General features: G+C 38.9%; 1 long non-coding RNA gene across 1 annotated transcript; it reads left to right on the top strand.

Annotated features, from left to right (window-relative positions):
• The first annotated feature begins 40,548 nt into the window (after positions 1-40,548).
• Positions 40,549-56,309, top strand: LOC132351996 (uncharacterized). The gene is made up of 3 exons (XR_009498563.1): positions 40,549-40,616; positions 41,688-41,763; positions 55,794-56,309. It is a non-coding gene; the product is annotated as an uncharacterized LOC132351996 (long non-coding RNA).
• Positions 56,310-72,089: the final 15,780 nt, after the last annotated feature.

The following is a 72,089-nucleotide window of genomic DNA, read 5'->3' as shown; positions in this document are numbered from 1 at the left end:
TAACTGGGGAAAAACATTACATTTAGCAGTTAATTTAAATTAACCATTATTTATTTCTTTTGAACTATAGTTTTCTATTTCATAAAAGTCACTGCTGTCTGTTATAAAGTAATAAAAATTTTAATTTATAAAAAATGTGTGAATTTTGAGATCATATATTTCAAAGTTGGGATCTGACAGACTCAATAATTTCACATATGGTTCTCTGTTTTACAATATCATACTTAGAAAGCTTTAAATCTACCATTTCTCTTGCTCTTGAGGTGCAATAGACCCAAATATCATATTTAACTTGAAAATAAAATTTTATCAATTTAGAGGTCAGTATTAATCTATGTAATGCAGGAATTAGAATTTAATTTTGGATTATTTATTCCATATTAGGCTTTAGTGATTTTTAGCACATGTAGTATGTGTGTGTATATATGTGTTTGCATGTGTGTTATGTGTTTAACAATGCCTATTTAAAGAATAGATTTCTGAGAATCAAATAAAATTTGGCAAATAAATTTTTATTATCTAATTTAAATTTTATTCAATTGTCAAAATGTGGGAATTTTTGGCTTGTCTAATAGGAATTTTCTTGTGAAAGCCCACTTTGAAAGGTATTATTTGGCTGAGCCCATTTATTTCCTGCATGAATCATGAGATGATTGGTGCAACATGGCAATGACTTTGCCTATTTTATATTAAACACTGAATATTAGCTGCATGTTAAATGGATTTAGGGTTGCTTTATAACTGATTTCTTTTTCTGGTGGTGCTCTAATTGCAATTGTACTCAACCTACTGCTTTGACAACTAATGTGAGTTCAGTAGTTTCAGGGACTTCATACATTATTTGCTGTGGACACAAAGGATCTTGGCAGAGAAGCAAAGAAACACAAAGACAAGTTTTGCTCAGGTGTGTTTCTGGAAGCTGTATGGATATTCAGGAAAAGGAATCTGACTAAATCCACTATGATTACCCTACTTCACCCCAAATTATAGTTTGAAATGACCCTCCGTGTAATGAAGGGGAACAAAAAAGAGGGGAAACACTCCTCTCTGGAGTGGCTAGAAAGTCTCAGAAATGGCTGAAGCTTTGTGGGTGCGATTATAAAATTTCCTTTCAGGAGAGACAATGAGATTGCCAAATTTGAATTTAAGATATTCTTATTCACTCTTGAAAACCCTGAGGGGCTGTAAAGGAGAGACTGCATGGCTTAGGCCTTCACATTCTCTAATTAAGGCAAAGCATAACTTTTAAAAGAGATCTAAGGAATTTCATAATAGCATGACTCAGCCACCATGACTTTACCAGCGCATTATTAGGGGGACTGGCCCAGGCTGAATTATAGAATAGGGGAAGTATGATTTCTGATGCCTGAAACATTTTATTTCTAGGGCCTTCCATGTAAGTCAATCCTTCCAAAGAGCCTTATCCACCAATGCTTTTCCAGTCATCCTCACCCATAAAAACTTACTGGTTTACTTCATGACTCTTTATTGTGCACTTCCAATATTCCAGTCTTTGGGTTAAGTGTGTTAAAATCATAAAAAAGGGAAGATGCAGGCAAGTGACCAAGAAGATATAAGCAAGAGGGATCATTGTTTCGATAGGGAGATATGTGCAGGTACTGTGAGGACGCTTAGAAACGGCCCCACATGTGTCTTGGAGGATCAAGAAAGAACTCTTGGGCTTCCCTGGTGGCGCAGTGGTTGGGGGGGGTCTGTCTGCCTGCCGATGCAGGGGACACGGGTTCGAGTCCTGGTCTGGGAGGATCCCGCGTGCCGCGGAGCGGCTGGGCCCGTGAGCCACAATTGCTGAGCCTGCGCGTCTGGAGCCTGTGCTCCGCAACGGGAGGGGCCGCGATGGTGAGAGGCCCGCGCACCGCGATGAGGAGTGGCACCCCGCTTGCCGCAGCTGGAGGGAGCCCTCGCGCGGAGGCAAAGACTCAACACAGCCATAAATAAATAAATAAACCCAACGTTTAAAAAAAAAAAAAAAAAGCTAATGTTTAAAAAAAAAAAAAAACTCTTAGCGGAAGTGACATTAGGCTGAAGCCTGGAGGAGCAGAAGTTAGCCAGGTGACCTGGAGGAGAAGGGCATTCCAGGTAGGTGAGTGGCTCAAGGGGAAAAACACGGCCTATTTAGGGATGGAGAGTAGCTACCGCTCAGCCTCCATCAGAACACCTGGGCCCCTCTTTCAGAAATGTTTGGCAGCATTTGCTTCTTAACTATCTGATGTGGGCAAATCAATGTTGACAGGTGACAGGTGACTTTGATGCCTGGCACTTTTAAGAAATGTTTAAGAATAAGTTCTTCTTAGAAGGGAACTGTACTGTCGTGAAACCATTCTGAAGGCTGCTTTTTATCACAGTGGTGGAAACTTAAGTTCCGAGTTTCGTGCCGGTGACTCATCTGCCACACTTACAGAGACCGTGGGGATAGAATCTTCCTTTGTCAGTCATTTCTAGAGCACATTCGATCCCTCTTTCAGCAAACTCTAATAAGTGTCTGCTCAGTGCCAGGCACTGTGCCAGATGCCAGAGCTAAGATTGGGTCAGGGAAAGCTTGAGCAGCAATGACCACTCAAGACTTGCCACTTCTTAAATCAATTTCACGGCAAATGTTCTGATGACCAGAATTCTTTTCAAGTGATAATTCTCCATTTTATTTCTGCCATGTAAAACATTCCTTTGTTTACTCATCCATTCAAGAAATATTTATTAAATGCTTACTATGAAATGGGACAATTTCATCTTCCCTGGGGCTTATAGCCTATTAGGGGAGACTTCACATCAACCAAAGTACAGTGATAAGTAATAAACTATTAATTAATAATAAATATGATAAAAGTTGTCATTAAATTTCTAAAAAGCCCTATGAGTGCTCAAAGGAGGACATCTCTTACCTCTACCCAGAGAGGCCATGGAGGGCTGCTTGGAGGAGGTAATATTTGTTTTGTCTTAACGAATACCATTTGTGTGTTTCTCTCAGACTCGTACAAGAAGGGAAGAACTGGAAAGAACTAATGTAAGTATTGGCTAATCAGAAATGGGTAGAAGGAAGGGAATGAGTGAGCAGGGAGAAAAGATCATCCTGGGATGGAAACTACATGTGAAAAGATATGGAGATAGGAAAAAGCATGAAATAGTTTGACATGACTGAGTACTGGGTGGGTGGTAAGATGTAGTGGCAGATATGATTGGAGAAGTAGGCAGGGCTAGATGATAAAGCCCATTAATCCTCAAAACCATCACTAATAATAAGCACTACTATTATCTAAATGTCAGCTCAATATTTGCGTTTGAAAGTCGACGTGGCCTTTCAAACAACGTGTACAAAACCAAACTCCTGTCCTCCTCCGCCCACCTGCTGCTTCTGCAGATTTCTGTGACTCAGTAAAGAGCACCTTCATATGTTCAGTTGCTCAAGTTAAAGTCATTCTCCATTCCTCTCTTTTTCTCACATCATGTGTCTTAACTGTCAGTTAATCCTGCTGATTTTACACTGAAACTATGCCCAGCCTCCAGCATTTCTCACAACCTCCTGGCCCTAGCCACCATCACCTCTTGTCTAGATAACTACTGCCACCTTTAAGCTATCACCCTGCTTCTGTCCTGGCTTGTCCCTTTCTGCTCCCAAACTAATTGTCAGAGTGACCGTCTTAAACCCTAAGATCGTATCACTTTGCTCAAGACCTTGAAATGGCCCCATTTCACTCAATGTCCAACAGTACAAAGGACGATAAGCCCTATAAAATCTGTCCCTGCATCAGCTCTTCAACCTCACCCCTTATTCCTCCCCAGTTTCTCACTTTCTCCCATCACGTCAGGCTCCTGGCTTTTCCTGGAACTCAGACATCCTCCCACATCTGGCTCTTTGCCATTCCCCCAGAAATTTCCATGATTCATCCCTTCATCTTCCTTCCAGTCTTTGCTAAAATGTCATAGCCTCAGAAAGACAGGCTCCCAGGCCCCCCTATTTAAAACTGCAACTCTCACCTATATGCTTGTGCTTTACTCTTCCCTGTAATATTTTATTCATTGATTTTTTACAAAAATTGGCTAAAGCCTCTTAGTAGAAAGTCAGCTAATTTAGGATAGAGATTTTGGTCTTTTTTTTTTTTTTCTTTTGGTCACTGATGTATTCTTAGTACCTAAAATATTTTCTGACATATAATATACACTCAAGAAGTGAATATATTGTCCCCATTTTACAAATCAGGGTCACAGAGGGAATAAGAAACTTGCTCAAGGTGCTACAAAGACTTGTGTGCCATACTGATCTTGGTTGGCTATTTCCCAGGTGGTAGACAAAATTTATGACTCTGAAGTCTTTATGCTGGGCTGCATTTTTTAGAAATGTTACAGCCTGAAATCAGAGTGAAGGGGTAACAAAGGTCAGTGGGGTCCTTTAGGGACCTGGAAGCATGGACTCCCTTTGTCATGATAGGTGGTAGGACGGTGACCCCACAGAGCTGCCTACATGGGTGTCATCTCCAACCAGCCGGACAGGGACTCTTCTTGCCTTTTCCATGCACAGACTTTGCTTCTGCCCTCCTCTGGGTCAGGAGTTCCCTTTGAAGCCTCAAATAGGGTGGGTAGGATGTGAGGGACATCAGGGGTCTCTGTTATGAGATGGGCACCACTGGACTAAAGGAATGCTTTGAAGACTTGTTTCTGAAAAGCTCCTCTGATGGTTCCATGGGGTTTGCCTTTTAGAGGCTCTATGAGAAAAAAACTTTATAATAAAAATTACCTACTCTGCTTTGACTGTTTCGTGATAAATATGTGTGAAATTTAAAATTTCATTTCAAAGGGGAAAAAGTGATCCTCGTTCAATGGAATTCTTTGGAAAAAAAAAAACCCAACTGGAGAGAAAGGGGATTTATCTATTGTCAATGCATCTTTATGTGGGGAGACAAGCTTTGATGTAACTGATAGCTTGGTTATATAATAGCCCAAGAATACAGACATGGCATGTGATGTATTATGCAGCACTTGAGACCAAAAGTTTGCTTCTCCTAGACTAGAATGAAAGTTCAGCCTGAAAGCTTTTGTTGAAAGAGACTTTCTTTGTAATAAATTAGGAGGACCTGTTAAAGTTATCTTCTGTAGGCACCTCATATACACTTCAGAAAAAAAACCTCTTAACTCATTAAGCTTAATGGCCCCCAAAGCATCCCGGGATGCTACAGAAGCTAAACCTTTAACAAAGAACTTCACTTCTAAGAGGTTAAGTATTGAACCTACAAAAGAGAAATTCTTTAAAGTGGAGATTAAAAAGCTGAGCTATTATGAAACAGCCAGAACAGAAACTAAGTCATTCTTTACTAAGAGCGGTTAACAATTCCAGAGATAGAGACTACAAATTGTGTATCCTGGAAAAATCACTTAATCATGGTCCTCTGGCAAAAGAGTGAATCTTAAAATGCCAGATCCTCAGAAAGGGTCAGGAGGAAAACCCACTTAAATTGGGAAGATTTGTAAGAACATCTGTGTGTGCATGTGTGTGTATGTGTGCACCACGTAAGCAAAATATTCATCCTGGAAATGGCATGAATTGACTGAAAAAGCAATGGAGCACAATAAATGCACGGGAAGTCACACTAGAGCCTTCATTTAGCAGAATGCAAATACAACATTAAAGAATTTCTAGTTCTATGGTCGTGATTTCAGTATAGAAAATGTAAAACTAAATGCGAAAGTGAGACATAATTGCACAGAAGGGGACATAATTCTTTCTGAACTCCACAATAAATGCAATAATAAGAATGTTTAGCTTAGTTTCCAGCTTATAATAAGAGCTCAAACATTGTTAGCTATCCTTATTATTACCTTCCTATAGACCAAGCTTTGTGTTAGCAGATTTATATGTGCTATTTAACTGCCTATAATAAAGGCCAAAAAGACTGAATGAAAAATTCTTTCAAAATGAAGTTTAACATCAACAAATTAAAATCTCAAGAAATCTAGCTATGAATCAAAAAGGTCCAATTCTATATTTACCTACAGATAATGCCTTTCATCTGACCGTCTGAAACCACCAAATTGAACTAGGCATCGAGCAAATATATGGTATGGCTTACGTTGAATCACTTTTCTAATAGTTCAGATGTTTGGCTTCCTAATTTATTACAGCCAGACACTTACTTCCAGTTCTTTTCCCATCCTTTCTTCTGGCATTGAAGCTCAAACTCCCATTCCTCATCAAATAGTATATCGAGAGATATACTATTTGCCTTGTTCTTGTCCAAATTATTTGCAAAAACGCTGTAACTTAGTGTGGGCGACTTGGGGGAGAACTACAGTTAAAATTATTGCTTGCTTAAGGTTTCATTTTGGAATCCTGATAAGTCATTTCGAATGTGAGCTGTGTCGAGTACATATCAATATATTACTTTTTCTAAGCAAACTAAGCTAAATTAGAATCTCACAGAATCAATACCTCATTTTTACCATAGAGCTTTCTGATTCTACCTCTCAATCGTTCATCTATCATTCACTGTGGTTTGGAAATTTCTAACACTGAAGAATTATTTTCTAGCATATTATGGAAATGACACATCTGCAGCCTGTTGTTTCATATGTATAAACCCAAGTTTACAGTAAGTGTTGCCTTACTCTAACCCCTCCTTTTATTTATCCTGCAGAGTCTTCCCTGAGCCCCTCATCGTGAGGATTATCTAATGCATGTTACGTGTTCTCAATGTGCATGATTACAATCTGAAAGCTGCCACAAAAAATGGTCTCATTTGTTTGGCTTCAGTTGCTTATTACAGTCATAACTGCCAGTCTAGACAAATGCATAGATATTTTCAGGTTTTCCAAATGCTCTCCAGTGCCCTTCCCCCAGTGTATTCATTTTGAGTGTTTCCTTCTGGTTTTTAAAGGTCTGGTGTTGACTTAGAGACATTGCAAAGATTTTTAATGCACATGCCATTCTCCTAATATATTTTCATTTCTGGTGACCTGGAAAAGAACAGAAGCAAAAAAAGAAAGAAAGAAAAAAAAAAAAACGGTGCAAGTGGAATTTATTCTCATGACAGAGTGTTAAAAAAAAGCTTTCAAGGGATTTATTTAGTCAGGTCTCATCTTTTCCATTATTCTTTTATGTCCCACTTCTATTGCATAGTCTATGGCCAATCCATAAAAGAATAATAAAAAAGGCCCCATTTTATACAACCACATACTAGCATGTCTTCATAAAATAGGTGATGCATACATTTTATGTCCAGAATTCCAAATGACCACTCATATTTCTTTTCTCTCTCAGCTTTCAAGGTTGGGATCATAGTTTTTTCAAGAGCAAAAGATTTTCAATGCATTTGTTTCATGAGGGCAGGGACTGTGCCTGTCTTATTCACTGCTGGATTCTGGAACCTAGGATGGGTTCTGATATACAGCAGGATCTCAATAAATGTTTGGAAACAATCTTTCTTCTCTAATTATTCACCATCAATCAATACCTGAGACAGATACCCCAGGCACTCTCTTTGCTTAAAATTCTGAGAACTATTTGTAATGAGACATTCCAATTTTCCAAATGTATAAACACACAGCTTTTAAGGACAGAAATGTATTTGCCACCTTAGGGGAAAATGAAAGAAAATTCTAAATACTGTGGCTTGGTGGGAATATGCCTTATGTTATTTTAAAATATCCAGACACGGATGAGCAGAGCCACAGAAGTTGAGGAGAGTTACTCATCAGGTTCTATGCCTATTTGCGCATACATCATCTGTGTCTTTGTCCTATAGTCTCTAGAAAATGAGAGATGTGTGTTTCTCAAACCTGAAATGGTGAAAAGACAGTCACTGACTTCAAACTGCTTACAAGCAGCTGAAGACAAAGCACACAGAGCTTTTTTTAAAAGATAAATGGGGATATAAATCTAAATTCACCTAATAAAATGAGAAAACAGAGATCCTCTTGGGCTAGGGGGAACAGGGGAGGCTTCTGGAAGGTTTTGGACAGGATCTAAGTCCTGAAGGAAAGATAAAATTCATTAAAATTGGAGAGAAAGGATATAGGGGTGAGGAAAGGGGATGAAGAATGGAAGCTATTTCGGGAAGGACAAATGGAATCAGCTAGTGATGCTTGGATACAAGAGTCAGTACAACACTAGCTAGTGATTTTGGACACAGCAGCACAAAGGGAGTTTGTTCTGGAAAGTAATCAGTCATATGGTTAGGTCAGGGTTTATGCAAAGTCATAGTCATAATGAGAATTAGATGGACTCAGAATTTCTCCAAAATACGTGAATAATGATCCTGTTTATACACAAAAATATATCTGATTCCCAACTGCAAATCATTTGGTCAAATGTTCACTGAGAAATTATATTCACCAATGGAAAGAGGAGCTGAAAACTAAGTAGAGACAAGTCTCACTAGGGCCCTAGGAAACAGATGGTCTTTGGAGAGTTGTTCTCTGAGCTCTAGGCACTGATCTTTTTGTAACCAGCCAACAGAAGAAAATGAATAAGAAAGTATTGGACAGAGGGCAATGCAGAAGAGTGCATACTGGATGACTTGTGCAGTTAACTCAACCATTCCATGGGCTACTTGAGTGCAATTCAGGGTACGTTATCCCAAGGTTTTCTCAGCCAGGAAGTCAGAGGTGCTCACCTGATACCTCTGTGGCAGATTTTACAATTGATGAAAACAAAATATCCAGATCCAGAGTGAAAGCAGGGTGAAGCAGAGAGCTGGCTTCCATAGAAATGCAGCAGATGAGGCTCTGTCTGTCCCTGAACATCAGGGCCTCTAGCTCTAATTGCCACTATGGGGCCACCATAAGATTTCTACTGCAGAAGGGAGATCATTGCACTTGGGTTTCCACAGAGCAATTTTGGTGATGTTCAAGGAGGTTGATTTGTGGCTTATACATCTAGACCAGGTCAAGACCATGCATCCCATTTTTAGAACTCTATCTAAAGACAATAATTATGAATAGGTGCCACTATTTACAAATGGGGGGGTTGAAAGTAGCAAAGCTTGCTAACAACTAAAATATCCATCAGTAGGAGCTTTGCTAAGTAAAATGGTATTATATACATATGCTGAAATAGTGTGTAGCCTGCAAAAGAGGATGAGAGTTCATGAGATGTCATTTGAAGTTGTTTGAAAAAGCAAAGAACAAAAAAGAACTCCCTGTTCAAATACACTTCAGAAACACTGAGTTAAACCAAGCTAAATGGATTTTGTTACTTGATTTCTGAGAACCTTTAATATGTGAAGGTACGTAGTGATTCTCCTAAAGGGAGACAGAATAGGCAAGTTTCTGAGTATCATTAACTTCCTTGGGGGATGGAAGATACCCTTGCACAGTATTTTGAACACTGTGAAGAACTCAAGAATTGCTGAAAGTTTGGGACAGGGCTTCATCCTTTCATTTGCTTTGTTTCTTAGTCTTAATGGGAAAGAGTGAGCAGAAGTCAAGGGAAAGCAAACTTTTTATTTGCCAAATTCCTGATAACTCTGGTTAACTCTGGTGTTGAATGCTGGTATAAACATTTAGTCATTTTTAAGGACACCATTCAGAATTTTTTAAATTAATGTGAAAAAATGTATTCTGGGAAAGAGCAACAAATTTTATTTAATCAGCATCCCATCCATCACTGTATAATGTATGCAGTCTCTATAAATGCATAGGAAGGTGTACAAAAGTGGAGCTAATGAATTATGGAAACCTTATGCTTAGTGCATTAAACACTTTCTGCTAACCCTTCTCCTCAACCTCCCACCAAATATGGCCCAAATAATTCTGGGTAAACAAACCACCTTAATCACCTTTAATATTCAAGAAAAAGAGAAAACAATTAGTCAATATGCATAACAACTGAAAACTATGGTCACATTTTCCTGTGTGCTAAATTCAGCTATGTTATTGTTTATAACTAAGTCTGTTAACTAAGCGAAAAAAATGGAAATCTGTTCCTGACTGAGGCTCCTATTAATTTTACATATTGTGTATCCTATCAAATTGAATAATTAAAAAGTAATTCACAAGTTCAGTGCTTCCATCAATAATGTGGATCACATTTATCATCCAAAAATAAACAACAGGCATCTGGAACTGGAAGAGTTTTAACTTTACAGTTGGTATTTGAAGTTAGACTAAAAGAAGGGCTTTTATTTATAATCAAGCTATATGTACAAATTACATATGAATTACATACAAACACAAAGGATCAGTCACTTATCTGCTTGGCAAAGTGCCCTATTATAATGAAGAAATTACTGCACTTTAGGTTAAAAGATTTTGCTTTGATACTTTGCTTTTTTTATAGTTTATAACCTTGAGAAATTATTTAATGTTTCAGTTGGTGTTTTCTCATCTCCAAAATATACCTACCATTTATTGAGCATGTACTGTGTGCCAGGCACTGGGTTGACCCCCTCATAGACTTTATCTCACTTAAGCCTTATGAGAACCATGTCATATTAGAGTTAACAAACATGTCAAGAGAAATCCTGAGAGGTTAAGGAACTTTCTTCCAGAATAACTCAGAGAATAAGCTACAGTATAGAGGGTGGATTTGGACCCAGGCATATTAGGTTTCTTCCTAACAAAGTGCTTTGAAGTTTTCCCTCTGGATGAAGAAAGATGAAAATGTTTGCCATACCCATCTCCCAAGTTTGTATGAGGCTTGTACATACATCTTTTCCAAAGATGGTGGTACCAATTTATATTCCATTCTACACTCTCCTCTGACCATGTGATGTTGATAATCCTTCACTGAGAGGAGAGGCCTTTGTTCCCTTCACTTGAATCTGGACTGACTTCTAATTTCCTGAACCAATAGAATGCAAGGGAAGTGACACTGATGACTTCCTAGGCTAGGTCATAAATGGTAAGATGACTTCTATTGGCTCTTTCTCTCTCTCCTGGACGGCCAGCACCAACTTGCCAACTATGTGAGCACCTTGGAATAAATCCTCTAGTCTTAGTTAAGCCTACAGAATGACTGCAGCTCTAACCAAAATCCTACTGCAACAACATGAGAGACCCTGAGCCAGAATTATGCAAACCACTCCCAAATAACTGACCCACAGAAAGCATGAGAAATAATACATGATTATTATTGTTTTAAGCTATGAAGTTTGGGGATCATTTATTACCTAGCAATAGATAATACAAGGCTCAATAAAAACTGTTTTAGAAACTATATATGAGTCATTTATAAATCTAAAGGCTACTTTATAAATGCAATTGGGTGTATATATTCTGAGAAAAGAAATTTAAATAAATATGCTCTTTGAAGCAGATAATTTAGGTTGTAGCTGTGATACAAATCATCTAAACCCCAATTTGCATCGAGTTTACTGTAATAGAATTATAACAGTAGCCTATTAAATAGACTTCCTAGCAGGCAACAACTCTGGAAATGGAAAAATGGAAACAATGCCTTTCATCTATACTATGCTTTACAGTTCAAAAAGATCTTTAACAAACATCATCTAAGAAACTGATTTACCATGAAGCTCAAAAAGCTTTGGCTGCTGGGTCTGCCACAGGTACAAGTCCCTTCCGAGACCCTGGCAATATGTTCACATGCTCTGTGTTTCTGTAAAATTTGCAAAAGTAGGTATTTTAACTGCAATTTGTTATGACCACTCTCTCACTTTACTCTCACTCCTCTCTCAAGTGTCTCTTCCGGGCCACATTCTTTGAAATATTTTTGACATCTGGCTAAAATAAACTTGAGGCAGGAATACAGTTTTCATAACATATTGTGATTTCTTCTTCTAAATTTCCACATTATACCTAATTTTGTTTTTAGAACTTTGTAATTCTTTTTTTTTTAACCAGGGTACCCCAAATTCTGTAAGCTTCAGACTCCACAGGACCTGGATCTTCCCTTGACCACCTTGAGTTATAATCGCAATAGCCCTGTAAAGTTGTTAGGGGAGATGCTATTATCCTAATTTTATAATGAGAAAACTGAGATTCTAATATTACAAATGGATTACCCAAGGTCAGGTAATTAATAAGAAACAAAGAAAAAACTCAAAACCTAGACCTGATTCCTGGTTCAATGCTTTTTCCATTAACCCACTCTTCTGGAAACACATAACCCTCTAATTTCCCATCAAAACTGATCTATCCTGTGTCCCACTCTTTTTCATCCTGGTCTCTCCTATAATTAATATGAAAATGTAATTCAGCTTCAATTAACAACAAATCGGGCACAAAGGAAGGGTCATGTAGGTTACATTTCAATTGTAAGCCTTTTCCCAGTGCTCTCACATCTCCTAATCCAACTGTACATCAGACTAGGAAAATGAATTTTAGAGTACAGTGAGTGTAAAGACAGAAAGACTCGATGATGCTGGGCTGTACTTTCCTGGGTAGAGCTGTGGATGAATAACTTTTCCCTTGCAAATGGTTTGTTTAGTATCATCTAGATGCTGCTTCAGAAAACTGCCCTCAGCTTTGTGCACCATTAGTCTGGCCAATTTTATTTCTCAATGAGTGTCTTGCTTCCATCCTAGCCCAAAGCATCATTCTGGCCTGCCCCTGCTTCTCATGAGAAGAGGAGTCTACCCCAATTCTGCACTCTTGTGAAAACAGTCTGTTTTGAAAGCTGAATTACCTCATTGAGGCCTCTTGGATATTTTTACAGGGCTAACAAATCAGAACATTATTTGTTGACCCAGATGCGGGAAGAAATAAAGCTTTCCCAAGGGCAAAACTGAACTGGGTAGAGTCGAGGCACTGGAACAATTGATTTTAATTAGTCTTAAATAGTAATAATGAATGCTAAAAGATCTCTTCTAAAATGTCCTTCAGCTGATAATTTATTTCCACTCTTTTCCCTCTTCAGAGGCAAAACTTTAATGGACTGTCTTTTTGCAGCAAATCTTAATATAACAGTTAATATGCAGACAAAGTGACCGAGTCCCCTTGACACATGTGTCTGATCTCCATTTGGCAGAGATGGGAGGGAGGGAGGAAGGAGGAAGTACTTAAGGGAAGATGTGGTCCCCACCCCTGCCGCCCTGCAAAGTGTAGGTTCTGTGTCATTTAGACTCTTCTATTTCTTACAAATCTTTTTTCAAAGGTAGCAAATTGTGGGGTCATCTTTTTTAATGCCACTAAAGGCACTTGGGCTAAAATATAATTTCTCCATTGGATATTATGAATAACTTTTATAGTTGGTATTTTACATTATGTAAAATTTTAGTCATTTTATTTAATCTGTTTCAAGATAAACAAATAAGAAGACATTAATTTTTCTAGCTCTTTTTGCTTCATTTTATGTTTAAAATACCCTAACTGGTCTTTCTTCCTGTCTCTTCTCTGCCTTATCCCTATTTCCTAAAGAACCACTCATTAAAACACCCATTAATCTGCATATCAGTTTTGATCCTAAGCCTTCCTGCTCCTCTTACGTCTTAATTCTCCCAGAATTCCAAGTCTTGTTCTTACCAGTTTCTATTTTTAGCATCTTCCTTTCTTTCTATGATGAGGCTTAAAATTATATTCACCAGTATTCCAGGGGGCTGCCCCCAGACAGAGATGAGCAATCAGACCTGACCAGACTTCCTGAGCGCTGGAAACAGTCCCAGGTCAGCAATGTGGCTGTCAATGTCAGAGCTTTGGAAGGGAGCAGGACATAAGCGAGAAGCAGAAGGGATGCCCAGGGACGCTGGGGGCACAGTGTGGACCCAGACCAGAGAATCTAGGAGAAGAGATTTGTGAGCAACCCCCAAGAAGACTTCAGGAAGATGGGCACATGAAATCTTACGATGCATTCCTACAATTTGCTGAGTCCTTTCTTCAATAAAATCTACAGTAAAGAGGGAGTTTATTTCTCGCTCGCGTGACTCCCTTCACAGCCCTTACACAATTTCTGCTACTGAACAGCCCTGTCCGCCCACACCAATAAGAAAAGATCCCACAGGAGACAGGAATTGTCTTGGGTTACATTTTCATTGAGGGTCTATTTTAGAGACACGGTACTCATGGTTCAGTGCCTGCTGCAGGCACCGCTGTTGCATTGGCTTAGACTTCTGGCAGCAGTCAGGACTTCATTGCTCTGCTAAGGAAGTTGTTTACAAGATTTGGGAAAGAGTGGGCATGACCAAAGCTGCCAGGTATGAGTGTGATACTTCCCTCCACACTCATTCACTCACAGGAATTCTCTTTCTCCTCTCTGGCAAAAGGCCCATAAGCCTTATCGGCTGCCCATCAAAGCTTGTGTATCAACTTGGCCACTTACAGTTCTAGAAAAAACCTTTCTCCTCATCATCCTTCCTGAATAAAATAAATTCAGGATTATAGGTTCTGGTATTTACTTGTGTGTATGTCACCCTCTTCCCCACGATATAGAAAGTTGTTTTTAAAGAGAAAGGCTTTAGAAGAGGACCCCTGAGCCACCTACAATCTCAGTATCATTCATTCCTTAGTTGGAAGTAAAGGACTTTATGCGTTGCATTGACTTAAAGAGCAAGAAGGAATCTCAGCAGGTGTCTGGTTAGTGATCTCAAGATGTTTGCAACTGCTAAGCATTTTGTCAGACAAAAACCGTAGCCCAGATTCTAATAAGTGAAGTGGGTTGAAACTGTGGATGGTCCTGACCCCTGTCCCAGCTTCCCCCTTACTCCCTTTTCCCCTCACCACTTGGCTGTGTGACCTTGGGCGAGTAGCTGAATGCCCCCCCAGTGTCTTCCTGTGCCCACAAGGGAAGATGGCAGGGCCTGCGGCAGGAAACTGGTGCAAGGATTAAACAAGAGAGTGTATGTGAGACCCTCAGCACCATGCCTGGAAAACAGCGGTCCCAAATAAATGTTGCCATTACTGTTCTTATTATTAACGGCAGAATTAAGACTAGAGGCCTCCTCACGCCTCTTCCAGGCTCTTACATTTCTCTGCACTGAAACATATACGATCTGTCTCCGCTTTGCTTTTGCTTTACTGTTGTTATTTGCACTATGCTCTCACTTGCCCATTCCTCGTAACGTCACCACCAGCCCGGGCCCAGCCACCAGTCCCAGCCTGACGGCCTATCCGGTGAGCAAGCTGGTGCCCGGGCGCGCATGCGCACACAAACGCGCGCGCGCAGATGAGCGCCCAGACTTCCTTCCTGCAGGCGGGCTGAGTCAGAGCTGTCTCGTTCCTCTGACCTCCGTCTCCCGTGGCATCACTCTGTCTCGCGGTCTCAGTCTTGGCGTTTTCTCCTGTGCCTTATAGAACCGGTTTTTCTTAGTCTCCTCTCCCTTCTCCGTTTTATAATCTCTTCCTGCCTTTTCTTCCCCTTGCTTGTCTTCTGAGCCCTCTCTCTCCATCTCTTTCTTCTCTCCCCTCTCCCACTCCTGCCTCCTTACTGACGGAAGAGCCTTCTTGATCGCCAGCTTGGTTCTGTTCCATCCGACTGTTTCCAGCGAGTTCCCTCGGCCTTTGCCTTGTTTGAAGGTTTTAAATAGGGACTGAAACGCCATACTAATGCTTGTTGCAGAACTATCATCTCACATCAGGGTCTTACGGTCACAACATAAGGGCGCTGTTGGAATAAATATGGGAGCCAAGTGCTACCGATGGTGCTAGTATGAGGGCCGTAGTCCCCTGTAAAGGGCTCTGTGAGACCCACGATGATGTACTACCAGATGAATCAATGCCATCTGGATGCTCAAGTCTGGCCAGGAGGGCAGTAAAGTCATGGTGCTCAGTATTTAATTTTAATTTCTCCTGAATAACCCAGAGTGAATTTTGTAATTTGCAATACTGTAAATTTTGTCAACATGTGGGGAACTAAAACGCTATTCATCCAGTACACTCTGGCTAATCATACCCTGGCTGTCTTTCTGATTGCTGATTCATTTTGTTCATACTTACAAGGGAATAAATGGATTCGAGAGAAAGCACTTGCCTGGATGAGCTCTGAAACCAAAGCAAAGGCTGAACTATGGAAGATAATTGGGTTCAGAGCTGAAATGTGCTGCTTCCAGGGAAAAATGAGTCAATGGATACTGAAGGAGTTACACACTCAGGTATAACTGGGATGAATAAATAAATCTTGGAGTAAAATTTACCTTCCCAGACTCCCTGGTCATTCCAGACGCATACTTGACCATCATATATTTCATTGGCCAATGATACAAATATAACCTCTCTTACCAAAATTCTGTCAACTAGAGAATTCTATTAGCCAGAAAGGTCTATTGTTGGTGCTTTGCTAGTATAATTTGATATATATTATATGTAATGTATATGTAATTATATGATATAGAATCATATAGTATGGATGTGCTATATCATATAGTTATATATAGCATATGCTATATCTGTTGCATGTATAAAATATAACTATTGGTGCTTTGCTAGTAAAATTGAATATGTAACAAGTAATATGTAATACATATAGTCATAATAAAGAACTTGTGTTTCAGTTAAACTAACTATGAAGCACATCTCTAATAATTTAAGAAATCCATTCATCATTCATCAAAGATTTTGCACAAAAGAACCTGGAATACCAAATTGTGTTCAGTTAGTTCCCATGTTAAGAATATTTTATTGTGTTTTAATTATTTAAAGATTTGTATATACGTACAGGATCAGATTTTGTTTTTCTTTCTTGTTTCTTGAATGCTGTATATTGAATGATATATATGATTTGATATATTATAATCTGTACAAGGTATTGATACATCTGCTGCTTTTGTCTGCCCAGTGTGTCTTCTTCCTCATTGTGAATTGTGTCCCAATTTATCTTTGGGGAACTACCCCTCCCCACTGCAAGCAGCGAAATAATATATATTTAAAGGATATATGTTTAATCAAATAGTCTCCACGAATAATTTACTTATTTTTCCTTTTGGATTGTTTGCAGGTCAGGTGGTTCCTTTTTGTGACTTCCCTGGTGGCATAGTGGTTAAGAATCCGCCTGCCAATGCAGGGGACACAGGTTCAAGCCCTGGTCCGGGAGGATCCCACATGCCGCAAAACAACCAAGTCCATGTGCCACAACTACTGAGCCTGCGCTCTAGAGCCCATGAGCCACAACTACTGAGCCCACGCTCCACAAGTGCTAAAGCCCGTGCGCCTAGAGCCTGTGCTCTGCAACAAGAGAAGCCACTGCAATGAGAAGCCCGTGCACCGCAATGAAGGTAGCCCCTGCTCGCCACAACTAGAGAAAGCCCGCACGCAGCAACGAAGACCCAACAAAGCCAAAAAATAAATAATAAAAAAAAAAAATTGGGAGTTGGGATCATGCAATATCACACATTAAAAAAAGAAAAACAACAACATTCTTTCTTCCCCACAAATCAATTACATTGAGGCCACCGGGGCAATGTTTTTCTCAAGTTTATAATCCAAGCAGTTTCTTTTCATCTCTACCTGCCTTGCCCCTCCTTTTCTGAGAGCTCATTATTTCCACTGTGTTTGGTTTACTGGTGTCTATGACCTTTACTCTCCTCAGTCAGAAAAGTAAAGAACAAAGGAAGTTGATAATGGCATGAGACACTTCAGCCTGTTAAACAGGCACATCCCTGAAGCTCCCCTCTTCTGCAGTTTTTTGGTAGGTTTGGGGATATACCTGAGCTCTCTGTTCTCCCTGAGCTGGGAGATTCAGCCACCAGGCTAGCCCGAAGGACCTCATAATACCAGTGTCACCTGTAACCCAAGCCTGGACCCCAGAACTGTGTCTTAGGAGGAGGTGGCAGCATCATTCAGCCATGGGAAACGCTTGACGCTTTAATAACATCTGCTCTCTACATTGCAAGTTTTACACCCCAGTGATTAATTTTTAATTAATTTTAAATTAAATTAAATTATTAATTTTTTAATTAATAATTAATTAATTTTCAGACGATTAATTGCAGTTTTCTCTAAGGTAAAGAGTTAAACTCAGTAGCTCACCTTACTTTGCTGCAGGGATAATTCTCATTTGGTTAAAATTAAGAATTTAAATAGGTGCCTTAAGAGGCCAGGTAGCTTAAGAACTCCCCGGGTCCTCTTTACAGCTGAGTTACTCTCTACAAGCTCCTGGTGGAGGAACTACCGGTGACCGAAATGCTGTGGAGACTGCTTCTTTAATACACTTTATTAATACTTCTCTCCCCCACCTCCCAGTAGAAACCGGCCATTAGGTGGCCTATATTCTTGGAGGACAATGTCATCCCTGTTTAGGGACTCCACTGAGATGTTTCTTCATTCATCTGCGAATAAACCATTTTTCTCTCAACTTTCCTGATGCGGCACACTCATCCCTCTAATTCTCTCCTCCTCTCATTTACATATTCCCCACATTATTTATTATAGAAGATCTTGGAAAATGGAGAAGGCAAACATGAATGGTTGCCTTGTTTGCGAGTGTCTGGTTTGGATTAGAAGTTAAATATCTCCCACCCCAATCCCACCACCCTACACTCTACTGAGTCTTACCAGGAAGGGCCCTGAAAGCTTGAAATAATTTTGGTGGCTCTGGGAAAGAAGCAGGTGTTTTTGTACCATCTGCATCTAGACAAAAAGCTGCTTTGTGTCCATTGTACTACACCATCAATAAATTCTTAAAACAAATATTAACTTTATCTAAATTTTTAGTAAAAGATCTAATGATTTAAACTCCCTGTGTTTAAATTTGGACTCTGCCACTTGCTAACTGTGTAACCTTGGGCAGGCTCTTTATCTCTCTGTGCCCCAGTTTTCTGTAAAATGGGAAGTAATAATAAGGGTACCATTCTCATAGGGTGATTATGAGGATTAAATGAGGCCATCTGTGTGATTACCCACCCGCTGTTGTATGTAGTAAGTGCTCAATTAATGTTAAGTATTTAACTGCTACAGGAGAGACCACTGTAAATTGGATCCCCATCCTTGACTCAAATATGCAACAAGCATCTACTATCCAGGCTTTTCTTGTCTCTGAGCTACAATGATGAATAAAATACAGTTCCTATCCTCAGAGAGAAAGCAGTTAGTCCAGGGGAGAGCTACAGAATCAGTTATATAGCCTACAATATGGTTAGAGATAGTAATAACCATTAACATTTACTGAGTCCTTAATACTGTGCTGGGCATTTTACAGGATTGCTTTAACAGTTTCAGAAACGTATATGGTAGACACTATTATTTATTGTTCAGATGAAGAAACTAAGGCTTAGAAAGATTAAGTAACTTCAGATCTGTCAGACTCCAGAAACTATGCTTTTTACCATTTTTCTTTACTGAATGCTGAGAAACAAATATGTACCATGTGCTAAGAGAGCCCACAAATAGAGGGCCTGACTATATTTTCAGAACCTGTGGATAGGACGTGATACATGAGCTGAGTCTTGATGGAAGAAGGAAAACTTAGCCAAAGAATAAAGGGGAGGGGAAAGCATTCAAAACCATGCAGGTATGGCCATGACCTGATAGGACTGTGGGTGCAGATGGTGGGCAGAGGTGATGGAAATGGGCAGGTCCATTGGGAATAGCCTGGGACACAATGGTATAGAATTTGGATTCTGGTCATGTGTTCAAGAGAGGTTTATAAGAAGAGATAACACAAGATCAAAAACCAAGCAAACAAAAACTTTGCCAACATCAGGCCGGCCTAGGGGAGACCCCTGAACAAAACTCAAGAATAAAATAAAGGCCAGGGGTCCTTCCACACACAGAGGAGATGAGCATAGGGAGGTGGGCACCACATTTATTTGTGTGCTTATTTGACGACTTTCTGTCTCCCCCACCAGACTGTTGATTTTATCAGTGTGGTGCCCATGCTAATTTGGCTTACTATTTTAATTCTAAAACCTAACACAGTCCTAGTCCTTAGTAGATGTCCTATAAATATATATTGCCTGAAATTTTGGATGACTAAAAGCACAGAAGAGGGGCACCAGCCATTGTGCACCAAAACAAGGTGATCCTTGAGCTGAGCCTTGAAGGATAATTAGACATTAACAGGCAAATGGTGGGAGAGAGGAACGCTTTGGAGAGGAAAGGTCATTAGGCAAAGATATGGAAGCATAACCAAGTAGGTTGATCTGGCTAGAACAGGGTTTCTCAGCCTCAGCACTATTGACATTTTGGCTAATCCTTTGCCGTGTGTAGCTGTTCTGTGCATTGTAGGATGTTTAGCAGAACCCCTGGCCTCTACCCAGTAGATATCAGAGGCATCCCCTATTCCCCGCACCAGTGACCACCATCAAAGACACCTCCAGATATTGCCAAAAGTTCTCCCCCTACCAATTCAGAACCACTGCCAGGGTTTTTTTGTTTTTTTCTTTGTTTTAACATCTTTGAGAATTTCCAGTCATGTGGAAGAAAATACTTTTTCCCACATGACTACTGACATCATTGCACTATGTCCTCTGACACAAGTGAACAGCCTAAAGAAACCAATAGAAGATACCCATTTAAAGAAATTTAATTTAGAAAGAATCAGAATGGGGAGAAATGGGAGAATTTTAAGTGCATTTGAAACACAAGCCTTCTGAAGAAGCATCAGGTTATTTGAGTTTTAATATTATTTTTAACATCTTTCTTGCAGTATAATTGCTTTACAATGTTGTGTTAGTTTCTGCTGTATAACAAAGTGAATCAGCTATAGGTATACATATATCCCCATATCCCCTCCCTCTTGAGTCTCCCTCCCACCCTCCCTATCCCACCCCTTTAGGTGGTCACAAAGCATTGAGCTGATCTCCCTGTGCTATGCAGCTGCTTCCCACTAGCTGTCTATTTTACATTTGGTAGCGTATATATGTCCATGCCATTCTCTGACTTCTTGCCAGCTTACCCTCCCCCTTCCCATGTCCTCAAGTCCATTCTCTACGTCTGTGTCTTTATTCCTATTCTGCCCCTAGGTTGTTCAGAGCCATTTTTTTTTTTTTAGATTCCATATATATATGTGTTAGCACACGGTATTTGGTTTTCTCTTTCTGACTTACTTCACACTGTATGACACACTCTAGGTCCATCCACCTCACTACAAATAACTCAATTTCATTTTTTTATGGCTGAGTAATATTCCATTGTATATATGTGCCACATCTTCTTTATCCATTCATCTGTTGATGGACACTTAGGTTGCTTCCATGTCCTGGCTATTGTAAATAGTGCTGCAATGAACACTGTCATACACGACTCTTTTGCATTATGGTTTTCTCAAGGTATATGCCCAGTAGTGGGATTGCTGGGTCATATGGTAGTTCTATTTTTAGTTTTTAAGGAACCTCCATACTGTTCTCCATAGTGGCTGTATCAATTTACATTCCCACCAACAGTGCAAGAGGGTTCCTTTTTCTCCACACCCTCTCCAGCATTTATTGTTTGTAGATTTTTTGATGATGACCATTCTCACTGGTGTGGGGTGATACCTCATTGTAGTTTTGATTTGCATTTCTCTGATGATTAGTGATGTTGAGCATCCTTTCATGTGTTTGTTGGCAATCTGTATATCTTCTTTGGAGAAACGTCTATTTAGGTCTTCTGCCCATTTTTGGATTGGTTTGTTTGTTTTTTTGATATTGAGTTGCATGAGCTGCTTGTATATTTTGGAGATTAATCCTTTGTCAGTTGCTTCATTTGCAAATATTTTCTCCCATTCTGAGGGTTGTCTTTTTGACTTGTTTATGGTTTCCTTTGCTGTGCAAAAGCTTTTAAGTTTCATTAGGTCCCATTTGTTTATTTTTGGTTTTATTTCCATTTCTCTAGGAGGTGGGTCAAAAAGGATCTTGCTGTGATTTATGTCATAGAGTGTTCTGCCTATGTTTTCCTCTAAGACTTTTATAGTGTCTGGCCTCGCATTTAAGTCTTTAATCCATTTTGTGTTTATTTTTGTGTATGGTGTGAGGGAGTGTTCTAATTTCATTCTTTTACGTGTAGCTATCCAGTTTTCCCAGCACCACTTATTGAAGAGGCTGTCTTTTCTCCATTGTAATTCTTGCCTTCTTTATCAAAGATAAGGTGACCATATGTGTGTGGGTTTATATCTGGGCTTTCTATCCTGTTCTGTTGATCTGTATTTCTGGTTTTGTGCCAGTACCATACTGTCTTGATTACTGTAGCTTTATAGTATAGTCTGAAGTCAGAGAGCCTGATTCCTCCAGTTCCATTTTTCTGTCTAAAGATTGTTTTGGCTATTCAGGTTCTTTTGTGTTTCCATACAAATTGTGAAATTTTTTGTTCTAGTTCTGTGAAAAATGCCAGTGGTAGTTTGATAGGGATTGCATTGAATCTGTAGATTGCTTTGGGTAGTATAGTCATTTTCACAATGTTGATTCTTCCGATCCAAGCACAGGGCATATCTCTCCATCTCTTTGTACCATCTTTAATTTCTTTCATCACTGTCTTATAGTTTTCTGCATACAGGTCTTTTGTCTCCTTAGGTAGGTTTACTCTTAGGTATTTTATTCTTTTTGTTGCAATGGTAAATGGGAATGTTTCCTTAATTTCTCTTTCAGATTCTTCATCATTAGTGTATAGGAATGCAAGAGATTTCTGTGCATTAATTTTGTATCCTGCTACTCTACCAAATTCATTGATTAGCTCTAGTAGTTTTCTGGTAGCATCTTTAGGATTCTCTATGTATAGTATCATGTCATCTGCAAACAGTGACAGTTTTACTTCTTCTTTTCCAGTTTGGATTCCTTTTCTTTTCCTTCTCTGATTGTTGTGGGTAAATCTTCCAAAACTATGGTGAATAACAGTGGTCAGAGTGGGCAACCTTGTCTTGCTCCTGATCTCAGTGGAAATGGTTTCAGTTTTTCACCATTGAGAATGATGTTTGCTGTGGGTTTGTCATACATGGCTTTTATTATGTTGAGGTAAGTTCCCTCTATGCCTACTTTCTGGAGGGTTTTTATCATAAATGGATGTTGAATTTGTCAAAGGCTTTTTCTGCATCTATTGAGATCATCATATGGTTTTTATCTTTCAATTTGTTAATATGGTTTATCACATTGATTGATTTGCACATATTGAAGAATCTTTGCATTTCTGGGATAAACTCCACTTGATCATGGTGTATGATCCTTTTAATGTGCTGTTGGATTCTGTTTGCTACTATTTTGCTGAGGATTTTTGCAACTATGTTCTTCAGTGATATTGGCCTGTAGTTTTCTTTTTGGGAGAAATCTTTGTCTGGTTTTTGTATCAGGCTGATGGTGGCCTTGTAGAATGAATTTGGGAGTGCTCCTCCCTCTGCTGTATTTTGGAAGACTTTGAGAAGGATAGGTGTTAGCTCTTCTCTAAATGTTTGATAGAATTCGCCTGTGAAGCCATCTGGTCCTGGACTTTTGTTTGTTGGAGGAGTTTTAATCACAGTTTCAATTTCAGCGCTTGTGATTGGTCTGTTTTTATTTTCTATTTCTTCCTGGTACAGTCTCAGAAGGTTGTGCTTTTCTAAGAATTTGACCAGTTCTTCCAGGTTGTCCATTTTATTGGCATATAGTTGTTTGTAGTAGTCTCTCATGACCCTTTGTATTTCTGTGGTGTCAGTTGTTACTTCTCCTGTTTCATTTCTAATTCTATTGATTTGAGTCTTCCTTTTTTTTCTTGATGAGTCTGGCTCATGGCTTATCAATTTTGTTTATCTTCTTAAAGAACCAGCTTTTAGTTTTATTCATCTTTGCTACTGTTTCCTTCATTTCTTTTTCATTGATTTCTGATCTTATCTTTATGATTTCTTTCCTTCTGCTAACTTTGGGGTTTTGTTGTTCTTCTTTCTCTAATTGCTTTTGGTGTAAGGTTAGGTTGTTTATTTGAGATGTTTCTTGTTTCTTGAGGTAGGAGTGTATTGCTATAAACCTCCCTCTTGGAACTGATTTTGCTGCATCCCATAGGACTTGGGTCATCGTGTTTTCATTGTCATTTGTTTCTAGGTATTTTTTTTTTCCTCTTTGATTTCTTCAGTGATCTCTTGGTTATTTAGTAGTGTATTTTTTAACCTCCATGTGTTTGTATTTTTTTACAGCTTTTTTCCTGTAATTGATATCTAGTCTTATAGCACTGTGGTCAGAAAAGATACTTGACACGATTTCAATATTCTTATATTTACCAAGGCTTGATTTGTGACCTAAGATATGATCTATCCCGGAGAATGTTCCATGAGCACTTGAGAAGAAAGTGTATTCTGTTGTTTTTGGATGTAATGTCCTATAAATATCAATTAAGTCCATCTTGTTTAATGTATCATTTAAAGCTTGTGTTTCCTTATTTCTTTTCATTTTGGATGATCTGTCCATTGGTAAAAGTGGGGTGTGAAAGTCCCCTAATTTTACCATGTTACTGTCAATTTCCCCTTTTATGGCTGTCAGCATTTGCCTTATGTATTGAGGTGCTCCTATGTTGGGTGCATAAATATTTACAATTGTTTTATCTTCTTTTGGATTGATCCCTTGATCATTGTGCAGTGCCCTTCTTTGTCTCTTGTAATAGTCTTTATTTTAAAGTCTATTTTGTCTGATATGAGAATTATGACTCCAGCTTTCTTTTGATTTCCATTGGCTTGGAATACCTTTTTCCATCCCCTCACTTTCAGTCTGTATGTGTCCCTAGGTCTGAAGTGGGTCTTTTTTAGACAGCATATATATGGGTCTTGTTTTTGTATCCATTCAAGTAGTCTATGTCTTTTGGTGGGAGCATTGAATCCATTTACATTTAAGGTAATTATCGATATGTATGTTCCTATTACGACTTTCTTAACTGTTTTGGGTTTGTTATTGTAGGTCTTTTCCTCCTTTTGTGTTTCCTGCCTAGAGAAGTTCCTTTCGCATTTGTTGTAAAGCTGGCTTGGTGATGCTGAATTCTCTTAGCTTTTGCTTGTCTGTAAAGGTTTTAATTTCTCCATCGAATCTGAATGAGATCCTTGCTGGGTAGAGTCATCTTGGTTGTAGTTTTTTCCTTTTCATCACTTTAAATATGTCCTGCCGCACCCTCCAGGATTGCAGAGTTTCTGCTGAAAGATCAGCTGTTGACTTTATGGGGATTCCCTTGTATGTTATTTGTTGCTTTTCCCTTGCTGCTTTTACTATTTTTTCTTTGTATTTAATTTTTGATAGCTTGATTAATATGTGTCTTGGCATGTTTCTCCTTGGATTTATCCTGTATGCGACTCTCTGCACTTCCTGGACTTGATTGACTATTTCCTTTCCCATATTAGGGAAGTTTTCAACTATAATCTCTTCAACTATTTTCTCAGTCCCTTTCTTTTCTCTTCTTCTTCTGGGACCCCTATAATTTGAATGTTGGTGTGTTTAATGTTGTCCCAGAGGTCTCTAAGACTGTCCTCAATTCTTTTATTCATTTTTCTTTATTCTGCTCTCCAGTAGTTATTTCCCCTATTTTATCTTCCAGGTCACTTATTCGTTCTTCTGCCTCAGTTATTCTGCTATTGATCCCTTCTAGAGAATTTTAAATTTCATTTATTGTGTTGGTCATCATTGTTTGCTCTTTAGTTCTTTTAGGTCCTTGTTAAACAATTCTTGTATTTTCTCCATTCTATTTCCAAGATTTTGGATCATCTTTACTATCATTACTCTGAATTCATTTTCAGGTAGACTACCTATTTCCTCTTCATTTGTTTGGTCTGGTGAGATTTTACCTTGCTCCTTCATCTGCTGTGTGTTTCTCTGTCTTCTCATTTTGCTTAACTTACTGTGTTTGGGGTCTCCTTTTCGCAGGCTGCAGGTTTGTAGTTCCCGTTGTTTTTGGTGTTTGCCCCCAGTGGCTAAGGTTGGTTCAGTGGGTTGTGTAGGCTTTCTGGTGGAGGGGACTGGTGCCTGTGTTCTGGTGAATGAGGCTGGATCTTGTCTTTCTGGTGGGCAGGACCACATCTGGTGGTGTGTTTTGGGGTGTCTGTGCCCTTATTATGATTTGAGGCAGCCTCTCTGTTAATGAGTGGGGTTATGTTCCTGTCTTGCTAGTTGTTTGGCATGGGGTGTCCAGCACTGGAGCTTGCTGGTCGTTGAGTGGAGCTGGGTCTCTGCGTTGAGACAGAGATCTCTGGGAGAGCTCTCGCCAAGTGATATTACATGGGGCCGGGAGGTCTCTGGTGGTCCAATGTCCTGAACTCAGCTCTCCCACCTCAGAGGCTCAGGCCTGACACCCGGCCAGAGCACCAAGACCCTGTTAGCCACACGGCTGCTAGCGTTGGAGGGTCTCCTGCAGAGGCAGGGGTGGCTGTGGCTCACTGCAGGGACAAGGACACTGGCAGCAGAAGTTCTGGGAAATATTCCTTGGCGTGAGCCCTCCCACAGTCCGCCATTATCCCCACCAAAGAGCCTGCCAGGGTTTTTTTTGTTTGTTTTGAGTGAGGAAGAAAAATTATGAGGACATAACAGAAGATGCTGCTAGAGAGAAAAGCAGAGGAGAGATTTCAAAAGACATGTGTGTCATAACCAAAGTGGATGGGCTTAGCCTGAGCTCAGTGGAAAATCCTTGAGGGATTGAAACAGAGCAGTGCCACGAACACAGCCTTGTGTTTTGGGAAAATTGCTTGGCAGTGGTGGTTCGCAGGGGGTCAGGCGTGTCTGCAATGAGAACAGGCTGTATCAGTCCTCCACGCAGGAAGAGAAGACAGCCTGACCTGAGGCCACGGCAGGAGAGCAGGAGGGGAACTGAGAGCTCCTTAGGAGGTTAAACCCACAGCACTCAGTTCTGAAGAAAGATGGTGTCAGCAGAGATGAGATGAAAGCAACCCTTTCAAGGATTAAGGGGAAGCTAACCAAGAGACCACCTGCTGGAAGCTAAACGGTTAATACACAACCGAAGGATGCTAATCAGATGAACAAGTGTGAAGTGAAAATGCCAACCCCAGTGAAGAAATCCTGCCAAAGGTAGCACGGGCAAATGGAGAACAATGCAAGCAGCACTAGTGAGACGGTCCTGAAAATGAAGTCGAACTGCATGAAAGGATTCTGGCAGAGGGAAACAGATGGTTGTTGCGATGTCCTCAGTCACTTGACAAGGTGGATAAAGAATTGTTGCCAGGGAAGAAAAAATAAAAGCAGGATTTTGCCAGCATGAGGTGCTGCCATGGCCTTTGGTTCAGAGCATGCTTCTGGAGGCAAGGAGAAGGAAAAAAATATGGAATGATGGAGGGAAATCAATTAGCCCCTCACAGATGGCCTTCCACATCCTAGAGAGTCTTATTGTCACCAACATGAAAGGTTAAATAAGGTAGGAAGAGAAATAACACGGAGAGGGCTGTGTCCAGGGCTTTATGAGATAACCTCACAACAGCAGGATTGCCCACAGTGCTCATAGGACAGCTGTGGAGGATGGGACCCGGACCAAGCCGGCCAGGCTGATGCCTGAGAGCTCAGGCCAAGCTCCCCTGATTGGGTGGAAAGTCAGGCTTGCAGAACAGAACTGAGACAGTTATGGGCCCTGAAAATCCTATTGACTGGAGAAACCCATAGGGTGTATGTAGGGTTTTGGTCGGGGGCAGAGATGGATGGATTGTCTAAAACAGGATGTTTTCTTCCTATTAAGTATATTATTTCCACAAGTTTATATTACACAAGTTTACATCTTGAAGTAAATAGCACAACAGGCTGACGCATGAAACATCACAGAAAAAAGACTACTATATGATTAAAAGTGAAGAATTACATAAGGTACTTAAGCTAGACTCTGGCTTCATGTGATGCTCAACAAATTAAGATGGAGGAGGACAAGGTGAGAGGAGGTGGAGGAGGAAGAAGAGATTTGTAAGCAAAACCATCACACTATATTTTTTTCCCACCAGAAGAATGTTTATCAAGCCAGAGCCTGGGGTAATAATCTGAGGTTTTGCTCATGTCTCTCTTTTATCATTCATAATTGAAACGTTATCGACATTTCTTGGGCATCTGAAGATGAGCTTAATTTATTTTCATCTTTTCTGAATTTGATATCAATAATATGCACAAAGCCACAATGCCTAAATGAGGCTTCAAAAGCCGTTGCTGTAAATAAAAAATTACTTGTATTTTTATAGCTCTTTACATGGTTTTATTTGACCTTGACAAGAACCCTGTGAGAGGGGCAAGAAGAGGTGTTATTACCTTCACTGTTTTTTCAGTAGCTACGGTAATATAAATTTACAAAGCCTAATGAGTTTTTCGAGCTTTCCCAGCTCATTGTATGAGACTTGGGGTTGAAAATCAGGTTTTTGATTCTTCATCTAGTGCTCGTGGGACCTTAGCTCCCCAACCAGGGATCGTACTTGGGCCCTTGGCAGTGTGAGCGTGGAGTCCTAACCACTGGACCGCCAGGGAATTCCCCCAACCACGTCTTTTGATAGTATTAAATGCAAAGTCCCTTTTCTCACTTTATCAATTTACCTTTCAAGAAACTCATCCCCACCAAGACCACTCCTGCCCCTACTGTGCCCTGATTTTTCCCATTAGCCCATATCCCTAACTTTAAGACCTGTAAAGCTCACCTCTTCTAGAAAGTTCTCCTTGATTAATTCTACCTTAATTAACCCCACTTTTAGACTAAGAGGTTCTTAATTCTTAGTTTGTACTAATTCTTAATTCTTTGCACATGTTGGGTTGCATTTTTGAAAAGTAGTGATTTTAGCTACTGTAGTGAAGGCTTTTGGATACACCTTTATGTAGTAGGAAGTGGTTTTTAAAATATTAAACAATTTGAAATCAATATTTTGTAAGTGAAAAGGGCTGAACATCAGCAATTTAATATGGGTCGGCTCAATCTTAACCATTGTTTTGTAGAGATTGTTTTTTTCCCAGTTTTCCCTTCCTCTCATTCAAGGAACTATGCTGGTCTGAGCTAACTGCTTGCCTCAGCCCCCAAATGAAAAGGTGATAATAGAAACCACAAGAAAAAGAATATTTTCTGCAGTTTTAGGTCTCAAAAGGCTGAACCTTTAAGGGAAAAAATAAACTTAAGGAACAGGTAAAAGCTTGGGGAAAAACATTTTAGGCAAGAGCAAAAACAAAAACAAAAAACCACTCTCTTGTCTGGGAGGGAAAAAAAAGATTCATCAGACCCAGGAGAAGGTTGGGGAGGAACAGAGCTAAAGGGATTAGAGCCAATCCACGTGTATAAGTTTAGATGGTCTGAGATGAGAGGGCTGGATCTGAAGGGAACCCAGGTCATGAGAAGATCTAGATGTGCATGTCACCAGGCTCGCCTCACGAGGGCACTGCCCATCATCTGTGGATAGAAGCCCTTGGGAAGCTGCGGCAGCACCCTGAGTCCTCTGGGATGGTCAACCCCTAATGGTCGCTGCCTCAAAGCTACATTTCCTGTCCTTTGATAGGCACCGGCGTGTTGCTCCTAGATCACCCAAAGGAATCCAAAGGAATGACTCCACTCTCTGCCCTGAGACTTTGCCTGGCCCCTATCTACCCCCTCCCTATAGACACCTCCTCCCCTTAGCATCCAGAACCCCAGACCCAAGCGTTGTCTACTCCATACTTTTGCAACATGCTTGACCAATTTGCCCAAGGCAGAAATGTCTTCCAGGTGCACATGTCTCACCTTGTCTCAGACCATCTTACACTTGCATATGAATTTACAAAGCTCAAAGCACTTTTATAACCAACCTTTCTTTAGATTTTTCCAACAGATTTTTCAAGTAAGTAAGAGAGAAAAGTGCTAAGAATTAAATTCTCTCTTTTTATTTGTCCCACTGAGTCTTCCTCAAGGGCTACACCCCACTTATTAGGACATATGACATTTCTCCCCCATTTTAATGTGTTCAGAAAAAGGGAAGAGCCAGAATAACTCCACTATTGTGTTCCAGGAGCTTCCAGAAGATTAATCTGGATTGGTGTGCTAGATGGATGAAGTGGTGAGAAGCCAGGTTTGAAGAGGATTTGCAAGAATCCAGGAATGAGGTGCAATGCTCAGAGATGCTTATTGCACCAGGCTTTAAAAATGATAATTATTTTAGTGATTTGTTAACTAAAACCTGAGTTAGTCACTAAAACAAATAAATTATTTATTCATACGTTTTTCATTCTTTGGTGCCCTAAAGTTACTGGGCTAGAAAAGATTTATGTGACACATTTAAAGGCCCAAGACAGACAGCTGAAAGAAGGGAGATCAATTTCATGGCAATTGCTTCCTTTTGTCATTAACAATCTCCCTCCTCTTTAAACTCCTTCTCATGTGGCATCTTAGCAGCAGGTCAGAACCTACATCGGAATAGGAATAGTAAAGGATTCTGGTTTCATAGCTATTTGTGATAAAACAAAAATTGACTTTCAACAGAAGTCAGCATGGGGGAAGTCAAATGTGGAAGACGGTGTAAAACCTCCAGCATTTCCATGGGCTTTGAAGGTAGACTATTGTTCAGAGACTGCTCAAGACTAAATGGGTCCCTGCCCAGGTATCAGTGGGCTGTGAGTGTAACTCCACTTACAAAGCACTTGAGCACTGTTTATCTTGAGTTTTATTTTCCTCTTTATTGCCCAGTTGCTCAAGCCAGATTTTGGACATTGTCCTCCTTTCCCTTCCTCTTCTTCAGCCCAAACATCCAATCAAGCACCAATTCCCACAACTCAGTGGCTCAAATTTTATTGTGCATCAAAATCACCCAGTGGGCTTGTTAAAGCACAGATTACTGGGCCCCAGCCTCAAAATTTCTGGAATAAGGCCTGAGAATGTGTGTCTGTAACAAATTCCAACAATTAACAAATGTGTATTTGTGATGCTTCAATTTGGAGACCACAGGTTGAGAACCACTGCTGTAGATTGGTTCCTGAGCCTCTTTTGCATTCATCCATTGTTGCCTATTCCTGTGCTGAGTATTTTAATTCAGGTCACCATTGTACATTGCCTGTTTTATGCCAATGATCTCTTTTAAGACACAAATATGATAATTTATACCCCTGCTGAAAACTTCAGTGGCTCTCTAGAGCCCAAAAGATGATGTCCATCTTCTCTCTTTGCCTTTCTCAGAGACAAAATTTTAATCTTTTATCTGATTATTTTGTTATTTCTCTCCATGTTTCAAAATAACATCCTTGAATTGCCATTTCTTACATTTTTAGTTTTATGCCTTATCTATTGAATCACCACTATAAGAAGTAAGGACTTGGTTCTCTCTAGATATTTTACCTTTCATGAACCCTCCACATTTTCCCATTCTCTCATTATAAGTATATCATCCTTTTGTTAGCATTAATATTCACTGTTTACATATTATGACTATGTAAATGCTATTCACAGCTCAGCCATTTATGATCACTTTTTGTTTTCCCTACAGCGAATAATGAGTTTGGTTTTGTTTGCTTAATTTTTTATATACTTGTTATAATTTGACCTCAAATCCTTTTCCAGGTTTTAAAATCTCATCCTATGATATTCAGATACATCAGGAACTCTATTATTTTACTTTCCTGAAGAAGTTCATCTAAGAGCCTATTTGATCTGTTCCCTTCTGTGTAAGTCTGTCATGCAGCTTCTGCCTAAGTTACCAACCGGGCATTCCTTTAATCTCTCTCTCCCCATGCTTGATCTTCTGTTTTCTGTATCTGGTGTGTTCTTAACCCCAGATTTTCTCTATAGCTTTCGTGAAACATATTCCCCAATAGTTTTCAGAGCAACGTTGCATGGAAGATAAGTCTATCGACACTTCGTATGTCTTAAAGTATTTTTATTCTGTCCTGATGTTAAACTGATAATTTGGCTCAGTATCAAATTTTAAGTTGAAAATAATTTCCCTTTAGATTTTTGAAGGCACGTGTCTATCATCTTCTGGTTACCAGCCTTTCTTTCAATAAAATCTTTTGACTATGACCTTTTATTTCCTTCTGGAAATTTATAGGATATTCTCTTTGTCCCCAGTGTTCTGAAATTTCTCTGTAATGTACCTTGGTGTGGGTCTGTTTATGTCCATTGTGTCAGACACTTGATGACCCATTTTAACTAAAAACTGATATATTTCAGTTGTGGAAATTTTCTTAACTATTATTTTAATTATTTCCTCCCATGTTTCAAGGTTCTTTTTTGTGCACCTCATATATATATTTATGCTGAACTACTCCTTTCACTAGTATATAATAATTCTCTTTATCCCTAACACTGCTTTTTGCCTTAAAGTAATATTTTGATAATATAGTCATATCAGCTTTATTTATGTTAGTGTTTTCTAAGTATATTTTTAAATAGTTTATTTCAATATTTGGGGGTCATTATATTTAACTGTGCCTCTTTAAAAGAATATATAGCTCTTTACATACATTCATAATTGCTACTCATCAATATGAGTTTATTTCTTGCATCACATTTTGGGCTTTTTAAAAAATTTTTTTCTTTTTTTTTTGCCCTCTGTTAGAATGTTCCATTTTCTTTCTTCACTTATTTCCCTCCTCTAATGGCTTGGAAGTTTCACATTTTATAATGCATTCCCATTTAGATTTTAGTGTTTTCACCTTGGGCAAGTTGCCTAATCTTCCTGTATATATGAATTTCCCTATCTGTAGAAAGGAGTTGAGAGTAAAATATTCCTTAACAGAGTTGCTGTTAGAACTTAATCAGATAATATTTCTAACACATTCAGATATTCAGCATATTGTGTAGCTCATAGCAAACACCCCATAAAAAGGAGATTGTGATTATTACTAACATTTTGTATATTTACTATAAATGATTTGAAAATCTTTCCAGACGCTCTACTAACTGAAAAATTTTGAGAAGCAGATTGTGTATTCTAGTGCAATAATGCAGTTTACCTGTGTTTAATTATGTGCCTTCCTGCTAAAGACTTTAGTGGGAAGTCAGAATATCAGCACTGTGGGAAACTGATTGATTAACTCAATCAAGATCATCCTCAAAGACGACTCCGAAAATATATCTGACAGCTTGTGGCTGAGGAAAGCAGTTAGCATTTGGGAGTAGGAGGAGTCAGGTAGAGGGATCATTTTCTCTGAATTATGAGTCCTGTACAAGTGGGATGTTATGTGATAACCCCATGTGGACGAATTCTTCTTGTTACCTGCTGAGTTTTGAAAATATATCTTCAAAATTCACTCCAAGAAGATGTGTGTTTCAGTCTCTGGGGTTTGGGGTATTTCTTTGCCCTTCAGACATTTTTTAACATAGAATATATACCACAGAATAAACAATAACTTTTATGAAACTGTACTATAGAGTGGCCATTTTGAGGCACTGGTTCTGGTATAAGGAAGGATCTATTTCAAATAACCAGGTACTAGGGATGCAGACCAACTGCTCGTGTTTCTCAGCCCTGAGAGAAGGACACATATACTTAGATCAGGGCTGGAAGACGTATATGATGGAGGATCCTTCTTTCTCCCCCTCACGCTTGACTAAATGGCTTCCTAGTCAGGCTGACCAAAAGCAGAACTGAAAAGAGACTACATTTGTTTTCACTAGGACTCCATCCTCTAGCTTTAGCAAACATGTGCCTGCACACACACACACACACACACACACACACACACACAAAACACACACTTCTCCTTTCAGCCCCTTTCTTCTCTTTCTACTGTCAGTGTCAAGAATAAAGTCGCAGTTTCACAAGTCAGCTCATTCCATTAGAGCTTGGGTAGCTCTAACTGTTAAAAAGATAAAATCCTAACTCTGTCATTCAAAATCTTAGCAAGATCTAACAACTTGTATCGTCAGTCTTTTATCAGGATGCGTTCTGCGTGTTCATACAAGGTCCTGAGAAAAATCTTAGATGGGATATGACTCAGAGCGGAGCTGGTAGTGCATCTCTAAAGACATCTCTGTTAATCGATACAATGGGTATAGTCATTGTAAAAATCTCAACTTACATTTCAACACTTCTGCTTGGAACATTTCAATGGCTCTCATCATCTACAGTCATGTAACTAAAGTGTGGTCTATGAACTAGAGTTGGACTGCAAGCTGCTTATTTTCTTTTTTAAAAAAATTTTTATTGGACTATAGTTGATTTACAATGTTGTGTTAGTTTCGGGTGTACAGCAAAGTGAATCTGTTATACACATACATATATTCACTCTTTTTTAGATTCTTTTCCCATATAGGTCATTACAGAATATTGAGTAGAGTTCCCTGTGCTATACAGTAGATCCTTATTAGTTATCTATTTTATATAGTAGTAGTGTGTATATGTCAATCCCATTCTCCCAGTTTACCCCCTGCCCCTTACCCCCTGGTAACCGTAAGTTTGTTTTCTACATCTGTAACTCTATTTCTGTTTTGTAGATAAGTTCATTTGTAGCCTATTTTAGATTCCACATATAAGCCATATCATATGATATTTGTCTTTCTCTGACTTCACTCAGTATGACAAGCTGTTTATTTATCAAGTCAGTACAGAAATTGAGAATAAGTATAGTTAGTAGAAAGAGTGATTTTATATGAGTTTAATCTCATGATTAAAGATTCGGCTAGTATTTTGTGTCCTTTTTTAAATTATTCATTTTACTGTGTTTTACAAATATATTTGATTGGCCTGTGATGGAATAAAAATTTTAAAAAATAAAAATGGGTCTTTGGCCAAAAAAGTTTGAGAAGTGCTGACTGACAGGATAAAGTCCCAGCTCTCTGTATGATCTACAGGGTCAGATGTGCCCTGATCCCGCCCAACTCTTCAGCTTCACCACCTGCCACTCCTCTCCCTTCACAGCACTGTGTTCTAGCCATATAAAATCACACACACTGTCCTTTTACAAATGCTGGCCCTTCTGACCGGAATGCCTTTTATATTCTCAGTTTGCTGCTAAATTTCTACTCATCAATCAAGTCCAACCTTTCTAGATGAGTCAGGACCCTTAGTTGCAAGTGACAGACACATAACTTGAATCATTTAAACAGAAAGGAATTTACAGACAGAGATGGAGCTGTCTTGAGACTCAATAGGATCCGCAGACTAGAATGATTTCCCCTAGCTTTCTCTCTCTCTTTCTCTCCACCCCTCTTTCTCTCATCCTTGACATTCTCTTGGTCTTACTTTCTTTTACTGCAGACAGTCTTGTTCTATAGAGCAGAAGGACATTGTGGAACCCAGTTCTGTTGACCCAACTTAACAAGGCAAGAGGATAGAGAAGATATCTCCCTTAGAACAAGGCAAGAGGATAGAGAAGATATCTCCTTTAGAACAAGGCAAGAGGATAGAGACGATATCTCCCTTAGAACAAGGCAAGAGAATAGAGAAGATATCTCCCTTAGCTTCAGAATAAAATCATCCCAGAAATGATTCTTATTGTTCTTAATTGGATCAAGTGCCTACTTTGACCTCTGAACCAATTACTGTGCTAGAGAGAAGGGATTGTCTCTGCAGTCCAACTTCTACCTTTTCACCAGAGAAATTATTCTAAAATAGAATTACAATTGTATCTCCTCATCTTTAAGTCCTTACCTTCTCCTTCATCTGCAGAAAAGAATTCAGGATGTTTTGTCCTTCATGAGCAAGGTTTGGTGTTTCCCTCCACTTTCACCACTGGAGTGAAAGATGCAACGATTTCCTGCATCTGTGCTGTTCACATGCTGGACCCCTCCCCCAGCAGTCCAGAACTGAATCCCTATGCATCTCTTAAAATAAACAGGTGTTGCCTGTCTTAGTAAGTCTTGTCTAGTCGTCTCTAAATAAAGATACTCACTACTCATTGAGACTATTTTACACTTCATGTACTTTCATTGGTTTTCTTGCAATACTCTATTATGTCTTTCTTTCCTTATATATTTTCTACTAAACTCTTTGAGTTTATCCACATTGTCTAAAATATGTTTCGCACATAGTAGATGCTCAAATTGATGTTTGCTGAAACAAATATAGCATTGATCCTCTTGTATTACGGATGTACCTTTACATAACTTCCTTTCATACTAAAGTTTGATCTCTTTAAATGTAGAGAGTCCATCACTGCATCTTCAGAGACTAGCATGGTGCTTAACACACAGTAAGTGATAAATAAATGAGTGTTGAGGATGAATAATTAAGTGAACAAATGAAGGGAAAAAAGCTATGTATGGAGCACCCTTGATGACTCTATCAAGACTTTATTTGCTACCAAGAATTGGCTGGTACCGTGGAGTTACACAGTGCAGTCTTTGACCCTTCCTTCTTTACAACTAATCTCATGCCTGGTTGGGTACAAGACAGATGAGAGAGGCTGTTTAACATACAAAGACAAAATTCATTTCCGGGGACTGGGCCATAGTTGAGGGTCATTGCTACCTCCTAGTTCCATTCAGTGTTTATTAAATAACCCTCAGATCAACTCACTACCCCCTTAATACTTGAGGTCCAGAAGGCAGGGATCTTCTGCTCTGTACTCCCAGATAACTACAAAGAAATATCTATCAATAAAGAGTCTTCCATATAGATTCTCATGAGGCATAAACAGCCAGCTAATGATCTGGTTCTACAGAGATGCTCACAGCAGGAACTTGGTATATATCTTGTATATGGGGTTGTGGTAGGCAATAAGGAAGGGTGGGAGGATGGCTGCAACTCACCATTATGAATAACAAAGTCAGGTCATGATAACCATTGCCATGGTGACAAACCATTTCTGTCTCTCTAGCATGTACATAATTTATCATTAGTCCTCATCTCCACAATGTCAGGTTGACACAACCTGAGGAGTTATTAATGTCTCAAAATTGCAGGCCTGGGAGGGTGATACTTTGGTTGTTTATTTCTAAGTGAGACCCAAGAACAATATCTTTGGTCCTTGTTCGCTGAAATTCTGCACCACATTGGGAGACTGGAAAGTACACATATTTGGCTTATGGCCTTGAAGTGTCTTGTTTGAAAAGATGCCACAATCTGATTAGAAATATTCACTTCAGAAGGGGATTTTTTTACTCATAAGAGGATGAGATTTTTGCTATTAATGAACATTCTATCTTATAAAAAATACTTGATAGTTATTTTATCAGTCTTTTGTGAAACCCTCTGGAGAAGATTGCTATTAAGTTTACTCTTTGCTCAATGCATACATGCTCATGCTCAAAGTACATTTATTGTGCTAGAATGAATGTGTCCCAGAAAGTGCTAGGATGATTCTGACCTCTAGAATAGAATCACATAGGCAGAAACATCATAGAAAACTCTGAAAAATTATTTTTACAATTATTATTCATTTAACTATTGGACTATTATTATGAGATCTGACTATACCAATAGGCCCAAACTTGCTTCATTGCCTAACACACAGCAGATACTCAAAGATATTTGCTGAATAAATAAAGGAGCTAACAACTGCAGACCTGTAGGTATATGTATGATTACAAATATAGTGACTGGGTGAAATCCTGCGAAACAGAGGATGAACATAAACACTGAATCCAAACTCAAATATTGCTGTTTTCCGAATATGTAAGGCTGTTCAACCTCCAACGTCTCTGTCCACCTTGTTCCTTCTGCCTTGAACGTCCTTCTCCACTTTATCCATAAGATAAACTCTTACAAGTCTACCCTGATTTCACTTCTCCCTAGCCCTAAGCCCTTCCCACTGTCCCCTCATAATGACAGAATCAGTTATTCTCCCTTACATGCCACACTGCAAATTGTGAATTCCTGTCAGTGTCGATTCCACTAACCACACTGGACCATAATGACCTCTTTCAAGGCCAGATGTGTCTTACTTAGCTTTGTATTTCCAGTGCCTGGGTAAGGTAAGGACTCAATGAAAGTTTGTTTTTAAAAAATAATTCTGGTATACATGGGAACAAGATTCAAATGCAGCCAGAGTTTATACACTGGAAGAATTGTTCATTGATTCAAATCTAAATTATTCATAGTCCCATAGCATGTAAGTGGAAACCTCTGAAGACTTCCAAGATCTGGACCTGGCTCTGTCTCATGCCACTGTCCACGTTCTCTCTACTGTGTCCTGAGGTACGGCCAGGGGCTCTGGGAGTACACTGGAGCAAGGAGGGAAGGTTCCTGAAGGAAGTATTTGAATTTAACATCTGCAAGTGCCAGGGAAGAAGTTAGTGCAGAGGAATGATAGTAGAAGCAGGGAGAAACAGAACTAAGATTCCATTCCTTTACATGTACCTGGACACTAACACGCCAGGAGAGGATTCCCACTGGCATTTCATCAAGTCATTCTCCACAGCTGGGGCAAGCAGGCAAAGGCACATTCACCATTTTGAAACTAGACCGTAGACTCCATGAGGGAAATTCAATTTTTGCTTCCCACCACATATGGGCACATAGTAGGCAGTGAAAAAATACTTAATGAACACAAGTACATGGAAGCAAAAGCGATTATATTGCTGGAATGAAGTTTCCATCTCTCCCTACAACACTGTGGGATCTCACACTAGTTGGGTTTATTTCTACCTCAGAGTCCTCAAGGGTTGTAGTGGAGGTGAAAACAGAACTTTTCTGAAGGAATGATTCTTAATCTGCATCGTATCCCCAGCATTTTATGAAAAGGCATTTTCCAAGAGGTCCTTTAAATACTTCAAATCTCCAGGCAGTAGTACTTCAATATCTTTTAAAATATGAAAAGCTTTCTCCCCCAATCTTCCGCCTGGCTCTCCCCCCAGGGTGACTGGCTGAACCGCACAGCATCTCGGCTGCATCTGTGTTTGATCTTGCGCACGCTGAACTGCAGTCCTTGGGTCTTGGACTAAAGACAACTTCCAGCACATACATAAAAGTCTACTTGGTGCCCTCTGCCAAGGACTTGGGAGACCTTTTTTTCAAAGAAACAAATACATTTCATTTCCAGAGTTAGCATGAGGCAAGGCCAAGTTTCTTTTTTTCTCCCCCTACCTGTTCTTTTTCTCTGTCTAAGGCTGAGAAGTACCTAATTATCTACAGGGGCTTAAGGAAGCAGCCAGCAGAATCACAGCCTCACATGGACTCTGTACTAGAAGGAAATCTAGGTCAGTGTTGTCTTCCAGAAATGAAAACTGAAATAATAGCCTCTGCCTGCATGTCAGGGCAAACAAGCTTTAAAACATGGTGGCAGGAGAGGAAATGTCATTTGCAGGCTCACAATTGGTAAAAATGTACTCTTTCATCTTCGGCGATAGAAATTGATTTTCTGAGCCTTTGTTCATTGTCCCCAAATGCCTTCGATGTTAGATCTCTGAAGTGTCTACATAAAACAAGAAGATCTGGGTGCCGGGATGGAACTTTCTTTGGCCTTGAAGATGATCTGAGCATCTGGTTTCCTACCAGCAGCATCAGAGTCAGGTCTAGCCCAGGAGCTGTCTCAATACATGTCAGACGCAGTTGAGCAAACTCTGTTATCAGATTTAACCCCCGGTCAACATCTAAGATACAAAAGCATTTGTCTGGTGGGATTTAGTACAGCCTGTGTGGAATCCAGATCATATAGGAATGAATATAAACAGAGATATCATCAGTGGCCTTTTTTCTACTTACTGGCATCTGGAGATTTTTCTAGCCTGATATTCAAGGTCATCCTACCCTGGTAGGATTTTCTCTGATCTTACATTATATTTCAAATTGCCGAATTTTTAAAGAACTATTTCTCTGCATATGCTCAACACTCTACTAAGCACTTTACAAATATTTCAACATTTGTAGCTTTACAAGTACTGCTTTACAAAACTTGACAAATATCTCATTCATTCAAAAAATATTTTTTTGCCCACCTACTATGTGGCAGGCATTGTTCTAGGCCCCGGTTCTAGGCTAACCCTTCAGAGAGCTGATGGGCTAGTGCAGACACAGACAATATCAATATGTATAATTCATTCCAGAAAACAAATGATAATGAGGAAATAAACTCAGGTAAGGGGAATGAGGGCACAGGGAAAGGCATTTAGTTTACGGTGTTCCCCTGAACATCCTAACTAAAGCCCCTCCTTATACCCCAATTGAATTATCAAAGATGTGAGTCATGCAAAAAGCCAGGGAGGCCAAAAGCCCTAGCTCAGATCTTGGTGCATTTGAGAAACTTCTGGAAACAATAGGGGGAAAAAGCAACAAGAGATGAGGTCAAACAGAAAGGGACCTGATCACGTAGGGCCTTGGAGGCCATGGTTAACGAGTTTGCTGTTATTCTAAAAATAATGGGGAGCCTCTCTATATATTTTAAATATCATTGCTTTGGCTGCTAAGTGGAGAACAGATGTTAATAGGCAAGAGTAGAGACAGGAGGCTCCTGAAGAAGGTCAGAGATGACAGTGGTTAGCTCTTGCGTGGGGCGAGAGGGGTGGCTTGGGGATGTCTGTAGAGGCACAGCTAGAAGGACATGATCATTTGCTCAGACAATAATTCTATGAGATGAAGAAGCTGAGACAGTGGGTGGAGCAATGATAAAGCTGAGGGTGGATGTAATAGGAATTAGCCTTATAATAATGGTGAAAAATGGAGCTGAGAGGGAAGGAAGTCTCTAGTGCAGAATCAAGAGGGGAATGAGGGCAGTTAGAAAATTCAGGCTAAAACAGCCCCAAACCATTTTTTTAAATTGCTACTTGGAAATTTCCAAGGAAATTTTTCATTTTGGCATTCTTGCAGCTAAGCATCCCTTCACTCGATGGGCTTCTGTGCTGAGAAAGACTCAGAAACTCCACAGTTTGTTTCTTACTTAGATTGTTCACGTTACCATTTGATGTTTGCTTCTCTCTCATCTCTGCTGATGAGTCACCAGAAATAAAAACCAAAAAACTGCTTTTACAAACTTCCAGAGTTGCCTTTGTTGCTCTGCATTGACAAGAAAGAAAATGCTGTCGGCAAAATCTGATGCAGCTGGCTGTTTGTTTTCTTGGAGGACCCAAAGGTGAATGTAAATAATTTAAAATAGCTTTTATGGTCTATCTGTCTGTTTCTGGGTGACAAAATTAAAGGAATAAATCTAAGATTGAAGAGGGAGAAGTGTAAAAAATATTTGAAGAAAAACATAAAATTTGATGTGGCCTAACAAATATTTATTGAGCAGTCACAGTGTACAAGAAAACAAAGCAGGACTAAAAGCCTATATATTTACTGAGTGCTAGGTTCTCATATACACTTGAATCCTGCAAAGACATAATGTAGTAGGTACAATTTTTATTATTTTATAGATGGAAGTGAACAGGTTTAGAGACGTGAGGGAAACTACTCTTAACCCTCACACCTAGAATAAGGCAGAGTGGGCCCCCCCTATGCATCTGCCTGTTCTAAAGGTCATGTTCTCAGTGATCGTGTGGACTGCTTCTCAGTTAAGGGGCTCGTTAGGCATTCACCTTTCTAGTGGTGTGGGATGAGGACAGGCTGCTGACAGCCAGTAGTGATTTAAGGTCATCAAGAGAGGTTACGGTGAAGAGCTGTCATTTATGCTGGGAGTTAGAAGGAAGCCCCTGATTTAAACAGAAAGAGGGGGTGTCTTCTCAGGCCAAAATAATGGGAAAAAATGAGGAATCCAGGCTAGTGCCTACTAACTTTTCTCTGGGTTGCCAAGCAACATTTTTGTTGCATATTTATTCATTTTAATGATAACATTTATATATAATACATAGTACAATGCAATTTGCAATATATTGCAAATAAAACTAATATCCATTATATATCACATAATATGTAAGGCACAGTATATTATGTAATATATAATATATGCTATAAATAATTTGATATAAATGTACTTTACAGAGACCTTTAAAATATATATTCATAATACTTATATATGTATTTGTGATATTACAAACATCAGTATACTTCAATGTGTATACTGTATTTTTTTTTCACGGACTTGACTAATTGATTTGGTTTCAATTTGTGTAACAAAGAAAGAACTAAGCTGGAAGTCTGAAGATGTGGGTTTCTCTATTTTTTCAAGTCTCTTAATTTCTCAGTTCTCACACTCCTCCTTCAGATAATGAAATGGTTGGACTGAATATTTCTAGGATCCCTGCCAGCTCTAAAATTCTTGGATTTGGACACGAAAACAGGTCAGCATGCTCTACCAGTTGGTGACTGTGTCCTCTATGTTGGTGCTGGGTGTGTACATGCTCCTACTGTTGTACCTACTTGCTTGTGTGCCTGTCAGCCCTTCTAGACTGTGAGCTCCCTGAGGTCAGGGATGGTGTCTTATCCACCTTTAACTGCAGCATCTAGCCTATGGTCAGTGCCCAATAACTAACATTGCTTTTCTTGTACATTCTGCTTTCAACTATTCCATAGAATTTTTTATTGGAAAATATCACTCCAACTGTGCCTCGTTCCTCATTATTTCAAAGTAGTTTATTTCCAGCTTGAAAAAAATAAACAGTTCCTGTCCGTTGGGGTTTAGGTTAGAACCCCTTGTCAGAATGTTGCTAAAAAGGCTTCATAATTACAACATATGTATCCTTTCAACAAGAGATCTCCAAACAATTTACTAAGAAAGCTATTACTTTGTAATTCAGACCGAGATACAAAGAGATCAGCTTATTAAAGGTTAATAAATTATTAAACTTACCTTTAAACTTATTAAAGGTTAATAAATTATTCACTGATTGGGACTTGAGCTTCTGAGCCCCAGAATCACAAGTTTCTATATAAACCCCAAAGAGCAGGCAAAGGAAACAGTATTCAGAGGTCCTGTGTACCCAGCATACTTAGCGTAATCAGTTTACCTGTGTTAGTTTCATTACCGTTTATAAATAGGGATGCTGCCTCATGGGAAAAGAAAAGCTTCCCTACTCTCTTTTTTCCACCTCCAAGCAAGGTAATTTACCATTCAAATCTATTCTGAAAGGGGCACAGAATTTATTTCAGCAGGCTCGGAGAAAGGACGGAGCTCTCTGCAGAAGAAGCCCCTCTGGGGTTTGACTGGGGTTGAAAGTCTCCTAGGTTAGGTGCTACATGTCCCTCAACCACTCATTCCAACTGCCTTCTTCATCAGAACCTTGTTTGAAAATCCCTTTATCTTCCTTTGACCCTGCTAGGCTGCTACTCAAAGGAATACACTCTAATCCTCCTTAGCCTGTCTGGAGAGATTTAGCTCTCAGTCAAAGGAGTTTCAAAGAAAAGATTTTCAGCAGTCCTGGAAGGGAGATGTTTTGCAGTCTCTAAAGAAATGGGTCACATTTACTTGTTTTTGTAAGTTGGAGATGTTTCGGGAAATTCAGAAACATATGCGTGTGTGTTTGTGTGTGCTTAGAAACAAGTGTGTGTGTGTGTGTGTGTGTGTGTGTGTGTGTGTGTTATCATCACTTCAATATTTCAGGAGAAGAGAATCACAATTTTGTATAAATTTGAATAAGGCTCCCTGAATATTCCAGAAGAGCTTGAATTAAGGACTATTCAGCACCAAAGAAACGTCCCTTTGTTACTTCCCAGCACAAAATTAATTCAGATTAAGAAAACTGTGCCTAATTGACAGTCCCACGGGAATTTGCTTTCGGGGTAAAAAGGATTGCTTAAAATTAGATTAACTTCAAAGTAATATAGGACATATTTTCTCGGGGTTATTTCAACAAAATGACTCATGCTTTGTTTCACCATCGTTTAAAAATACTCCTTTTACAAACTTATTTACACTTTTCAACCGCACAAAATTTGTGTCTAAGAATATAGTATGGGAAGAAGGAAACTGTGTCCTGGAAATCAGGCACACTTTGGAATCCCACCTGGTTCCAATTCCAGCTTTGCCCCTGGCTGGTTGGGTGGAATCAGGGATGCTCTTTAACCTCTCTGAAACCTCAGATTCCTCTTCTGTAGGAATGATGGCAAAATACCCCCCCCTTGAGAGATTGTTGTGTGAATCAGATAACATATTCACAGTGCCTAGCAGCTGGTGGAAAATTTTAAGATGTTACTTTCCATTTTTAAGCCAAGTCTTGTCCCAGCTTTCCTAAATGCCAAAATAATTGAGATTGAACTAAGCAGGTATTTACTCTGTGTGTTATCTGTGTTTATCTCTTTGCTGTGCTGACTTGTCTCTTTCCCCATGGTTTAGCCATTTCATATATCTCCCATCATGTTTCTCTAATAAATATTTTTAAAATGTGACCTGTGGTAAATTAGAAAAGGATAGTTGGCTTTCTGTTTTCCTTTGGGAAAAGAATATTTCAAGTGACGATTACTGGAAAAGCAGTCAACTTTCCCTAACCTATTGCTAAATTACAGATATTCAAACTCACAGTTATGTAATTCAAGTGGTAGACATGTGTGAATTTGGGGATTAATATGATGGAATAAAACATGTTAAATGTTTCCCATCTCAATAAACTCCTTGTTTATTTATCAATCGGATGTGTGACTTGGAACAAAACACCTGAATTCTCTGAGAATCTAGTTCCTCAACAAGAAAATTTAAACGTATTATTATAGGGATTAAAACCTGAAATAGCTGCAGGGACCAAAGGCTAAGGAGGCAAGGGGGCCAGGTGGGTATGATATTATGTTGGCAACTAATTCAAATTTTTTTAAAAAGGTGGTCCAAACAGCGGCCTCCACTTTCAATGATCTTTTTAGTTTCTTCCTTCTAGGATTCATCAGAGATGGGCCTTGTCTGTAATAAATGACTTTAATAGATTCCCTTTCACAGAGCTCAATTTGCCTATTATTGCTGGTGTTTTGTGAGAATCAAAAATTCTTACAGTTTCTGAACAGTGGAGATCATCAAAGATATAGCCTATCTACACTACAGCCTAAGAGGGAGGGTGATGAATGGAATGTCTCTAAAAGGTCATTTTAAGACCATGAATCATGTTTCATTGCTTTCAAGGAGGAAACTACAATTCCGTGGTATTGATGACTCCCTGGAATTCTTCCCTGGACTTAGGAAACTCAGCATTACACAAGCAAATAGCCAGCTTGTCTTGATCGTCCCTTCCCCCCCGCCACTGGTTATTATGACCAAATGCATCTTTACATGAGAAAATGTACATGTATTTGAATATATAATTGACTGCCCTATTTCCTGCACTAAAGAAAGGACAGAACCTGTATTCTTTTACTAGTATTATCACTACCAGTGATACTGTATTTTAAGTAGTTTTTTTTTTTTAAGTGAGTACTTGATCTTTGGTGATTAACTTAAAACCTGTGAACCTTAGCTGTGAATTTTGTCTATATGCATATAATTACTCATATCCAGTGACATAAGAGCCTACAGGAAACAAAATACATTGCTCTATTCTAACTCCATAACTCTAAACAAATAGCTGACTTGGAACCACTGTTTTAACTGAACAGCATGGTAATGTAAGTGCTGAAGGGAATCTGTTTAGCACGATAAGGCGGGAGAATTGCACGTTTGAAGGACGATTATTTGTGGTGACAATGAGAGTGTCTAAGAAGCTATAAAGCCACAATACAGCAAAAATCCCCTTCTTATTAGATGTTAAAGAACATCAAGGAAGATTTCTATGTTCTTTTGACTTCACCCTGAGACACTTTCCAATTCAATTGCTGGGTTGTTTTAGAGGAAAGCAGAAGTTCAAGAGGAGAATGCCTTTCAACGGGCTTATAATGATTTAGAGTAAGTTTAATCATCTTCTGCTATCTCCAGGAAGATGACTGACGTGTCTTAAGAAGCAGAATGTACACTGATTTCACCCTCAGAGAAGGGGAGAGATGCTAAAAGCTCGCATTTGCATGCAGAGAGGGAGCAGAGATTTACAACATGGAATCCGAACCAGAGAATTTAGAATGTAAAACATGGCGTGGCTTCTAATGTAATAAACAGAATTCCTACAGCCTCAAGGCTTTTAGCATAAAAGAGCTATTCTCTGACTGCAAACTTAATACCCACCTTAAATAAATGTAAAATCTGCATGTATATCTGAGTAAGTAGTTTTTAAATGAAACATGGTGGCGCCTCTGCCTGTCTGAGGATTTATGTGAGATGTTTTGTTTTCTGAATATAGTCCTTCATCTTACACTCTTTTCACAGCCTAATTTCCAGCCAAGGGAAACTATCCCCAATGCCTTATATTCTGAATTTGCTTTACCTCCACTTGGAGCCATTAATAACACTTGCTCTAGAATGTTCTTCCCATCCATTCTGCATGCATAAGTCCTAATTATCCTTCAAGGCCCAATTCAAATATCACCTCCCTCAGAAAACCTTCCCTGTCTTCCCAAATGGAGGCAGTATATCCCTTTTTGAACTCCCGTAGCTTTTACATGTGCAGAAGGACACCACGTTCTATGTTACACAATGGCCATGTAGGCATCATATTTCTTATTTCCTCTGCTGGCTCCTCGAAGGCAGGACTGAGTTCTAATTCAACTTTGTATCTCTCACAGGACCTAAAATAGTCTTTTGCCCTTAATAGATTTCCCTTAAAATTTATCAGAAGAACCTAAAATTTCAATCACTGATATACCTAGGAAAAATGCTGTAAGATGGTCAGTTTTCATTCACTCATTCCACAAATATTTATTAGGTGCCTGCTGGGTGCCAAATACTATCCTAAATACTGGGAATACACAGATAAACTAGATCAGTTATCTTCTGGTGAGCAAATAAACAAGAAAAATATATAGTTATAAATAGTATGTCACGAATTAAGATAATGTGATAGTGAATGGGTTGGATGAGGCAGTACTACTTAAAGTGCAATCCAAATGACTTTTTGTCATTTGCAACCAGTTATGTAAAGATCAGGGAAAAAACAAAACATTTCAAGAGAAAGGTGAGACAGCGTGAAGCTGTAAGGCAGTAAAGGGTTGACATATACATCACACTCAGAATTTGGACAGGAGACCAAAAATTGTTCCAGATATTTCAAGCAGAATGGGGTTTAATACAGGGAATTAGAGGCTTCCAAAACCTTTGAAAGGCTTTGGGATCAAAAATCAGAGACAGCCCCATGCAGCATTTGGAAAATCCACGCATGGAAGAATCAAAGGAAACTGTCAACAAGATGTGTAATTCTCAGGAGGACATCCAAAAGCAAATATAGGTTATATTACAACAGGTTTGTATGCTGATGGAAGTGATTCAGGAGAGGGGAATAAATTGAGAATGCAGAGGGAAGGTGTAAAATTTCAGACATATCGTCCTTGCAAAACCTATAGAAAATGGGACCCAGCGCCCAAGCGGAGGCTTTGGCCTTTGATGGAAGTGAAGGCATCTCATCCAGAGTTCAGAAAAGAGAAGGCAGAGGTCATAAGAATAGAAGCAAGTGGCACTGTAGCTTTTGGAGTAGGGAAAAGACAGTGTTCCTCACTGGCAAATCCTCTATTTTTCAATAACGTGTGAAGTGAGGTCAGTAGCTGAGAGTGTGATATCAGAAAGAAGAGGTGCAAGGATTTGAGGTGAGAGAAGCTATGAAATAGCCATTTTGGAAATTGGAAAACCTCGGAAAGTGATGTAAAACTGAACAGCAATGTTGAATGCCCACACGTGATTTGAAACCATGATTTTCAGATGAAAGCACTCATCAGCAAGTTTGTTTTTTCTCCGCAAATGTTCCACAATGCAAGCAAAAATAGGTAGATAGTTTGATTTAATTAGTCTTGAGACTTTGCCAAGTGAGCACAATGTAGGAAAAGGGGAAAGAGCTGCCAAGAAGTTAAAGTATTTGCAAGGATGTGATGGTAATAATGAACAATGGAAGCTAGAAAGGAGAGGTGTGAAAACATGAGAGGGTTATAGGAACACATGGTGGGGTCTGTGATTAGAGATTTCAGTAAGATCTGAAATGGGCAGAGTTAGAGTCTTGGTACAAGGGCGTTGGAAGTACAGGAGAAAGTGGTCAGAAAGTGGGTCAGAGACTGGGCGGTTGGTGAGGATGAGGTCAAAATTATGTCCCTAAAAGAGTTTCAGGTTGTTCAGAGTCTTTGTGAAGCAGTTGGAGTAAAAAGACCCCAGCCCCCTCGTGCTTGTGAGTCAAGATTTCCATATGCCTTCTTATATTAGTGTTTCTTTTCTACCTATTTAAAAGAATAAAGATTTAAGACTGAATTAGAAATCAACCAAAAATAAATAAAAGCCAGTGTGAGGTACCAGATAATAGAAGATGAATCCTAATTTTTTTAAAGTCTTTAAAGACCAGTAGGGACCTTTACCTGAACTTAAGGACCTGAAATAAATTAACAATGCCCCGTGCAATAACAAGCTGAGTCTTGGCTCCAGGAAAAAAAAAAACCATAAGAAACTGGGTCACAACTGAGATGTACAGAATCACATGCAGAGGACCCTTTGCCCTGCACCTTAGGCAAGAGTTTGAATTACAGTGATGGTGATAATGGAAAAGGTGATGATAGTAGCGATGCCGATGACGACACTGAGCACTCAGTGTGTGTCAAGCATTTTACATACGATGATTTTTTCCATTTAATTATCTGAATAATCCATTTTCCAGATGAAGAAAATAAAACTTAGAGAAGTTAAGTAATTTGCCCAAGTAAACAAAGCTAGTAAGTTTAAAACTCTGGGCATTTTGACTTCAGAGGTCACCCTTTTAATGACTTCAGTGTCCTGACTCCCACTCTACTGTGTCCCTATGTGAGAGAAACACAGAGCAATCTACTCACTCCCAAGTCAAGCCAGTCTTTCCTGTTAATTAACCAAAGACTGACAAGTCAGGGGTTATGATGGAAAAAGCAAAGCCACAGGAGGCACACAGACCGGAGTAGGAATTATAGGCTAGCCACGTGTTCACCATGTGATTTTGGGCAAGCTACTTAATTTCTTTGGGTCCCAGCTTTTTATCTGTAAAGATGAAGAAAATATCAATGCCTTACGAGCATTAATGGAGAGATTAAATGAGATGGTATCTGCATAGTGCATGGTAGATTTCTTCTTCCTTTGTCGAAGTGAAGGTAATGGATCTTATTCATCTTTATGGTACCTAAGTTATCCAGTAAGTACCTGGCAGAAAATTAGTGTTTAAGAAATATGAGACAATGAATGGATTGATGGGTAATAAATGAAAAGCTTGAGGTGATGGTGTATAAAAAAGAAGAAAGATACGGAAGAAAAAGATATATTGCTCACTGACTATCTCTCTGCTCCCAGACCCACATTTCTCAGCCCTTTTCCAGTTGGGCAGTGTTGTATAACTAGTTTTGGCCAATGAGCTATAAGCAGAAGTGATGTGTGTGACTTCTGCCCCAAGGTATTTAAGAGCCAGAGTCAGTAAGTGACTTTCTTGCTGTCTCTTGCCCTGTGGCAATAACTGGAGGACCTAAGTTGAGACAAAAGAGCCACAGGATGGGAGCATCCAGGAAGACTGAGTCATTCCAGGGAAGAAACCTGACCTGGAGTTACAAGGCTCACACCAGACTTTGAAAAAGCTATGATTTTATTGAGTTAATTTGTTTCTGCAGCATAACCAAGCTTACCCTGCCCCTCGTAACACAAAAACTGGGGGACAGAAAATCATCTTTCGGGCATATGAAATTGCTGACTTTATAACCAGGCTCAAACTAATTAGAAATAATGTCAAGGACAAGAAAAAAAAAAAAAAAACTTGAACAGAGAAAACGCTTTGGATAAAATGTGGCAATGTTACCAGTTTCATAGAACAAGTTATTGTTGCTGTATAAAGACACAATTAAAAGTACATCTAACTGAAGCTACGATATTCATATTTCAGAGTACCAGGATATTTTGTTAGAGCTCATTTTCTCACAGCCTTCAGAACCTCAGGTATAAAGAGATCCCAAAGGTCATCAAGAATGACCTCTTTATCTTACTGAAGAAAAAATATGAGGTTCACAGCAGGTAGCTGAGTTTCCCATGGCATTTCATCAAATCAAGGGCAGAACTGGTCTTAAACACCCGATCTGTCATCCTGCAGCCTAGCATCTTTCTAACCCTACACTCAAGAAGCTTTTTCCATTACTATGATTGCCCAGTGATACCTGTGTGCTGGGAAAGAGTTAATGTATCTTGAAAAGGGTTACTTTTTTTTAAGTCCTGAAGAAAGTCATACTGAATAAAAGCCATTTGATCCTTCTTGAGGGTGTTCCTCCAGAAAATGTTAGAAGATGGAAGTTATCCAGAGAGAATCTCAGTAACATACTTACAGAAAAAGAAAAATGAATTCTAGCTACATAATTGAAAATTTGCATAAGTCTTTAGAGGATTGATGCCAGTGAAGTCAGCAGTTCTCCCAGGAGAATAATGGGATCATGCCTTAATTCTCTTAATTTTTTTATTTTTGAAGTTCCACCACTAGGTATATCTGAATGAGTCAGCAGAAAGTGAATCTCGTTAAAGAGCTGCTCTGTGAAATGCAGCAGTATCACATAGTGATTACTTATCTGTTTGGAGCAGTTTTCAAAGTTCTCTGCAGTGCCCAGCTTTTTCTCTTCCCTGGTTTTCTCTGCTTCCTAGAGAAAATGGTTCTAAGGCCCCTACCTAAAGTGCATTCTTACCTTCCTTCCAAAAACTCAAGAGATTTTGTAATTCAGAATAACTTGAACAAGTGCCAATCTCACATTTTCCTCACATTTCATCAGATTTTCAGAACCTTCTGATTAATTTAGGTCTTTGGGATAACAAATGTCTTTTGTAGAGAAATACAACAAAGCAAAAAATAAAAATAAAATAGAAAACAGCCTGTGGTTACAATGTTCTCTCCATGAAGGCATGCTATGTGGAAGAAGCACATCACGATTGACAGAAAGCAGTGGGTTCCCAGGAAACTCTGGAGTAAGCATTCTGAGTATATTTTAATTTTTGTATTTTGTAACATGGCTCTTTCAACAAGTACCCCTGGAATTTCAAAATCACTGCAATCTGCCTAATCCCTAAGATTTTGATGGAGGCCTTTGCTATCTCTAATTCAAACAGGGATGTGCCTTTTATTTCTTATCAAACTTCTGGATAAACTTTTGGGTACTTCCAATTAAACAGTTGGAGGTATCTCAAAGCTTTAATTTGCATTGCTCTGATTACTACTGATATTAAGCATCTTTTAATATTGCTTACTGACCATTGTATTTTGTCTTCTGTGATTTGCCTTTTCATAATTTACTTCTTACCTCTTTATTTTTTTTTTAATTTATTTATTTAATTTATTTATTTTTGGCTGTGTTTGGTCTTTGTTGCTGCGCGTGGGCTTTCTCTAGTTGCGGCAAGCAGGGGCTACTCTTCATTGCGGTGTGTGGGCTTCTCATTGCAGTGGCTTCTCTTATTGCAGAGCATGGGCTCTAGGCGTGTGGGCTTCAGTAGTTGTGGCTCATGGGCTCTAGAGTGCAGGCTCAATAGTTGCGGCACACGGGCTTAGTTACTCCGCGGCATGTGGGATCTTCCTGGACCAGGGCTCGAACCCGTGTCCCCTGCACTGGCAGGCGGATTCTTAACCACTGTGCCACCAGGGAAGCCCTACTTCTTACCTCTTTAGTTGATGAGTTTTTTTTCTCACTGATTTGTAGGATTCCTATAAACATATAGGATTCTCTTGTATGTTTAATATATAGCAAATATTTTTCCCCAGGCAGGTATTTACACATTAAAGTTTATATATGGTTTCTTTGAATATACAAAGGCTTTTATTTGTCATATAGCCAAATATGCCAGTCTTTTCTTCCATGGCTTTGGGGTTTGGTTCATGCTTAGGAAGCCCTTCCCCATTCCAAGATATAAAAAATATTCTCCTAAATTTTCTTCTGGTGTTTTCCCAGTTCTCTCTGATGCCAACCCTATGCATTTACCCATAAAACCACATTACAGACTGTAAACCATATGGTAAAGACCACAAACTCCAAAGCCAGTTGCTTTGGTTCACATTCTGGCTTCACGTATTACCAAATATATGACCTTGAACATCTGGCAAAAGCAGTAATAACAGTTCATACAAGTTGTTGTTAGTATTAGCAAATTCATTTGCATGAAGTATTTAGAAAGGTATTCAATAAATATTAGCTATGTGAAGGCACTGAACATCATTTATCTCTGTGAGCTTACCCTGAGCACAGTTCCTGGCATATAGTTCACACTCAGCAAATAAAAAGTTAATCAATTCACTCAAAATATGTTTTCCCCATTTTGCTTTTTCATAAATTACGTATTACTGAATCTGTCTGGCCACAGTTCCCATAATCATTTCGGCAACTCTTAGCATAAATAGTTGTTTTGATTTTTGGTCAGTCTTGAGGCTCTTAAATGCAACATGTGAAATAGCTTTGCAGTAAGATTTAAACCAATCTATGGTCCTTCCTCATATGCCGCATCATGACCATAATTCTTTGGAAGGCAATGAACATTTGTTAGCCTGAAGGTGTAAATGAGAACCTTGCATCTTTTTCTCTCAAGTTTTACAGATGTATTTTCATCTCAAGCCTCTACCTAGTAGTTCAATGATGATTTGCATGGTTATTGGAAAGAACTCCCCATTCTTTGGCACCAGTAAATCAGAAACCAAACTGTGGGATGTGGGAAGTTTTTTCTTTGCCCTAAAAGATGTTACAGCTTTACAAGAAGGAGGAGAATGAAATTGAAAAGACAAAACTCCAAAGCTCTATCTATGTGACGGAGTTGCTAAAGTGATTCAGAGAACTGAAGCCAGGGGCCAGGGCTGTATATCCCTCATTTATGAGATACCTCCTTCCAACCCATGTCGAAACTGTAGAGCCTCAATGGACTGCTTTAGCTCCATCTACCAGTCATTTCCCAGGAGCCACTAAAGCCAGAAAAGATGGGCTTTTCCGTCTTTCACTGTTATATGTTCTTTCTAGCCAGAGCAGCAAATCTCATGGCCTGGCCATCACAGAAGATGCTTCACACAGCCTTCAGGCTTCGTTTGTCTTATTAATAAATAGAAACTAGAGGAATTTTGAAAAGTCCTTCTTTCTTAGAAAACCTGGTCACAAGCTATCTCCCTCCTGATAATTACTATTTTAAATGTCAGAAGGTCAGCATTACCTGGTTCCTTCTCAGTTCCTTCCCGCGGTAACAATGTGACTTCCTCTTGGTGGATGGATGTCTCAGCCTCACAAGGGAGAGGCCCATGAACCTGAAAGTGCAAAGGAGAAAAGCACATTAATATTTTTCCAAAACATTATCCTGATTAAAAATGTATAGTGGCTTTGAGGCCACCACCAGGCATGCTGTTTGAAGTGGACCATAGGAAAGTTTGCTTGGCTAGAAACTAAGAGGGACGAGCAGGTGAGAGCAGTATGGTAGGAAAAACACTTTGGTGAGGACCGTGCAGCCTGTGAGGCGGCATTTGAGTTTTCTTTGATGGAGAACCAGAAACTTTTGTTCACTTCCATGAAGAGGGGTATCCTGATTGAAATGACACTTTGCAACAGGAATCTTGTTGAGGATGAGAAGGGAACATAGTAAGGGGAGGTAGAACACCTTGGAGTCCGCTGAAATCACTCTGCGGAAAAAAAGGCTTCGACCTCAAGAAGGCTAGAAGACCATATAGAAGAAGAGATGTCGCATGTAGTAGTCACCTATGCACCATTGGAAAACACTAATCCATAAAATCTAACATTTAGCTCAAAGCCCATGTCTATGTGACAGCCTTGCTGAACTTAGAGAACTGAAGCCAGCAGAGCAGTGTGATTCTCAGTTCATCTGATATATTCTCTACCTTTATCTCATGCATTTTTTTTAGTGACCAGTAAAGGGTAGTGACCCTATGATTCAGATGCTCTGATCATTCCCATTCTATAGATGCACAGATAAAGCTCAGGGAGATTAAATAACACGGCCACGGTCACATAATTAGAAAGTGGCAAAGCCAGGATTTGACCCCAAACCCACTGACTCTGGAGCTGTACATTTAACCACTGTGGCTTTAGGTCTCTGCAGAGACCCTGTGTGATTAAGGAAGAAATGAGGGACTTGGGTGAATTGACTGCAGTGGCCAATAAGAAAAAGGATTTAAGATCACTTCAAGGTTACTAATTGAACACGATTACCAATGATGGTAAAACAATGTAAAGGGAATTGGTAGTTTCACAGGAGAAACATTTAAGCTCTTCACTCCTTCAACAACCATTTACTGAGGATAAATGTCTCTACCATTTACTGAGGATAAGCCTGCACTGTGCAGGTTTCTGGAGAGGTGAAGGAGAGCAGCCTTTGCCTTCAAGGAGATCAAACCAGTAGGGGAGTTAGACTCTTTCTTTTAATTCTCACCATAATGAATTTGCTTAAATTTTATACAATGTGCAAAACTTACAGCTCATGGTAAACATTCAGGGTATTATAGGAGCTCAGAGGAAGGCACCTACTTGGGACAGGAATGAAGAAGGCTTCTTAGAGTGGGGCACACATGGAATGGTAGCGGATAATAAGTGGCATTGGTTGCCAACATAGGTACACGCTGGTGCGCAGAGGTATATACCAACAGTGGGGATGGCATGGACAAAGGCACGCAGGCAAGAGGGAATGAACAGAGTCATCACCAGCCTGGTTCTTGGGCTTCACCTGCAGAGAATCAGGCACCATCACAGAGTTTTGAGCAAGTCAGGCTCATGATTAGTTCTGCACTTTGGCTGGATCTCTTTCAACGGGATAATCTAAGGGGCAGGAACACACACTGGGAGGCTTGTATAACTCCAGATAAGAGATGACAGTAGCTCAAACCCAAAAAAGTGGCAAATGAATGTGGAGAATGAAGGCCAGATACTAGAATTTGTCAGATATGAGGCTTGGTAATTGGTTGGACGAGGAGGGAGATGGTGGGGTGAAGTTGAAGATGACAAGCTGGATTGTCTCTGTGAATGGTGGTGCCGTAAGTTAGAAAATACGGGCAGAGGAACATTCAGAGAGGTCAGTGAGTTCAGTCTGGGACACTGGAATCGTTTCCTAGGGCTGCCACAACAAATTACTAAAAATTTGGGGGCTTAAAGCAAGATAAATTTATTTTCTCAAAGTTGGGAGTGTGGAAATCCAAAATAAAGGTGTTGGCAGGGTTAATTCTTTTGGGAGGCTCTCAGGGACAATGTGTTCTATGTCTCTTTCCTAGCTTCTGGTGGCTGCCAATAACTCTTGGTGTTTCTTGGCTTGTAGACACATAACTCCAATCTGTGCCTCCGTCTTCACATGGCTTTCTCTCCTATGTCTCTGTGTGTCTTCTTCTTTTCTGTTTATTGTAAGGACGCTTACTGAATTTAGCACCCACCCTAATCCAGGATGATATCATCTCAAGATTCTTACCTTAATTACATCTGGAAAGGCCCTTAATCCAAATAAGGTAACATTCTGAGTTTCTGGGTGGGCATATCTTTCAGGGGACTACTATTCAACCCATTACAGATACTTTGAGAATAGCCAGGGGTGAGTCAGAAGCTGAAGAAGGGGTCTGAGTAAGCTGAGAATAATCAGCATTTGAGTGCAATTGAAACCAAGATAATGGATGAGAAACACAGAATGAGGGGTATCAGGAAGCCAAGAATAAAATCTGGTATATCAATACTTATTTGATAGACAGAAAAAAAAAAAAGGTACCTACAGGGGCAATAAGAAGCCATAGTTGTTTCAAAGAAGATCAAAGCATTGTTTCATGGTATCTATATATCTATAAATGATTGATCACTTACTGTGTTCCAGGCACTATAGCAGTTCTTTACACTTACTTAGTTCCCCGAACAGGTGTTCACAATAGGTATTTTTATCTCCACTTTATAGATACACTAAGGCTTGGGAATATTAAATAACTTGAGCAAGATCCAAGAGTTAATTAGCAATGAACTGAGGATTTGAACATCTGTCTGATGCCCAAGCTTCAGCTCCTTTTCCTCACTACCCTTCTTGTAGCATTTCAACAAGGGAAAAAATTGAAGATAGAAGAAATGATTTAAGATACCATGACAGTGACTGAGTTGCTTATTCAAATCCACTGTCAACTTTTCCCTTTCTAACAGAATCCTGGTTTTTTGGAGGAAGCAATGTGCCAAGCTTTAGAAGAATTATCTCGTCTTTCCTTGGAGATAGTACTGCCCTTATGACAGAATGGTGAGCAATGAGATAGAAGCAGAAATTGTTGGGTCTAGGAAAAATCCTTTAAAAGATGACTATCTAAGCTGTAAGATGTCCTTTTGACATCCCTCCCCCTTTCTTCTTTCCTACTTCCAGGCATGTGGACATGATGGCTGGAGCTACAGTGACCATTCTTTGATTGAGAGGCAGCTCTTTGGAAGGGAGGCAAGTGTTAAGCAAGGACGAACAGAAAGATCAAAGGAGGCTGGGTCATTGTTGCCACTACAGAGCTTCTGTACCAGCCCCAGAATGCCTCTTCCTAATCTTAGTGATATGAGGGGAAAGAATGCCTTAACTTGTTTCAGCCATTGCTTTTTTGGACTCTATACAAATAGTCAAAGCAGTGCCCAATGTGGTGCTCCCTTCCCACAGCCTCTGAAATGAAAGAAAAGGATTAAAAGACAGAAGTGGATATTGATAAGTTTTGGGGAGGGAGGTAGGACAGTTAAGGGAGATTAAACTTGATGGCTTCAACTTTTAGGATGAAGTAAGAGGCAATGTCTACAGAGACTGAGTGTGGTAGGGCTTGAAGAAAGGAAATTTTTAATCACTTTAATGGTGTGCTAAAATGAAATACTGTACTAACTGCTGATCTAATGTACCTTGCCTACTTTGTGCTATAACATGTCTTTGATATATGTTAATATAAATGTTTCAGACATTACATGAAATTTCTAAAAATCTTATATTTGTATTTGTATGGAAATATGTATGGAAATATGTTAATATAAATGTTTCAGACATTACATGAAATTTCTAAAAATCTTATATTTGTATTTGTATGGAAATATGTATGGAAATATGTTAATATAAATGTTTCAGACATTAAAAAAAGAAAAAAAAAAAAACATGTCTTTGAAAAACACTGGATAGCATTTCTCCCTTTCCGAACATAAAGAACATTTGGTTTTTGTAGCTGTGCAGACTAATTCCATTTTGAAAGCTCATCGTGAACCTTTTCAATTTTTCAGTGGTAGTAATAACCTGCAAGCTGGTTCAACCTGAAGAACATTCTTCCTTTTTTGTACTTCAAAAGAGCTACTAAAGCCTTACTTGACCTCAAAAATCTTCAAAGTGGATCTGGTGGCAGTCAGACAACAAGTGAAACTTTTGGCGTAAACATTAGCACTTTCCTGAAACAGCCTCTTCTCCATCAGCTTAAAAGAAAGTGGTTGAGATAAGATGATTTCGGGGGAAAACTGAAAGGTTTGCTTTTTCTTTCTTTCTTTTTTTTTTTCCTTTCTGAGGTGTTTAATTTTCTTAAGTCAATTTTTCAGTCTACCTGGAATAATCAATATTCTCAGATTTTTATCACTAGCTTCTTGGCTACAGTCCCTAAGTTCACTGTATCTTGATTTATGCTCAAGCCTGGGTAGCTGTGGTGAATTTTTATTTCTATTAGGACTGGCTTTAATCATAGGATCCTATGATGTTTTTGTTTTCCTAGCAGGGGTCATATTCTTCTTCTTAGAAACACACTTCTTTAAGAGGAAATGTTTTTATTCTCCGAAGTACTTTGTTAGTGATAATTCAAGTTGAGAGTTTACCAAATTTTAATTAATTATGCATTGAAATAATATGCCAGAGAGAGAGAGAGAGAGAGAGAGAGAATATCACTGCAAAATCTGCAACATCACCATCAAATAATAAGATGACACACACATATACACATATGTTGAGACTGAAAATGGTGGATGGTTAAGATTACTGGGTCTATCTTAACTTTAATTTTTCAATATTACTTATTTATGTGTTTGTTCTTCCTTGTCCTCTGTGAGCTACCAGAGAGCAAGGATGGTGTGTCTCCTTCATCTTTGTCTTCTCAGTATCAAGTAGGCACAGTCCCAATCACACAGCAAGTCTTCCATAAATGTGTGTTGGGTGAATTATTAAATAAATGATTGAATAGATGATAGACATCTAACACACAATTCCTTCAACAAACATTTCTTGCATACATCCCACATGCATTATGTCTCTGGGCATGGCGTTGGTATGGCATTAGTCACTGGAAATGGAATCAAAGACTAAGAAGCCATATGCTACCCAGAGCTCACACACATGCATAAATGCATATATGCAACACCACATGATTAGTGTGTCAATACACGTAAATACCAAATGCAAAGGAAGGATGAAGTCAGAAATAAATGGAAGTCAAGTTGCTAAATTTGGAAGGTGATGCGTTAAGGAAATATAGGAAGACTAAAGAACCTAGAATGAGGTTCTGAGGTTGTTAGCTTAAATTGGTAATGACTGGTGGTGCCATCAACCAAAATATGGAATACAGAAGGAAAAGCAACTTTAAGAGAAAAGGCACATTGAGTCATTCTTTTCTTTTCTCTTTTAGAATAAAAATTGTATATATTGATATTTCAGGCATACAACGTGATGTTTTCATATACATATACATAGTGAAAGACTACTACAGTCAAGCTAATTAATGTTAAATCTCCTTACACAGTTACTCTGTGTGTGTGTGTGGTGAGAGCACCTGAGATCTATTCTCTGAGCAAATTTCCAGTATTCAATGCAATATTATTAACCAGTCACCATGCTGTACATTAAATCTCTAGAACTTACTCATCCTATATAATTGCAACTTTGCACACTTTGACCAACATCTCCACATTTCCCCTACCTCCTCGCACCCGGTAACCACCATTCTACTCCTCGCTTCTGTGATTCCACATATAAATGAGATTTTAGATTTCACATATAAATGAGGTTATACAGTTTTTTTCTTTCTGTTTCTGGCTTATTTCACTTAGCATAATGTCCTCCAGGTTCATCTACGTTGTTGCAAAGGGCAAAATCTCCTTTTTAAAATATTTACCACAATTTCTATATCTATTTATCCATCAATGGACACTTAGGTTGTTTCCATATTTTGACTATTGTGAATAATGCTGCAATGAACATGTGAGCACCGATGTCTCTTTGAAGTACTGATTTAATTTCCTTTGGATATTTACCCAGAAGAGGGATTGCTAGATCACGCAGTGGTTCTAGTTTTAATTTTTTAAATAACCTCCACCCTGTTTTCCATAATGGCCATACCATTAAAATTTTTATGGTAGCAATGTACACTAGGAAGCAGAATGTGAATCTGCTCCAGAGAGAGGCTTGGGTTAGGAATATAAAGTAGGGCATCATGAGAACATGTAAAGAGTATTTGAAATTGTAGCAATAAAAGAAGTAATCCTGGAGGAGCAGGTAGAAACTGGAGAAAAAGCAAGGATGACACAGCACCAGTCACCTACCCTGCTTCTATCTTTAGATTGAAGGGTTATTCATTAAGACCTAAATAATATCCCAGCTTCTCAATGACACTCACATAACTGCCAACACCCACGCTACTCTCTCCTCTCAGGATGCTGTACATGCACTGATTTTGTCACCAAATTTCTTAAGGACAGGGAGCAGATTTCTTCGTGCTTTTGTATCTAATACAATGCTTTGCATGGATCTGTACTTAATAAATGTGTGTGGGCAATTGATAACTACCTGTTTTGACCATTAGATAATGCAAGTTTATAACAGACAAGGAGCTTTAGCAAATGTAACAACCCAAATCACTGCCATCCCAAACAGTTTGTTTATTAAGAAAAAAAAAGGGTTGAGAAATATCCATGCTCTAACTTCAGCCGCAGCAGCAGAGACCGCATAAAAGAAACCAGAAATTCTTATATACATTTTTATGATTAATTTTATAAAAGTTCCCAGCCAGGAAGGAGGTTTTCCCTTAAGACAGGTTCTATTATACAAATCCAAAAGTTATATGGAAATTCTGCAAGTGAAACTCTTTCTGGTTATACTTATTCGACTATCCAAACTTAATTAAACCCTTAATCACTTTCCTGGGAACTGAAATGATGAGATGAGATTCAATGATCTGAAGTTTCTGGAATCTCCTTTCATTTTCCCCCCTTTCTCCCTGATGGGTGAAGCATTAGCAATTTTTTCTCCAATCTTTGAGAACTGCTGTTTATAGAGGACATATTGTGTCCTGACTGGTGGTGCCACTATCTCACAGTTTATTTCCTTCAAGAATTCTCAGATGAATACCAGGGAATACTAGTGATTTACTGTATTTGAGTTCCTCAAAGTTCCTCAAGAAGTGAATCCTTAGAGATTAAGACACAGTCGAGTTTTCCATAAAGAATATTTGTGTTATAGAAATGTAAAGATTTCGTCTTCTACTCATGGTGTTAGAACATAGTGCCAAACATGTTTTTTCCCCCCAAATGTGGTCTCTCCTGGAATCTTTGGCCATAGTTTACAAAAATAAAATATTAGAAAACATATCTTCACCTTTTTAATGGTATATTTTACATTCACATGTTATTTTAGGACCTGAATGACCTTGTTCAGAGTTCAGACTCCTGCCCAGAGTTCAGATGCTACCCCTGAAGCTGGTGAGGAAAACCCTTTTGACTTGGGAAGCGCTAGTTCCCAGAGCACAGCAGGGCTTCAGCACTTTTCCAATAACTGCAACTACTCTTTGCTTAAGTTGGAAAATGGAGTGGACAGGTGTTTTGTTATTTGTATCTACCCATTAACCCTTCTTCTGGAAATAACACCTCAATGTGAGAGGGCCAGCCCCAACCCTACTTTTAGTTCATGTAGTTCAGATGGAGTTGACCTCACCACCTGGCCTCAGGAGTTAGGACATCCTGAGATGGACCAATCAAAGCATTGCATCACCCTGGCCACAGAGATTGATTTAGGTATGGGCACATCATCAAGGCCAGACTAACACTCTCAATCTTGGTTCAGTGTTGGTAAATCTTCTACATAGCCTCCAGAATGATCATTCTAAAAGGTCACATTATATTTCTTAGCTGTCCTCATTTCATTGTAACCAGGATTACATCTAAACTCCTACCATGGCCCCTGTGATCTAACTCCTACCTATCTCATGTATCTTATCATCTGCTATTTCTTTACATTCACTTCTCTCTACCTAGAAGAGGCTAGGCCGATTTCCATTTTAGAAGCTGTGCACCTGCTCTTCTTTCTCCATGCAATATTCTTTCCCTAGATCACCTGGTTGCCTTTTTCTCATAATAACTCATGTCTAAAGTCAGATGCCCCTTAAGCTGATAGGAATCCCTGGACAGTGAAACAAAAATAGCCATCATATTTATGTTCTACCACATTACCCTGTACTATTTTTTCAAATTAATGACCAGAGACCAAATGATTTTATTTGTTCACTTATTTATTCTCTCATGTGACCAGAATGTAAACTCTCTGAGGGCAAGAATACTAATTATCTAGTTCACCATTGCACATATCCCCTATTCCATATGTATCAGGCTCTAAATAACTATTTGTTGACTGAAGGAGGAGCTCTCTTTGGCTGGAGCTCTCTTAAGCTGGCAGGATATAAGCCAGGAGCTGCTAGCATCAAACTGTCAGCCAAAAAGCCAACAGGAGAAATGGGACCTGAGAAATGGAGAGGGACAGATTCCCAATAGTATAACCAAAGCCAGATACCCTGGGATGTCAGTTATATAAGCCAATAAATTCTCCTTTATGCTTAATTCACTTTGAGTTAGGTTTCTGTCACTTGTAACCAACAGAGTCCTTACAGAAAAGTGTGTGAAAGAACTTGGAAAGCACAAAGTGCCATTGTGTTCTTATATAATTTCTATTTCCTGTCTCACCATACATCTTTCTATTTTTCTGTCTTTGGCCAGAAGTTAGGTTATCTGAAAGGTTTAGAAACCTTATTTGAGGATATTCAGCTAATACAGCAGTGGAAATTTATTTGCAATTTATCTACAAAACACAACCTATCTAATTAACTTGATTGGGGAAATCATTTCACAATGCATATGTATATCAAAACATCACAATGTATACCTTAAACAAATACAGTGTTTGTCAATCATATCTCAAGAAAGTTGGAAAAAATTTTTAAAAAGAAAACACAAGCTACAGAATAACTGACTGTATTATAGTCTATGGTATTTTTATTGATGTGCTTTAGTGAATTCTTTGGGTATCTCTCCTTCTAAGCATGATAGAGTAGCTGTACTAGACTTGCTCTCACAACAAAAATAGCTACAAATAAGGAAATTAAAATTAAAAATAAATAAACTAGATGAAAATATGTGATACCAATGTTTTTTTTTCCTTAGGAATTGAACAACAAGTAGTACAGTATTGCAATCGTTGTGAGAAGGGAAATCCATAAGATATGTATCATTGTTATGCCACAATCACCAGACTTTCTCCCTGTTGCAGAACAGGGAGAAGAAGCCCATGTGAGGTAGGGATTTCATTGAGCTAAGGAGGCAGAGACTGGAACTGCCAGTTTCTGAAGTGGCTGGAATTTACAGAGCAGGATACCCGATAAAAGAGAGCTGTGAGGAAAAGGGGGTGGGGGTGGAATAAAGACTGCATGAGGATTCAGTAATTATACAAAATATAAACGGACTAAATACTTCAGTTAAAAAGCAGAGATTTTCCACTAAAAAGATAAGACCTAACTATTTCCATCTATAAGAAATCCACTTTGGATATAAAGACAAAAAGGGTTTAAAAATGAAAGGACAGAAGAAGAGATATTAGGTAAACAGTAAGCATCAGAAAGCTGGATTGGCCATTTTAATATTAGACAAAATGGACTTTGAGACAAGGAGTATTGCCAGTGATATCTGTAAATTTAAAACAATGAGTTCATACTGAAATGTTAAATTTCAGTCCAAATCTACTGGTACCTTCCTTTCTTCCTCCTTTCCATATTTCTAACTCCCTTCCCCAAGAGTGAGAAACCTGGATCCCATTCCCCACCAAATATTACTCATTTGCTTACACCTACACAGAATATAGTTTCAAAATGACTAACAAATATCATTACAAAAAGCAAGCCCGCTGGGGCAGAAAATACACAAAATGAGCTTGGAGCATCTGGTGGTGCCAGAAAATAAGAAGTGCTCAAAGACAAACAAAAACCACATTGATAGGGGTATGTCAAAGGGACAGAGGAGCCAACTTCTGGAGCTCGCAGTGAACAAGGCTAGAACAATCTGAGCAACAAAATATAGTAGTATTGGATTATAACTCAAAGCACAAAATAAATATCCATGAGGCCATGCTTATATAAATAAGTAAGTAAGTAAATGAAGGAGAAGAGACACACCTCTCATGAAACAATTCCAAATAATTTACGTAGATACTCCACCGTGAAGAAGGGGAAGCAGTGTGGGCTTTGGGTAGTGATTTCCTTTCAAAGAGTACAGTACAGAAGGGGTGGGTGAGATACCTTTACTATGAAGAAACCTGATGAACACTTTTTCTGCAAGGTGACTGAGGTCAATGTCAACAGTGAAAAATTGTATTGCTAATATATACCCTTGACATGATGTGATGAAGATGGACCTCTGAGGTCATTCTCTAAAAACACATGCAATCCCAGACTATTCATAAGATAAACAGACAAATGCTAATAGAGGAGCATCCTATGAAATACTGGGCTAGTAGTCCTCAAAACTGTCAAGATCATAAAAAAATAAGGAAAGTTTGAGAAATCACCACAGTCAAGAAGAGTCTAAAAAGACATGACAATTAAATGTAATATGGTATTTTGGATGGGACCCTAAAACATAAAAAGAACATTAAGTGAAGCTAAGGAAAGCTGAATAAACTATGAATTTTAATTAGCAATGATGTATAGACATTGGTTCATTAATTGTAACATGCACTGTAGTAACGTAAGATGTTAATAGTAGGGGAAATGGGCATGGAACACAAGGGAACTCTCTGTACTATCTTCTCAAATCTAAGTTTCTCTGTAAACCTAAAACTGTTCTAAAAATTAGTGCTTATGAAAAAATAGATTTAGTACTGATTGCTGAATAAAACTCCTTCAAGATGAAAAAAAAAAATAGTGGTTCCAGCTCACGCAGCTCAATATTAAGAAAAACAAATAATCCAATCAAAAAATGGGCAGAAGCCCTAAATAGACATTTCTCCAAAGAAGACATGCATATGGCCAAGAGGCACATGAAAAGCTGCTCAACATCACTAATTATTAGAGAAATGCAAATCAAAACTACAATGAGGTATCACCTCACACCAGTTAGAATGGGCATCATCAGAAAATCTACAAACAACAAATGCTGGAGAGGGTGTGGAGAAAAGGGAACCCTCTTGCACTGTTGGTGGGAATGTAAATGGATACAGCCACTATGGAGAACAGTATGGAGGTTCCTTAAAAAACTAAAAATAGAACTACCATATGACCCAGCAATCCCACTACTGGGCATATACTCAGAGAAAACCATAATTCAAAAAGACACATGCACCCCAATGTTCGCTGCAGCACTATTTACAATAGCCAGGTCATGGAAGCAACCTAAATGCTCATCGACAGACGAATGGATAAAGAAGATGTGGTACATATATACAACGGAATATTACTCAGCCATAGAAAGGAACGAAATCGGGCCATTTGTAGAGACGTGGATGGACCTAGAGACTGTCATACAGTGTGAAGTAAGTCAGAAAGAGAAAAACAAATACTGTATATTAACGCATATATGTGGAATCTAGAAAAATGGTACAGATGAACCAGTTTGCAAGGCAGAAATAGACACAGATGTAGAGAACAAACATATGGACACCAAGGGGGGAAAGGGGGGTGGTGGTGGTGGGATGAATTGGGAGACTGGGATTGACATATATACACTAATATGTATAAAATAGATAACTAATAAGAACCTGCTGTATAAAAAAATTTAATTTAATTTTTTAAAAAAAGCAGTGGTTCCAACTCTTCTGATTATTTCTCCCATCTGTAATGTGGAAATAAAAACCCATCCATTTTCTAGAATTAAACAAGCAAAGCTACTAATATTTGTATTTGTTGAAACAAAGAAATACATATGTATATTTGTGTATTATATCCTAGCTTTTTCTCTACTGAGAAGTCACAAAAGTAATAACATTCCAGAAGCAATAAGCATACCAGTGACTGGTTTCTAAATTACATTCTCCTCTGAAAAGCAACAGGTCTCCTTAGAGAAAAGGTTGATTCCAGGGCTCAAGTGCAAGACAAGCCTGGAACATTTTCCTACACCTAATTATCATTCCTAAAAATAAGGAAGTAATCCAAGATGATGAGAATGTATCAACAGGATATGCGAGTGAGCTTGAAAGGATTCCATTGGCCAAATCTGGGTGAAACTGAGCCTCAATATAAATGAGGCTATTAACAATTTATTTGAGTAAATAAGAATCTATGAGTCCATATTGATATGAATAAATAAATCAGTTTCTCTTACAGTAGAATGCTAACTAATAAACAGAAAATGAAGGAGTTAAAAAAAGTCATCATTGGATGCTAAAATTTGTGTTATGAGGAACAGATATTTACATAGATCAAAATAATTCCCCACAAATTACTTACAAAGAGGAACACAGACATTTTGCAGTGGAGAAACATGGAAGACACCACTGTCACCAAGTGATCAAAGCAAACATCACCAAACTGGGACAAACTGACGTCATAAGCCTTCTGATATGATGCATTGAGGAGAACACATTGCATGTCTGCCATTCCTGCTAAAAATACTTAATTTGAATTTAATGAAGAAAAAAAAAATCAGAAAAATCCAAATTGAGAAACATACTATAAAAATAACTGTTCTCTAAAATATGTCAGTGTCAAGAAAGATAAAGACTGAGGAAATATTACAGATTAAAGGAAACTAAAAGGACATGACAACTACATGCAATGGCTGATTCTGGGTAGGATCCTGAAGGAGAAGAAAATAGCTATAATGGATCTATTGGGAGAAATGAAATAATTTGAATATTACTGTGGATGATGTAATAGTACTTTGATCAACACTAAATTTCCTGATTTTGATAATTACACTGCGGTTATGTAAGAGAATGTCCTTGTTCTGATTTCTGCCAACAATGAATTTGGAAGTGGATTCCTCCCCAGAGCCTTCAGATAAGAACCTGGCCCATTTGAATACTTTGAACTCAGTCTTATGAAATCCTAAGGAGAGAAACCAGCTGTGTCTGCCTGGACTTCTGACCTTCAGAACTGTAAGCTAATAAATGGATGTTCTTTGAAGTTATTAAGTTTGTGGTCATTTGTTAGGCAGCAATAAAAACTGAATACAATCCTCCGACTACCCATACAAACACACACACATACATAAATTCACACACATACACTGTCTCACACATAGCCTACTGACAGGTATGAAATGTATCTCCCACAAAGTGTTGAAATCAAGACATAGTTATGGATAAAAATCAAACTGTCTCAAATAGATAAAAATCATGGTGGTTAAAACATTGTTCCCTCCAAGACAGATCATTTTGGATAAGCTTCAATTCAGGGTAGGATTTCTGAGGTGATAAAAGATAGTTCTCAAAAGACCACCCAAGGTACACCTCACTTCTTGATCCTGAACACACAAAATAAGATCCCCTGAGACGAGTTAAGCAGAGCACACATTCAAAACTAATCTTGGAAGCAGAGACTTTCAGGGAAGGTGGGAGAGAGAACAAAGATGGGCATAAGAAAGCTTGAATCCAAATGAGAGGCTAACTTAATGCTATGGTCAAATTACATGAGTAAAAGAGATTTTGATTTATATTGCATTCTCTTCCCAGGGGTGCAAAATTCTTTCATAGCTATTATTGCACTTATCCTCACAATGACCCATTTGGTCCTTCATTCCTTCTTACAAACCTAATTTTTTAAAATGTTGGTTCTGCCCTGACCATAGGATGAAATCGAAAACTCTTTCCAGGACGAAGAGATTTTACACCAACCCACCTCTCTAGTCTCATACTCCTGCCCCTACCCACCTCACTCTGTAGATTCACACCACAGGACAAGTCCTCCAATCATTACCTTGATGATTAACGCCTTTCTGCCTTTCTTTTTTTTTTTTTTTTTTTTTTTTTGCAGATTATACTCTGCCTCAAATGCACTTCTCAATTTTATCATCATGGTAAATCCTCACTTATTCTTCATGACACAGGGAATAAGGGTTCATCAGGTCTCCTGGAGAGGGATGGTTCCAAGGATGGAATGCACTCCTCTTTGCTCCTAGTTTATTATGCTATCCATTCTAGATTAGATTGCTATTCACAGCAGAAAAATTACACAAAAGATGTTAGAAAACTAATGTTAACATACGTTGAAGTTTTCTAGCAAAAATGAATAAATAAGTAAATGAATCAAATTAGAAAAGAATATTGGGATAAAAACCTAATGGTAAGTTGAGTTTTGATGATTCAGTCTTCCATAACATTTAGAATTGATGCTGAAATGTTAAGAATTCTTTCCAGCCTTATTTTTGGTCACTCCTTAATGTAATATATTTTCCATCAGGATGACTTACTATTTGTCAATTCCCTTTTTATAAACAGCTTTATTGAGATATAGTTCACATACCATAATTCACTGACTTGATTTGTACAATACAATGATTTTTAGTATATTCACAGAGCTGTGCAACCATCACCACAATCTAATTATAGAAGATTCTTAATTCTCTTCCATGCTTATCTTTGATCCTACTCCTTACTCTTCATTCATTCATTTATTTATTCAATCATTTAACATGTATTTAGCCAGACAATTTAAATTCTAGAGAAACTTTGATATGTAAAGAAGCAGTTACAATAGCCAGTGATAAGTCCTATAATGGGGGAAGATACAAGATATATCTACGGGAGGACATAGGCAGTGGTACCCAACTCACTGATGACAGATAGGGAAGTGATTCTAGAAAGACGTGAGGTTTATGTAGAGACATGAAAAGTGAAATGGTGAATGTCACGTGACAGTGGGGCTGGGGAGGCATTTGGAGAAGAGGGTTCTAGGCATGGAAAACGGCATCTGCTAAGACCCAGAGAAAGATGGAAATGATGGATGCAGGGGGCTAAGAAGAGTCTAGTCTTTTCTGCCTATAAAAATCCAAGACTTTTTAACGTGAATATCCATAGTAGCCTTATTGTCCACAATCAAGAACTAAAAACTACTCAAATGCTCATCAACAGGTGAATGGATGAATTGACCGTGGCATACTCATACAACGGAATACAGCAACATAAAGGGATAAACTATTGGTACCCACAACAACTTAGAGTGAATAAACAAAAGTCTGACAAAAAATAACTAAACACTGCATAATTTCATGTATATAAAATTCTAGAAAATGAAAACTAAGCCACAGTGACAGAAAGCAGATGAGGGGTTGCCTGGGGACAGAGGTGAGGGGTAGGTAGGGATTATAAAAAAGCATGAGGAAACTTACATGGGTCATAGAATGTTCATTATTTTGATTGTGGTTAATTGCTTCAAGGGTGAATACATATGTCAAAATTTATTAAATTCTATACTTTAAACATACATAGTTTATTGTATGTCAACAATATCCCAACAGAGTTGTTTAAAAAAAAAAAAGATGTCTCTGGTTGGTGATAAATTATTAGCTCTCCCTATTAATAAAGGACCTAACATATAGGGAGTGCTTAATGAGTGCTGGGTATTAGTTTTACTGTTAGTTTTAAAATATTAGTATTAGTGTAATCCTACCTGCCATGGTCATAAAGGCAATAAGAATGAAGCTGGTTCTGACCGGCAGATAGGCTCAGACAGTAGATCTAGTGGGGTGGCTGGCTGAGGAGGCAGTACAGGGCAGGGGTAAGATCCTGAGTGGTTTTTTTTGGTGGGGGGAGTGGACAGAACTGGGTTAAAATCCTAGCTCTGCCATTGACTAGCCCAACTCATATGTCACCTCCCCTCAGAAGCCTTACCTGATTCCTCCACTCAAAATTAGTTATCTCCTCTTCTGTGTTCCCTGAGCAATTTTGCATCTCTATATAGTATTTCCCTTGTCACAGAACACAACATCCTTAAATCAAACAGCCATTTTATACCAAACTTTGATTAATCTTTACAGACAGTAAGATAACGTTAGGCAATAATATACTTAGGTGAAAAACAAAAAAACTCTATTAAATGTGAAGTGGCAAGCAGTACTAAGGATGAATAAAAACCATGAAAAATCATCTTTATTTTCTCTCCTTATCTGAAGGATATATACTTAAGTCTTTATTGTTTTCATTACAAAAACAATGGCTACTTGTTATAACACAGTTATAAATATTATAGAAACATTTAATATAAAAAATTTAAAAGGCCACTTGCTCTTACATTCTTAGAGTTTAGGGGTACGAATCACTGCTCACACCACATTATCTCAATCCCTAACAAGAAGATAATGTTCCAAAGCAAATAGAAATAATCTGGAAAAAGGAGGCCTCAACTATTTTATACGTAAGAAAATGAATGACTGTTAGTTATGACAAATAATTCAAGCAAATGTTACACGGAACTAATTTCAAATAACACATAGCACCTTTCTTGAGTTAATGACAGTGGAATTAGGAAAGCTTTTCCTAATTACTATCACCTGAAAATCTCACTGTTTTCAGTTCAATAAAAATCTTGAAGATAACATCACTATTTTCTAAACCTGGAGTCAAGCTTTTCAATACTTTTGGACAGAACTTTCCACAGGTTTATAGGTGAACCATTCCACCGAGAAACTGGCTGCATTCTTTTAGGAGCTATTACAAGTCAATTCATTTTATTGATTTGACTATCTCAATGTTCTCAAAAGTCATTAGAATATAAAATTTTAACGTATAGAAGAAACCCTACATATAATTTACTCTCAATTTTTTTATTTTAGAGATGGGGAAAGTAGGTTCTAGAGAGATAATGATCTGACCAGACTCACACAGCAATTAGTGGCAATACTTGGTCTAAAACCCTAGATTCCTAATATCCAGTTTCAGTGCCTCTTCTCAATAAGCTGCCTCCCCCAGAGAACAGGTTCCCCAACCTGAAACTTGAGCTAAGTGTTTTCTCACAAGGCCATCTTTGACTGGGAAATTGATTTAGATACAGCTGAACATCTATTCAAGCTTTTCTTTTTAAGATGATTGTAGTTACCACTGATGCACAATAAATTGCCCTGTAAAGTAATAGCATAAGACAATAATCATTTTCTTTTGCTCATGGTGTTGCAGCCAAGAATTTGGGAAGGGCTTATCTGAGTAGATGGTACTTGGAGTCTCTCATACAGCTGCAGTCTAATACAGGCTGGAGCTGCTGCCATCTGATGGTCTACTGGGCACATCCTTCAAGAGGGCTCACTCACATGGGTGTCAGTTAGTGCAGAGATCTTCTGGAGGCTTGGCTGGGGCTGCTGGCCAGAGGATCTGCACGTGGCCTCTCCAGGATGCTCATGCTCATCTCAAATGCTCTCACGTGGTGCCTGGCTGGCCCCAGAGCAAAGGTGCTGAGTCATCCTGGGAAGGGGGTGCTAAGCCTTTTCAGAATTCCACAACATCACTTCTCCAAAGCAATGCACCCTCACTTCAATTGCTTCTGTTACAAGGGTGTTACTAAGACCTGCTTAGATACAAGGAAGGAGAGGGAACCCCCTTCTTGGTGTGAATAGTTTTAAATAATTTGTAGACATGTCTTATAACTGCCACATGGTCACGGAGAGAGAAATCTCAGGTAAGCTAGGAGATACAACATAAAGATAGAAGAACGGATCAGTCACTACACCCATCAGAGCAACTTTGGAAAACAGGACATGTGCTCCTCTATTTGTTTATCATCCTAACACCCTACAAAGTGTAATTAAGAGTGACTAATTCATTTTTGCCTAGTTTCCAAGACAACAGGATTGACGTTCAGGATAAAGTTCTAAAAAGGAGATGACCTAGAAGGCAAAATAATAATCTTCAACTGGAGTTGCAAATCAAGTGTTTCACATTTGAGTTAATGAAAGACAAAGGAGACCTTTTATCATGCCCTCAATGAGCCTGTTGAATTAAATTTTAAGGAACTTCTTGGGAGAGTGGTAGCTCTGTCTTTTTAACTTGATTTGTATGACACTCCATAGAGCCCAATGTGGAGGCTAGTGCTTAACAAATTTCAGATAGACGATTTAATTGGAACAGAGTAGTCCATAAATGTCTTAGTCCATAAAAACACCAAGGAGCCTGTAGTATAGACTTCTGTGACTCCAAGAGTTGAGATGAATAAGGCAATATTTTCAAGCATCTGTGGTTTCAGAAATCGGAAAATTGGAACAACTGCTAATGGTACTGATAAGGGCCACAAACACCTTTTGACATTTCAAACTATATCAAGAAAAGAGAAAAAGATTGAAGGAAACAATCAGGTATTCATTAGGGAATCAATTAGGATGCTGAATTTAAAAAATCCTCTCCATTTCTGATGTCTGATGATATTCAGAGGTAGGTTGGAAAATATAATGGGTGTAGTCCAATATAAGAAAGGTATGAGTTCTCACACCATGATGAGAGGAGCTATTTGTGGAAATCATGATACGATTTTCCCTCTTCAAAGCCTCACTCTTGGGACTTCCCTGGTGGTGCAGTGGTTAAGAATCCACCTGCCAATGCAGGGGACGTGGGTTCAAGCCCTGGTCCAGGAAGATCCCACATGCCGTGGAGCAACTAAGCCCGTGCGCCACAACTACTGAGCCTGCGCTCTAGAGCCCGTGAGCCACAACTACCGAGCCTGCGTGCCACAACTACTGAAGCCCACGCACCTAGAGCCCGTGCTCCGCAACGAGAGAAGCCACTGCAATGAGAAGCCTGCGCACCACAACGAAGAGTAGCTACCACTCGCTGCAACTAGAGAAAGCCCGCACGCAACAACGAAGACCCAACGCAGCCAAAAATAAATAAATAGCTTAAAAAAAAAAAAACCTCACCCCTGCCAATAAAGATGTAAAATGTCTAGATTCCAGGAGGTTGATTTAAATTACTGTGAAAATAAATGCTTTAACTTAGGGTTTGAAGGTTGTATAGCCCACCAACAAAAAACTTAAATTAAAAATCAATGGCATATCATTCCTTGTAATTCTTTTGCTGGTTCATGGACATGATTGCTTTCTGAACTGGACTAGAAGAGGCAAGACGGCCTCACTCACACATCTGGTACCTTGTTGCTGGCTGTGGGATGGGGCTCCGTGGCTCTCCTGTACTTGTCCTTTGTGGTAGACAGAATACGGTCCCCAAAAGACATCTATGTTCTAATCCTCAAAACCTGTGAACATGAATATGTTACCTTTGCAAAGGGACTTTGCAGATGTGATCAAGTTAAAGATCTTGAGATGGGAAGATTATCCTGGATTATGTATGTGGGTCCAATCTAATCACAAGAGTTATCTTAAGAAGGGGGCAGGAGAGTCAGAATCAGAGAAGGCGATGTGACAAAGATACAGTGGTCACAGTGATGCAAGGAAGGGGTAACCAGCCGAGGAATGCAGGTGGCTTCTAGAAACTGGAAAA

This window comes from Balaenoptera ricei, chromosome 17 (assembly GCF_028023285.1).
Source record: "Balaenoptera ricei isolate mBalRic1 chromosome 17, mBalRic1.hap2, whole genome shotgun sequence".
NCBI classification, from domain to species: Eukaryota; Metazoa; Chordata; class Mammalia; order Artiodactyla; family Balaenopteridae; genus Balaenoptera; species Balaenoptera ricei.
The sequence above is the reverse complement of the archived record's forward strand: the minus strand, read 5'-3'. Positions and strand labels throughout refer to the sequence as shown.